We start from the raw sequence: 63,789 nt of genomic DNA on the forward strand, positions 1-63,789 counted from the left end.
TCTCTCTCTCTCTCTCTATCTCTCCCTCCCTCTCTCCCTTTCTCTCTCTCTTTCTCTCTCTCTCTCTCTGTCTGTCTCTCTCTCTCTCTCTCTCTCTCTCTCTCTCTCTCTCTCTCTCTCTCTCCTGCATCTCTGCCCTCACTGACTGTAAAAGCACAAATTAAGCATATGTTATTAAAGGCTGTCTGTACCAAACCCCAGCTAACGTGAAACTCAGTGAGTCATACAGTTAATGAGACAAAATACAGCCAAATGTATCTGCTGATCTCTTAATAATGTTAGCTACATGATGCTATTCCATCACAATGCTGGTTAACAGTGGACTTTCTCGTGCTGGTCTTAATATGTTATGAGTGGGTAACACAGTAAAGTCTAAAAAGGTAAAGTTTATGGACGAATCTCAGCTGTTCTGAGGGTCAGCTGAGAACCAGTCACAGCTCATTGGGTAGTTTTGTCACTTTTTCCACACTGAATCTAATAAAGCCCTTCAGAAACCTCAGGGGCCCTCGCTGTCCTAACGCTATTCATGAACATTATGGCCGCTGATAACATGCTGAAGTAATTGCGGATAGCAGCGATTGCTATGCAGTGATTGGAGGGTTGAGGGAAAAAATGCGGAGCATGGTAGATTTTGATTGGCCACAACACAGTGAGAGCACTTACAGAAAACAGATCAACTTTCATTGTCATGAAAAATGTGAAATAGTACATATTTTGTCCCTATTTGGGTGGGTCTGTGACACCGTGGCTGTGGCCCTGAGTAAACTACCACATAAGCCCTGTTTCTATATTTAATCTGATGAGCAGAGAAAAGTAAAAAAAAAGCTTCTGAAACGACTGAAATCCAGTTTCTGTTTGCAAACCTTGTTTTCAACATCCACCTTGTACAGCCTTAACAAATTTGCCTGCATATTTGGTAAACTGTGTTTTCATCATTTTTGACTTGATATATTTTTGGTTTATTGTTTTGATGGCTTGTTTTGAAAGACCAAGTTCCAGACTTGGAGAATGTACACTATATATTACAGTATTGCTACTCTAACACACCTGACTCAACTAATGCAGAGCTTAATAATCAATTCCCTGATGAGTTGACCCAGATAGCATGAAGACTCGGCCCGAGCTCGGCTGATCTGTGGCAGCATCGGCTGAGACTCGTCATTGGCCAGCTTGAATTGGGCTGAGTGTGGGTGACGCTCAGCAACCGAAGAGCTTGCAAATGGAGCTTGGGCCGATTCCCGTATGTATTGACACGGCCCAGGTGTGCATTCATAGGCTCAGGCCAGTTGCGGGTACACTGGGCAGTTGGCAAAAGGAGCTCGGGCCGATTACCATATGTGCTGAAATGGCCCAATTGAGTATTTATAGGTTCGGGCCGAGTGCACGTTACACTCGGCGTCTGGAGAATCGGCAAAAGGAGTTCGGGCCAATTCCGATACATGCTCATCCGGCCCAAGCATGCACTCCAGGTTCGTGCCGATTATGGATAAATCTCAAATGGCTTCCTGGTGCCTGCATAGTGCACTATGTAGGTCTTGAAATAACGGCTCCTGAAACCAAACAGTGCATAATATATCTTACAAAGAGCCAGTTGGGATTCAGGTAGGTGTGCACAGTTCCCTACTGGACATATAGTGCACTATTTAGTTGAAGAAGTCAAAATTTCTTAAACTGCTATAGTGCACTATATAGGGAGTAACGTTAAGGAGCCATTTGAGATTCAGCCTGTCTGCAATCACAGTAATATTATAAGTCCTCACCAAATTATTAAGAAACAAATACTGCAATGTTGTATTTTATTCTAATAAAATGTGGTAAAATAATCAAGATTCCTGTTTGGAAAAGGTTATTTAATCAATGCTTATACAAAAATATCACTGATGACGCGTCATTGGCGCAAAAATGCAGATAAGACCCCACCTTCATTGCAATTCCCCCTTTCAAGAGAGGCTGCTTCATAATTTTCAGTAAGTTTATTTATGGTTATGTCATCTAAATTTAAATGTTAAAAATAGCAAACAACAGCAACAATAATAGTAACAGGCAAATTAAGCTTGCGAAAAAACCTTGTTTGCCGCCCATTGAAACAGCATGAAGAACTATGTAAACTGACAATCAGCGCCTCTACTGAGGCGGGCTGACTACACCCGTTTTGAGGCTGCCCGAGTGCGCCTGCGCTGCGGCGACGCGCGCAACTCACTAACAGCTGAGCGGGAACAGCGGTTGGAGCTGCTTCTGGAAACTTTTTTTTTCTTACCGTACATTTACTTGGACTTAATCCTATAATCTGATAATGCTGAACTCTTTATACAGTAAATCGAAAATTAGCGTCACTTGCTCAGTTAGCTAACGTTAGTTAGCCGGTGGTCTGCTAACGTTAGCTGGGTTAGTCAGCTTAACTCCGACAGTTTCTCTCACAGTGTAAAAAATTATGAAGCAGTTAAAAGGTAATTTTTCTAATTCCTGTTTTAAAATCGGAGCGACGGTGTTGAATTCATGCTCTAAATCTCGCCAACAAACTGAGAGCTGCTGTCTAAGTTAGCTCAAGGTTAGCTAACTTTAGCAGGCTGGCTAACAGCTCTGCTGGAAGACGGGTTCGGTTCTGGCTAACAGCTCTGCTGGACGACGGGTTCGGTTCCGGCTAACCTGTGTTAAACTGTGACGAATTTCAGGAAGAATGACTCCGATTTGAGCGAGTGAAGTGGAGTGGACGGTGCTGGAGTGCCCGATCAGCAGAGGCTAATCAGGGTTTGTGGTGTGTGGGGCTGTTAGTTTGCTCGCTAGCAGGTAACGTCTCCACAGCCCGGACCGGGTCTGATGCTTCACTCAGATGAAGCGGAAATCTTTAGAGGGAGAGACGTTGTTATAATATGTTAATGTAATATGTTAATTTAGTTTGTGCAAAAGTAAGTACACTTTTTTATAGAAGATTATGGTAAAGTAAGAATTTTGTTATGTGATGAATTAATATGACCGTGGTGATTAATAAAGTAAAATGAACTAAGAGTAAAGTTCCATTTTGATTTCAGGTTGACTTTAAATGTGTTTCATCATATTATCTAGTAAAAGTTTCTCAGTTTCTGTAATAACTTACAGCTCCTTCACTTCTGATACTGAGTGATTTAAAAGCACTAATAGTGATCGACTTTTGGTCAAGTAATATTTTACCCAGAGCATTTCTGCTTTTACTCAGTGCAGGAATTGTGTACTTTGTCTGCCCTGCTGCTGCTTCAAGCAGAGGCTGGGAAACAAACCCTGTATGTATAAACAGGTATTTCTCAGGTTTGGAAACAATGTCTTGGCTGAATTTGGGAGGCTTGTCTGCTCCTACAAATGCAGTTAGTGAACATAAACATGGCTGCGTCTGTTTGTTATTAAATTTAGTATTTTAAACTGTGATTAAATGTGTCCTCTTCCTACAGTCGTCCATCTGCTGCTTCTAGTTCCCGACTGTTAAGGCCTTATAAGCTGTGAGTCCCAGATACTGTTATTTATAGTGATGTCACAGTGCAGCTCTTTGTACTGTTAGTATGTGTTTCTGTACGTGTTGCTGTTGTATGAATGCAGTAGGACTTTGAATGTTAAGTGTCTTTGTGAAAACCAGCACATTGTTTTTATTATTTACAGAATCGCTCTCCTTCTGTGCTGCTGCATCCACAACCCCTTTTTTCTTGTTTCTTTGTAGATTTGTTTCCCATAATGCCTGCTGTCTGCTATCTGGTGAGGGTTTTACTCATCCTGCTTACTTTTTCTTTATTTTAGATGCAGCCATGAAGAATCCACAGTAACAATCGCGCTGCAGGTGACAGAGAAATCCACCAGAGAGCTCCACATCTGTTAAGGGCTGAGTACATTTAACATTATTGGGTAGGGGCCAGATGTTCATTCTCTGTCTGCCTCTCTCTCTTAGACACATGCTCTATATATACATTCACTGAACACTTTATGTCCACCTTACTTAAGGCTCTTTGCAGATTACATCACGTCACTGCGCTGCTATGGCTCATACTGGAGGGCAGGAGGTGATTTTCATAGAAGGCCCTGTCACAGGTTCTCAAAATGCCTATGGTTTACGTTGTTTATGGTTGCTAAATTAGTTCTAACTGAGAAACTGCAAGGAGCTTTTATCAGGTACCAAAGCTTGTTGTTCATTGGGGAAAAATGCAAGAAATTGACCAAAAATGCCAGTAAAAAATATATTTTGCACAGTTCATCTGTGGGTGTGCACAGGTCATAGATTTAAAAGGTACAAGCAGCACCACTTGCACTAAAATCAGGGTTAACAGTTAAACAAAAGACGGGTGAACAAACAAGTTGCTTATATCTGCTGCCTCAATAGCAGGGAAGTCTTTCAATTCAGTTGGAAATAAACGCTCCTCTTGAAAACATAAGGATCAACATATGTTGTAATTTTCTCTCGTAATATAGTCTAAACTAGCATAGTATGGGCTTGCCTCCATCTTGTCTTCCCTCCATTTGGAATTTGCACGTCATTCGAACCATGTGACTTTAGAGATTGTAGTCCATCTGTTTCTCTGCATAATTTGTTTATCCTTTTACCCTGTTCTTCAGTGGTCAAGACCCCATAGGACCCCCCAAAACATGTATGATTTGGGTGGTGGATCATTCTCAGCACTGCAGTAACACTGACATGGTGGTGGTGTGTTAGTGTGTGTTGTGCTGGTCTGAGTGGATCAGACACAGCAGAGCTGCTGGAGTTTTCAAACACTGTTTCCACTCACTGTCCACTCTATTAGACACTCCTACCTTGTCGGTCCACCTTGTAGATGTAAAGTCAGAGACGATAGCTCATCTGCTGCTGCACAGTTTGTGTTGGTCATCCTCTAGTCCTTCATCAGTGGTCACAGGATGCTGCCCACAGGACGCTGTTGGCTGGATATTTTTGGTTGGTGGACTATTCTCAGTCCAGCAGCGACACTGAGGTGTTTAAAAACTCCAGCAGCACTGCTGTGTCTGATCCACTCAGACCAGCACAACACACACTAACACATCAGCACCACATCAGTGTTACTGTAGTGCTGAGAATGATCCACCACCCAAAGAGTACCTGCTCTGTGAGGGTCCATGGGGGTCCTGACCACTGAAGAACAGGGTAAAAGGGGGCTAACAAAGTATCAGAGAAACAGATGGACTACAGTCTGTAACTGTAGAACTACAAAGTGCTCCCATATTGGTGAACCTGATTCAATGGAAAATAAGTGAATATAAGGTAGCTGTAAATGATAAAGTGGCTGTGTGTGTGTGTGTGTGTGTGTGTGTGTGTGTGTGTGTGTGTGTGCAAAACAAAGCACAGTGGTGTACTGCACATTTCAGTTTCGTGTGTATTTTTCTTTAACACCTGTTTATTGGTAGATGTTAACTGTTTACCTTTATGCACTGACTATTCCATTTAGTTAGTGTTGTAGGTCTGTACTGTACATTTATGTAAGACAATTAAAGCTGTTTCCTTATGATTTTTAGTGTTGTCATTGAAATTCATGCATGCATACAGGTGAAAACAGGTGAGCTTTAAGATTGTGTTACAAGGCATGATACACTACACACTAGCTTAATAGATGATGATGCACATTAAAACTGTGGCAGACTAAGTTCCTGTGCTGTACTGTGTTCATTGGGGATTTGGGTCAGTTGGTTTTCTTTTTATTGTTGTCTGGATTCTGTTACGCTATTTCAGAATAGAAGTGAATGTTAGTCTACATCTGAGCAAATGCTATGCTTTTGGTTGAGGTACATGTAGTTACAGAGATTCAGATTTACACAGAAACTATAGAAGTAAATTGAGTATATTTTGCTAGCTGGGAGTGTTAATAGCACAGTCTGGATGTTAGTAGTGTTAATCTGGATGTGAGCCGAGCATTTATGCCAGAATTGGGCCGAGATACAAACCAAACCATATACAAAAGTCTCGGCCAGCGAGGTTTAAGCTCGGTATGCAGTATTCAGCCTAGATGTGACCCAACTGATTTTTGCTATCTGGGAGACTCAATGATGAAAGGTAAGACGTTGAAACAACGTCACGATACCAACGTTGATTGATCTTTCAAAATCGAAACGTAATCCAACGTTGTTTCAACCATGATCTGTGATGTTGATTCAACCGTGAATAAACGTTGAAATGCCAGCTGGGTAATTAAAAGCTTTGTATTAAAAGGTTAACTTAGTAAATCCTCTGAATAGCATATCTTAGCTGCGTTAGCTAACTCTAGTTGGCATTATCCACACACAAAGCAGCATGATTTCTGTAAATGCTTAGTTTTTAAGGTTTCTAATTTATTTATAAGGGTTATGACATCAAGATTCACTAGCTAACATTACCATAATGGCCCAAAAATGCAGAAATCCATTTTGTATTCCCAGGCATTTTTCGGTGAAGTTAATATTAGCTAGCTAGGTACCTAGCTACTTAAGCTAGCTAAAATCAACATTGTTATACCTTACGGTGCATACGGTACAGTTCATTAGCTAGCTACTTCAGTCTTCCTTCTATTTAATATTTGTTAAAGTTCATTAATATTTTCGTATTGACTGATTAATTCATGTAACACAAATTTCATAGCTAATTAGCTGTTAGCTGTTCCTAGCTACGTCGGCTGCAAAAAGAAAAGTTAGAAGACTAATAACTCCACGCATATCAGGGCTGGTCATTTTAATTGTACAACTTAATTGTAAAATTAATTGTAATTTTAAAAGTACTTAATCTATTGGTTTGTAAAATGTTGAAAAGAACTGCTAGACATTTGAATACATTGTGTTCACAGATGATGAACTGGCCTGAAAACGCAGTGGGGTAAGGTGAGCCATGTACTGCGTGTGTGTATTATTTATCTATAGGGCTATAGGACTATGCGTAAAAGATAATCATCGCCATGTTGGAAAAATAACCGACAGAACTAGAGGGGACTAATAGCTCTTCCCTCTTCTGTTTATTTTACTTTACCTTAAGTTTAGCTTGACTGCAAGAACCGAAATAAATGCCGACGTGCTTTAGAACTTCTACTCGCTTCAGTGTGACTCGATGCGGTTAAACAGCAGAAAGTGACGGGGCATTACTCTAAAACAGCACCAGCCCAGGAGAGAAAGAGCCGCTTATCCTCGTTTTCGCCCGGGAAACAGGTTCAGAAATATTAAAAAATAATATATACACAATGTTTTATCCACTGTTACTGCTGAAACATTAAGTTATAGAGCTGAACAGTCTGGTTCTGGAAGCGAAAATCCCTTTCGTAATCACCATAGGAATTAGATTTTTATCCAGCCAGTGTAGACGTTGAGCTACGAGACTGTGAGATGATGGTATATGCTCCAATTAAAGCCACGAATCAGTCCGGTTTCAGCTTCGTTTCCTAAAAATCGCGTTTTAGTCCCTTGTTTCTCGTAAACAAATACATTACCCATACGCCCTAAAGAGAGCTCCACCAATCAGAGACATCGCTGTTACCATGGCGATTTAAACAGTGTGGTTTAGCTCCAGAAAAGCAGGAAGCACAGCGGCGTCTGTCAGCGATCAGCAGCAGCGCGGGTTCACTGTCGGATATGATGAGTTTTTTAGGGATGCAGAGGAGAAGAGAGCTCAGACTGAGTCCGGCCGTGGAGTGGAGTGTGTGAGGGGGGCAGGTGGTCGGTTCTGTCAGGGTTAGAAAGTACAGGGCTGTGGAGGGACAAACATTATGAACTCCACACAGATCAACACAAATCCCCTTTACTCCACACATTAATGCAGCATCAGACTTTCTCCACCCTTCAGGCTCCCTTTCAGTGATTGTATTTGTCCTTTGGTGCCAAATCAGTGAGTAAAATATTATATGTGCACAAGGCTGTACTGTCTACAATAATAAAAGCATAATATCTACAAAAACACTAAATAGAAAATATAAGTATATAAAGAAAATTGCAAAAGTAGGTGAAAAAAGGAGTCAAATTAATGTTTGTAAGGTCATGATTTGTCTAGTAGCCGACTGGTTTTCTTGAGTGCTTTGCTCTTTATTTAAGGATTTAAAAAAAATGTCTGTGGAGGAAATTAATAGGATTTTTACTATCATAAGCAGAGCTGCTAAAAAGTGGGCAGTCACTGTCCAGCTCTATCATGGGGCCTTTAAAAGTAGGTAGGCAACAGTAAATTGCCCGTATTTTCTGTACAGCTCGAGTCGGCTGGTGGTTAATTGAGTAAAGAAAACTCTACTATAACAAAGGAAAACTCTTTGCTTTTTACTCATGTGTAAAGCACGTGGGCGTGGCTTTGGAAATCACTTGCAATCTAAAGATTCTCTAGTAGGGAGCGTGATTAGCATGCAAGTCGCCATAAATCTGCACCAGACGTTTATGAGCAGATGTTTGCAGTAACATCTATAAAAACAACAGGTGAAGTAGTTTTCAAAAGATTATTTAATATGTGGATTTTCATTAAAACAGTTAATGTTTAGAAAAGCATAATAAACTAAAACTACAACAGAAAGTAGATCAAAGCAGATATTGAGTATTTTTAGATATCTCCCAGGCCTACAATATTACATTGTTTAATACTAGATTTTTTTAAAACATTTTAAATAAATCAGTTAATATTAAAAGCATGTCAGCTAAAGATATAGGTCTAAGCAGCAGACTGAGTTTCTCAGTGTTATCTGCTGCTACTCAAACTGAATATGTCTGTGCTGATCAGGACAAAAATGGCAATTCATTTGTATGTTTGCATTTAAATTTGCCACGCATATATGCAATTCACATTCAATTCAGCTATTTTAACTTGTCATTTGGTACACTAGTACTGACATTTCATTTATATAAAAATTTAGATGCTTTATGAGTAGCTTTATTTAAATTAAAATGTATTTCTGGAGTTGCATAGTTATGCTTCAGATGATTGGTGTCAAAATGATAATTAAAATGTAATTTACCTTATATGCATTTTCACTGTCTAATAATGCTCTTGAATTTGCATTATTAAAGAGAAGTCCAAGCTAGAAAGAGGGCAAAATTCAGATGTACAAAAGGAACTAATGCCTCTCCTCTTTGCAATTAGATATTCTTGCCTACTGCGCTCAATCTGTGGCAAAATGATTCTGAAAATGCATTTGACCTGATTGTATTTTCTTTTTTATAGACTTTCAGCTGTCAGGCATCCCATCAGGTCAGGGCCAGCAGCACACCCAGCAAAAAGGGCTTATTCTGAAGAATGGGGCCCAAGAGTAGCTATTCTTACATTAGCAGAAGGGGTAAAGCAGAGCAATATATACCCTGGTGTTGCTTACTATATCTTTATATATGACCTGATGAGAGTGTTTAACTGAAAGTGTGGCTAGGTTTTCTGGTTTATCAGTCTGGTAGTCGTTGATAAACTTAAGGCTGATGTTAGGCATATCAAATGGCGCTGCAGTAACATTTGGGTGCATTTAGCCACCAGAATGTAACTGCTGCACCATTCAATGAACAAAAAATTTGAAAAAGCAGGGGCTAAAAGACTGCCTATTTCCAGTGCTGCAGGGAGGCCTGCTAGTTGATGCCAAGTAGGGATATTTTCTACATTTTCTACAAAGTGAGTATCAGAAATGGATTTTTTTTTCTAAATGTTAATGTTAAGTGTCTAATTATGCTCCTGGCAACCACTTGCAGTTTCACCTGTTTTCTACCCCAAACCTGATCCTGCTCATTAACTGATGATCAAGTCCTGATCGTCATGAGCTGGATCAGGTGGGGTGAGGAGGGAGTAGACAAAATAAGTGCTGTGGGTTGCTAGGAGCATAATTAATAATAAAAAAGGAGCGTAATTAAGAAGCCGATGTCTGTTCACGTGCTTTTCCCAAAGAAATGTAATAAATTGTAATGTTTTGAAAAGCTTATGTTCTTGTCATGGTTGTTGGTTACACAAGGCAAACAGGCATGTAATTTCATGTGGTGTGTGATGATTATTGATTAGACATGTGACTTTTACATGTTTTAAGCTTTAAGTACACAAATTCCTTAAAATGTAATTTTATATAGTGTCATATATAAATTATATAGTGTAGTGTTTTCCCTACTCTCTACACACCGGATCACAGCTAGTCATCTCATTAACAAAACTTTCCTTTGTTGAAGTGGGTGAGTTAGAGCAGGGAAAACACTCAAATGTGCAGAGCAGGGGTTCTCCAGGGGATTGTTGAATACCACAGCACATGGTACTCGGCCTGGATGTGAGCTGAGCGTTTGGGCCAGAATTGGGCCTAGATTCAAACCGAGTCTGGGCCGATGAGATTCAGGCTTTGTATGCAGCAAAAAATTTCTGATTTTTGCTATCTGGGGAAGGAGGTTTGATACACCGTGACCACAACACACCCACAGTTATCAGCAGCACTAAAGTAAGAAGTGAAACCAGCCCCCCACAGCCCACCCAGCTGAACACAAACCAGCAGTTTTAAGCAGTAAACAGTCAGACAGAGAGAGAGAGAGCAGTGGGGTGAGACTCAGATTTGCATGAACAGGCCTGAGTCGTCCTCTTTCTCCCAGAATAGAGCAGCACTTTCACCAGATGTTCAGCTTAATTCAGCCAAACTCCCTCAAGATCAACACACAGCACTGCACTGAATCTACAGCTGAACTCCCTCTCTAACAACACTGACCATCACCATTCATTACAGTAAAGAACTCACAATGTCCAAAATGAAGCTTTATTTCAGCTCAGCAAAAGCACAGCTACAGCAACAGGACACTGAACAGAGTACAGACAGAAATATCAGCACTGTGTAGAGTTTAAACTCTATTGGAGCTGCATGTGAAAGCAGCTCTATGGTCAGCTCTATCTTGGAGCTGCTAGCCTTCACAGTGGCTCTTTAGGAACGAGGCTCGCTGGTCCACGTTGTCGTGGGAGACCGTACAGACAAACTCCTCCCCCTTTTCCCAGAGTGCTTTGCTGAGGGTCAGGGTGCTGCTGCGGCTGTATTGGCTGTTCTTCTCTTCTTCTACGCTGGTCAGAACACCCTCCTTCACCTCTGAGCTGTCCACTCTCCAGCTCACCTGCGCCCCCTGTGGAGAGTAGCCAGACAGCAGGCAGAGCAGCGAGGCGGATCCCTCAGACAGCTGCAGAGAGGAGGGGGGGAGCAGGGACACGGAGGGTCTGTCTGGAGAGCAGAAACATACCAACCATTAGTGATAGTAATTTGTATAATTAAAGAATGTTGTTGTTGTTGTTGTTGTTATTATTATTATTATTATATTATTTATTATTATAGTAGTATAGTAGTAGTAGTATTGTATTAGCAACATCTCAAAGTATTTTACATCTAAATCATCAATACTAAACACCAACACTAAACACTGGTGGTTATTTTGTCCTAGAAATGATATTTAATAAATGGATATTAAAGCCAGTTGAGTGATCATGAGTTTCTACTGAATGTGTAAATTCAATAAGGCTAATATGATCAGATCTTCTGCTCCTGGTAAGAACACAGGCTGCCACATTCTGACCATGATGGAGTTTATTTAGAGATTCAGTTTAATCTGGAATCATTCATTCATTTCTCAGCATCTGGTAGGATTATCATGTCTTACTTTGTTCTGTAAATTATATTTATATCTGACTGAAATGATGAATCATCATCCAGCGTTATGAGATCTTGGACTGTAGCTTTTAACTGCACAGTAAAAGCTTCAACACTGAGGATAAAATCTGCTCCTTATTTCAATCAGCCCAGCAAAAACACTTCAGCCTGAATGATAATATCAAACACTGCAGTCAAACCCAACAGCAGCAAAAGACGTTTTCATGATCTGATCAACCAGTAAGTCACTGAGCCCTTTAGACAGCACTGACTGTGTATTATGATGTTTCTGAAAACTGGATCTAAATCATTCATGCTTGTTATACCAGCTTTAAAAACAAACAGAGCTGCTGATCAACAGCTTTCTCCAAAATCTGAGACAGAAAATGAATATTGAATATAGGACAATAATTAGAGATGAGAGGGACCAAGGTGTGGTTTATTAACCCTTAAAATCCCAGACTTATTACATCTTAAGACTTATTATTGAGAACTTACATGGAGAACACTGCAAACTGAGCGACTCTTCAGTCGTATGAATATATAAATATGTATGTATTCGACCTGCCAGCAGCTCCTGGGTGTTTAAGGGGTTAATTATATTTAGTAAAGGTTGTCCAGTCAGTAGTAATAATCCTAGCAGTGACCTATACGGTACTGAGTCAAGAGCTCATGTGGTCAATCTAGAGAGCATTAAGCCATAAAGCTTGTTCAGAACTATGGAAATGAATTCTTCACTGAAAAAGTCTAACAACTCACTGCTACTGTGGACTGGAGGAGTCTGAGAGTCACTAATGCTGATCATTTGTTCAACTAGATCAGGTTTACACAGCTCTAGTCCTGGACACCGGCCAACTGTGCTGGACACCGGCCCACCAGGAGCAGAGCTGTGCACTCCTGGATCAGGTGCTGATGACTGTTTTCTAGAATGCTCCTCTGGTTGTGTTTGAAACAGACTCGCACAGTAAAACACTGTATTTGCTTAATCACACAAACTCAGCTCAGATTAACCTCCACATTAAAAATGAGTCCAATTCTTAAGAGTTTTCTGTAGAATTATAAAGAGTCTAAACTGATCAGTGATTAATAATATTATTATTCATTATTCACTTTATCTGAGATTATTCAATATAACTGGATGTGGAAATAATCAGTACAGTTTTTGTAGCTTTGGAAGAAGAAAAGTTACTTTTCACAAAGAGTTTAGTTCCTCAGCCTCACATTTTATATAGTGCTATTTTTATTTAAAAGTCTCATCTGAAACTGAATCTTCTCTAATATTTGTCTTTTATTTACAATATCTTTCTTTTTTATCATGTCAGTTCAGAGAGGAGTTTTTCTTCATTTCCATAGAGGCTCCACTTTGCATTATCAGCCCATGCTTCAGTGCTCTGCTAGTGTTTATAGTCCTGTGAGTTTAACACTTCATGACTGAGAGCTGCTGCCCCACAAACTTCACCCACAGCAACCATGACTTTGGTCTCCATCTTCATCTGGACACTCACCCTCTGGACGCAAGGTAACTCACTCATTGACTTTTGTGTAAATTATTTTCTGCAGGTTTATGTTATGCTCTATATATGTATTCCACTTATTGTACATTTTATTTTATTTTTTCAGGATCCAGTGGTCAGATGACTGTAACTCAGACTCCTGCAGTGAAAACTGTTTCTCCAGGAGGCTCAGTTACCATCAGCTGTAGAACAGGCACTGCATCAAGCTCTCTTTCATGGTATCAGCAGAAACCTGGAGAAGCTCCTAAACTCCTGATCTACTACGCTAGCAGGAGACAGTCAGGTGTTCCAGATCGTTTCACTGGCAGTGGATCTGGATCTGACTTCACTCTGACCATCAGTAATGTCCAGACTGAAGATGCAGGAGATTATTACTGTCTAAGTTATTACAGTAGTGGTAGTGTGTTCCCACAGTGTTTAGTAGGTGTACAAAAAGCTCCCTCAGTCAGCTGCACAGAGACTGCACTGCTGCAGCTGGACTCTACTGCAGGTGCTGAGGGGGAGGATGGACACACACAATAACACACTCTGTGGAAATCAGGACTTTAGATGGAATTTGTTCTTCTTTTCATTAGACTGTAAATGCTTTGTGATTTTAGGGATTTATTTCCTGATCTCCACAGGTCTGGAACTAGCTGTAGAGTTCAGCTAGAGTCTCATTTATTATAAAGTTTATTATAAGGATCTGGACAGATTATGAAATGGATGTTTCTCTCAGTCCTGAGAAAGAGGGAGTCCCTGAAGAAATCCTTCAACAAACTCAGACTGATCAGTTTTTATTAGGAGATCATATTCAGAGGTGAGTAGACTGTAAAAAGGCAGTTTGTCTGTTTAACCTAAACACACTTCACATGGTAACAAATGGTTTAACTGTTTATTCATCCAAGATAAATACTTTTAACAAGACATTTACTCATTCAAATATTTATTTAAGTAAAACCAGTTCAGTTGCCACATGAAGACATTCAGGGTAAAGTTTAGATCTTTACTGAAAAAGTCACTGTAAAACAAACAGTAAAAACATAAACTGATTGTTATAAGCTTTGAACATCTTTGTTTAAATCTGCAATAAAATCTTCATGTTCACCACCGTTAGCTTGGGGCTAACATTACATTGCAAACCCCTTAGTGTTAATCTCACAATCTAGACTTTGATTTTTTTTTCAAATAAATCCCATAATCCCAACCTAACTGCTTATTCTAACCGTACATAACATACTGTATATATTGTATTTATAGTATTCTGTATTTACACACACGTGTGTGTGTGTGTGTGTGTGTGTATGTGTAATTTTGTATATACTGTTAATAGTTATAACAGGAAGTCTCTGGGAAGGTCATTCTCCAACAACAGGCTTGGTGACCACATTTTCTTCCATATCTTGATCTTGTTACCATCCAGAAATAGCTGCAAGTGTGTCTCTGGGTGGATTATGAACTACATATACATGCAGAACAAGTCAATACAGTACATTTACAGACTGTAAGGTTCCTGCCCTGCTGTGTTCTTCTCTCCGACTGCGTCCAGAAACCTTTGCTACTCCTCCTGTCCTCACCTTCCCCTCCTCCTGCTCCTCTCCTTCCTTGGAAGAATGCAGAGGAATAGAGGAGAGGAGAGGAGCAGGAGGAGTAGAGAGAAGCAGCAGAACCTGGGGAAACGGGACAGCTGACTCCTTTAAACATCATTAATAGCTAGAAAGTAAAGTTTGAGTTGGCCTGTCAAAGCCCACTGTAACAGCATGAGACCAGAACAATCAGAACAGCTTTCATTATGAAGTGTAGATATGGAATTTATATCAGAATAGAATATTTATTTCAAGTTTGTTAAATAAGCATTGAAAGAGTTTTAATCTAAATTGATTTCAATTGGAGGATGGAGGGATTAGAAAAGGTAGAAGTGAGAGACAAACGAGGATCATCAGGGTATAAAACACAGTTTGCAGCTTGAGGCCAGCTGTTGAGTCTTTTTACCAAATTTGTTGGCTGAGTATTAAAATTATATGAGTTATAAAATCAATGGTTTCTAAGGGAGGATGGAGGGATGAATGAAAGGATAAAAGTAGTAGACAGATGAGTGCTGTCAATAGGAAATGCAGTTTGGTGCTTGGGGTCAGATATTTAGACCATCGAGTTGGTTGGCTACATATTGAAAATTATTTGAGTTATAAAATGAGTGGGTTCCTATGGGAGGATGGAGGGATGAATGAAAGAATAGAAAGGGTAGACAGATGAGTGTCATCAGTATGAAGTGCAGTTTGGTAATGTGTGTAACGTTAGGCTGCTAGTTTATCTGTTTAATCTGCTAGCGAGTTTATCAGGCCACAGATTTAGTTTAACACAGCCCATACATAGACAGCTAATGCAGTTAATATAACGCCTCAGGCTGAACATCTACTGTACATTTAAGGTGGAACGAGAAAATTCAAACCAGAATCTGCAGAGTGTTCTTATAAGAAAATACTGCCAGTGTTAAAAGAATAATTAGGATAATTAGAGAGTCTAAAACAGCTTTTCAGGGGAAAGTAGTAACGTTAACCTGAGTCTGTAGTGAATTTGAAACGTGGGGCAGCTCTCCAGACAGAGGATGTGAACCCAGACCATCTGAGTTACAGCCAAAAGAGCTAAGGTACAGCAGGAAGGATGAGCTCAACTCAAAAAAAGAAAAATGAACAAGTGATGAAGCTGGAGATCATGAACTCCGCAAGTGCTCCACTGCTGCACCAGTGAAGCCACAGTGAAGAGAGCTGAAAGAAACGCACCTTATCGGGATGAGATACAGGTACCTTATATAGGTGGGAAACATGTCTGAATTTTAAACCCACCCATTTTGGTTCAAGGGGAAGAGCAAACAGAGGACGGCAGGGGAAACTGACTTTCTCAGAAGCAGAGAGAGAACTTAGTAACTAAAGTACCAAATAAACTGAACAGAAGGAAGGAGGTTCCTTCATGATCTGTTTTTCTTCTCAGAGACAAAGAACAGAGAAGAGAACCTCAAAACAAGGCTAGAGCGAGTCGAGCAGTGAGGGAAGCTCAAAACTCTCAGCCCTCTTACCCAAATTACCGGCTGCTTCTGTTGACTCAGACTGGGACAGAGACACAGCAATGTGTGTCTCCTTCTCTGCCCTTATGAAGCCTCTGCCCAGGAGTAGGACGTTGCCAGGAGCGCCGCAGCCCTGGAGCCAGTCCTTCCAGAATTAACATTAAAACACAATTAAAAACGTCTGTTTATGATCTTAGATCTGCAGATACTGACCTGCAAACACCTTCAGTAAAACACAGAAAACATGGAGAGACTCTTTCAGTTATTCTGCTTCTGAGCTGTGGAGCTCAGTTCACCTGTTATTAGACAGTCAAGCTCAGTTCACACATTTAAGATACATTTAAAACGTATCTCTTTAAATCAGCGTTCAACTAAAATTCTCTCTCTCTTTGGTCTGAGTTTGTAACTTGATCTGTCATTGTGTTGTTTATTACTGTAAAACATCACCTGTTCTTAAAGCACTTTGAGCTGCCATTAGTATAAAAGTGCTCTATAAATAATGATATTTATTATTATTACTACTACTACTAATAATAATAATAACTAATAATTAGTGATAGCATAGCAACTGCCTAGCAACACCTCAGCGACCACCTGGGATAGCGTATGAACAGTATTAGCATAGTAACCATTTTTTTGTTTGTTTCTGCATAATTAATTACACATTATTGAAATTCAAAATACAACTTCATTTAAAAAAAAGTTGTAAATGTTTATAAAAACAAAATTCAATGATTTGATTTTTTTTTTTAAAAAAAAGGCCCATATTGAATTTGATGCCAACAACATGCTCCAAAAATGTTGGGACGGAGGGCCTGTTTACCACTGTGTTTCATCACCTCTTCTTTATCAGCACTCTGTAAGGGTTTGGGAACTGAGGAGACACTGCTGTAGTTTAGAAAGTGAAATGTTTTCCCATTTTTGCTTAACATACGATTTCAGCTGATCATCAGTTCAGGGTCTCCTTTGTCATATTTTTTCATTTCATAACCCTCCAAATGTTTTCAGTAGTGACAGGTCTGGACTGCAGGCAGGCCAGTTTAGCACCTGGACTCTTTTAATACGGAGCAATGCTGCTGTAATGCATGCAGAATGTGGTTTAACATCGTCTTGCTGAAATAATCAAGGCCTTCTCTGAAAAAGACGTCGTCTGGATGGCAGCATGTTGTGCCAAATCATGTATATATCATTCAGCATTAATGGTGCCTTCACAGATGTGCCAGTCATCCATGTCATGTGCACTAATGCCCCCCTACACCATCATGACCACTGGCTTTTGAACTGTGCACTCATTGCATTTTGTTTTTATTGACATTTTTCACAGCGCCCCAACATTTATGAAAATGGGGTTGTACTAAGCTGTGTGCCATGTTTGTGAATGTGTTGGATGTGATTATGCCTCTTCACTTAAAGCCAGTAAAGAGCACTTATAATGCTATATAAGACATTATATATCACAGTGAATTTTCGTTTATATTTAAAAAGACATTTAAAGACACACTTCACTAAAAGCCTGTAATGACCTGGCATAGTGCTCTATTGTGTGTTATGTACTTTTATAAATACTTAATTTGAGAAATCAAAGCTGTATGGTATAATGCATTATGACTTGTAAGATCAAACCTTTGTTACGGTGCATTACAACATTAGTATGTACAGTGTTTTATAAATGGACATTATACTGCGTTATGAAACCTTTATAAAGTCACACACTTTTACTGTATAAAGTGTCATGTATGTAGATATAACTACTTATGAGTGATTTTACATGTTTATGCCAGTCATTAAAAGGTATTGCATATGCCATATAATGTATTATAAATGCATTCGTAGTTCATTGTGAATACAGGATTCATAGGAAGTGTTAAAAATGTCTAGAAATAAGTTAAATGATCTTAATATTCATACAACCATGTCAATGTTAGAAATATTAGTCATGTTGACCAGATTTAAGATAATTTAAATCGCAAAGACACCATTTTATTCAGTGAACCAGCAGGCGTTGGAGATCATGAGGGGACAGAGTCAGAATGATCCAAGCTGGAGATCCAGAAGTCCAGAACACAGAGATCCATAACCAAAGCAAGATTAGGACATTTAGGACACATTAACTCAAGAGCTGGTGAAGAAAATGTAGCTGTCCATAAAAAGATCAATCAACATGTATTTAATCGTGTAACTTCAGTTCAAACTGCTGCTTCACTTTAGTTGCTAATAACAGCAGCAGAGCTCACTGTTATCTTACGCTCTAATTCTCCTAGATGGACATTCAGAAATGGAGGACGTCTGTCTCAAATGAAACATCTGAGGCAAAGTTCTGCCTCCTCAGCCGAGTAAAGCAGGTCAGCAATGCTGGTCTTACATATTTAATGTGTGAGTTCACTGAAATCTAAATAACACCAGTGTTTATGGAGTAGTACAGGGTCATGAGGTCACAGATCAGCCTGATGTTGTTTTGGTACAGGATTATCACTCAACTGTAGCTCTAACACAGAGAATTTCTCTTTATTTGGTGATGGTGCCCTGTTTATGTACCATGTCTGTTCTCTGTGAAAGCAGAGTGTCAGCCTTTCTAGTGATTGTAGTCACGTAAGTGAAAAGTGACCCGCTTCACCCACAAGGAGGCGCTGTTGTATGAGTTAAACAGAGACTTTGGTGATGGTGGACTTGTAGTTAAAGCCTGTGCTGAGTCTTAAACAGTAGTGTAGACTTCATTACTGCTTGAAGGTGATGTGTTAATTCTCTAAACTACTTAAACTGCTGTGGTGTTTATTTCACTCTAGTTTATTTCAGACCACACAAGCTAATGAATGAGTGCAGCTCTGAGCCGTGAGCTGCTGTGCTGTGTTGGAAAGTTCTCAGCTTGGATAAATAAAGGCTTTGGAGCAGCATCAGTGGATCTCTCCTCTCACAGTCCTTTAACTGCCTGACAGTTCAGTAGTTTATTCTCAAAGGTTCCTCACACTGGTTCTCAGTTCCAGCCCTGAATACTCTACAGTCCTCATACTTTTGTAGTCTTAGTCTAACACACTGGACTAAACCCATGAAGGGCTTTAGAATTACCTGATGAGTTTAATGAGGGATGATACACTACGACTACGAAGCAGCACTAAAGTAAGAAGTGAAACCAGCCCCCCACAGCCCACCCAGCTGAACACAAACAAGCAGTTTTAAGCAGTAAACAGTCAGACAGAGAGAGAGAGAGCAGTGGGGTGAAACTCAGATTTGCATGAACAGGCCTGAGTCGTTCTCTTTCTCCCAGAATAGAGCAGCACTTTCACCAGATGTTCAGCTTAATTCAGCCAAACTCTCTCAAGATCAACACACAGCACTGCACTGAATCTACAGCTGAACTCCCTCTCTAACAACACTGACCATCACCATTCATTACAGTAAAGAACTCAGACTAAACTCAAAAGAACTGGAAACTCTGCAGCAGCACTAATGCATTCTAGCACTGGAGAACATTTACTGGTTCCTCTTTACACAGTGGAACAACTAGAACTTTCCTAACTCATAATCTAACTAACATCAGATGAAGTGTCATAAAAACAGTTCAAACCTCTCATTAAAACCTGTGAATGTCTTCATACAGGAGAATCTCACTGACCTCAGACCAGCTGATCATCATGATCTGTAACTGATAATGAGGTGATTAAATGAATCTCCTGTTTAAATAGAATAAAAGTCTCTTTTCACAGTGAGTTTGGTTCCTCCACTGAAAGTGAACCACAGTGATACATTTCAGTGAAGTCATTGTACATAAACCTCCATCACTCATCACTGTTTACCCTGAACTCTTCTACACTCATCAACTATTTATGACCTTTAGAAATGAACGTCTGACACTGAATTAACAGAACTGAGCTAATACTTTATAATCATATCTAAATAATCATATGTGTTTATTATAGAGGTGTTTGGTGAGTCCATTTCCATAGAGGCTCCACTTTGCATTATCAGCCCATGCTTCAGTGCTCTGCTAGTGTTTATAGTCCTGTGAGTTTAACACTTCATGACTGAGAGCTGCTGCCCCACAAACTTCACCCACAGCAACCATGACTTTGGTCCCCATCTTCATCTGGACACTGACCCTCTGGACTCAAGGTAACTCACTCATTTACCTTTTCATACATTCATTTCTGTCATTTTATACTTTTATATACCTTTTTATTGTATGTTCTTTATACTTTTAAAATTACTTTTGTGTTTTAAATTCATGTATAATGTATTTTATACTTTTTTCAGGATCCAGTGGTCAGATAACTGTGACTCAGAGTCCTGCAGTGACAAGTGTTTCTCCAGGAGACTCAGTTACCATCAGCTGTAGAACCAGCACTGCAGTTTATCGTGATAGCACTGGGAATGATTATATGTACTGGTATCAGCAGAAACCTGGAGAAGCTCCTAAACTCCTGATCTATGCTGCTAACAGGAGACAGTCAGGTGTTCCAGCTCGTTTCAGTGGCAGTGGATCTGGATCTGACTTCACTCTGACCATCATTAATGTCGAGACTGAAGATGCAGGAGATTATTACTGTCAGAGTTTACATGAGATCAGTAGTAGTGATGTGTTCCCACAGTGTTTAGTAGGTGTACAAAAAGCTCCCTCAGTCAGCTGCACAGAGACTGCACTGCTGCAGCTGGACTCTACTGCAGGTGCTGAGGGGGAGGATGGACACACACAATAACACACTCTGTGGAAATCAGGACTTTAGATGGAATTTGTTCTTCTTTTCATTAGACTGTAAATGCTTTGTGATTTTAGGGATTTATTTCCTGATCTTCACAGGTCTGGAACTAGCTGTAGAGTTCAGCTAGAGTCTCATTTATTATAAAGTTTATTATAAGGATCTGGACAGATTATGAAATGGATGTTTCTCTCAGTCCTGAGAAAGAGGGAGTCCCTGAAGAAATCCTTCAACAAACTCAGACCCATCAGTTTTTATTAGGAGATCATATTCGGAGGTGAGTCAGAGGTTTGTATTTTTAACCTGTGTGCATGTACTTCATTATCATTATTATATGCTGGTGCAATATGTCTGCTGCTTTACATTGACTTTTTGTTTGTTTTGTCTTGTGTTGTTTGTTTGTATGTTTTGATGTTTCCCTGCTGGCTGAGGAGTTTGCCATCATTCCACCGAGATAGAGAGTCAAGAGTGATTTTCCAACCTTGGCTCAGAAGCTTCTTGGGCTGGCTGTTTGGGTAGCGCTACATCACAGCTATGATGTAGCCTGGACTGACTTGAGTGACGGATTGCAACAAGACTGCCTGGACTGGGGACCTGATCGACACTACATTGCAGCTATGTGGCTGCTTGGGCTGAATGCTTGAATGATGCTGCACTGCAGCTGTTGGGCTGCCTGGACCAGTGGTGTTCAGCTGTGTGAGCAGCGGTATGCCACAACTATGAGGCCTCTCAGGCCGGCCACCTAAGCAATGCTACATTGCAGGTGTGTGGCTACCTGGGCTAGCCACCTGGGTGGTACTGCATTGCAGCTATGAGGCTGCCTGGACTGGGTGTGTTCGACTGCAGGGAAATGCTGCCTCTTCGTAGCTCAGGGCGTTTCCGGCCTTCAAGGCTTCTTGGGCCGGCTGCATGTGTGACACACCGTAGTTGTGGAGTGAGACTTTCCCTGCGGCTAAGGACTCTTTCCGGGTTAGCTAAGTGACTCTATACCATGGTCACTGAAATCTCCCCCACTAGCTGTGGGAACCGTGGAGTTGTGTATGTTTTATTTATTGTTGATTATGTATTTTGTTCCATTATGATCCCTTTGCAAAGCATCCTTGGGTTCATGAAAGGCACTACATACATTTAACTTCTTATCATTATTTGTCTTATGTGAAGTTACTATGTGAGCATGGATCCATTTTGATGACCAGGAGATTCCAAATATATTCTCTGTGCTGTACAATTTGATGCAAGTACAGCCATCAGAAAACATAAATAAACTGTTTACTGTTTTCCAGTGTAACACGACAGTGTTTAGTTCTTTCAGTGTTTGAGCAGTGACATCACTAACGGGAACATATTTACTTTGTTTTGTAAATACTTCCTTCATCAATGTGTGTTTATCTGAACAGGGAAAACTCAGGGTTCGTGTGTTACGTGTAACGTGAGTTATGTTTCCACTGACTGCAATGTTAACAACTTTACATCTGTAAATGATTGAAACTACCTTTAAATCAAGACCATTTTAACATGTTGCTGTTTATTCAGTATTAGTTTTCAATTCTCTGTTAATTGTCCACCATCATTCCCACTGAGGTGCAACAGGAAACAGTCATTCATATGGACACTGTATGAGATCAGCAACATAACTGAAACAGATGATTAGAGAAACTCAGTAGATTTTAGATCTGATCTTTTTTTTTCATAATCAAGCATTTAATTCTACTTCAGTCATGATTTCACTGAAGTATCAACACTTTTACTTGACTCTGATTTTAAGCTGCTCTTTCACTCTCAACTCCTTTCACACTACACGACTCACACTGTTGTTCTGTGTTCCTACAGTGCAGAACTTCCCAAGAGTCTAACTGGATCTGATGAAAACAGTAGCAGTTGGTGTTCTGTTAAGCCAGACATACACCGTGCACTGTTAGACATCTTGTTCATTGGTGTCGACTCACACTGCTGTTTGAATGGACCATCATGTACAGACAATGCTAGACTGTTGGGATTCAGCCATATTGGCACAATTCCACACTGGACTAATACAGCACTGTGTGGATGTAGATTCTAGAATTTCATACATAACGCTTTATATAAGAGGGGGTCATCTGTGATTCGGCCATTGATAAACCACGATAAAGCAGCTTTGCTAAATTGAATTTTTAACAAGATAATTAAAAGAGTGTTAATGTTTATACTTTGCAGTTCCATCCAGTCAAACAGAGCAACATTGGCATTTATGGATTTATTACCATAAATGTTGACTTTCTTAACATCCGTTTTGTTAGACTACATGTGTTCACCTGTGTAACAGCAGAAGTTGTGATTGTGTGTAGTTTGTGTGCAACTTTGACAAATCTGTTGTGAGGTTTGCTCAAACTGCAGGATAATGATGAACAGTTCTGAGAAATTCTGATGTCAGAAATGCATCCAATCATCCGACTGCTCAATCCAAGCTCACTTGGACAGTAATTGGGGCATCGCTTCCCCCTCACACTACACATAAAATGAGGACAGACGACGCTGAAATCGGCCTGATCCTGAAATTCATTTGGCTACAATCAAATTAGACTAACCTCAGGTCCTCCCAGCAGCCCCCTGGAGCTCCACCCTCCCACACTGATCAATAAAACTCCCACTACTGGTTCTTATTCAAATACAGTCACATTGTGAGCTGGTCATTACATGGCAATATTTAACGCACAAATATATTAATTTACTTCATAAAAGCCTGTATTCATCTGAGTTACTCTACTGCAGTAATGATCATTTTAGTGCCCTCATAGAATCACAGTATTATGATAGCATCAGGCTAGGAGGTGCAGTAGCTGTACATGAACATTTAAAGCTCATAAAACAGACATTTGAACCTTATAACTGCTTATATCAGACATTCAGGTAAGATATATTGTAGCACTGTGGAGAAGAAGATGAATCAGAGGACGCCATGATTCTGCTCAGGAAGCTCTTTTAATGAAAACGAACAAAAAAAGGCACGTAACATCTCACGGAAACAAAGGGGGAGGTCACCATTAGCCACAGGTTTCCACTCTACAGTAGCCACTCATCCGCAGCCACTCAACCGCACTAACTGACCCCTCAGACTAACATAATAACACACAGACAACAGATATGACACAACTTAATCTAAGTAACTTCAACATTAAACAACATTTAGTCCATTTTTCAGAGGCTGCATGCCTCCCATGAGCCTCTTCACATGGCCACGCCTACTGAGCCTCTCGACCACAGTGCAGCCTTTGAAAGGTCAACGGCCCCGGTGACCTACCAGCTCGAGTCAAGTCCCTGGTCCTTCAGTATTGATTTAGAATGTAAATCTTATGATCTGCTCCAGCTGTAGTTGATAAAGTGTAATGCTGCTGTGAAACACACTGTGATTGTTCTGACATCAGCACTAAACGTTTAAGTACGACCTGTGGTTTACTGGACAGCCCAGTTCAGTGTTTGATTTCTGTAGTTGTGAGTGAATGTGTGAGCTATTATATTTTAGCCCTCACATCCAATATTATGAAGGCCATCACTACTCTACAGGCACACTAAGCCCAATAATAAACAAATAGTTCCATTAGAAGATAAGAGATTTAAATATATAGATTGATTAAAGGTTTTTAATTATCATCCAGATTAATTCAAACATTAGCTCACCTCTTTTAAAATATATACTGCATAATAATAATGATATAATAATAATAGAAATAACAATTAAAAATAATAATAACAACAATAATAATAATAAACCGGTAAACTGGGAGTGTTGGTGCTGTCGTCCCGCTGCTCTCACTCACTCAGATTTGCTGACAGTGGAGTGGAGGGGCGCCGACATCTCAGGGAGCCTCATGACTCTGTTACCTTCTGATTTCTCCCTTTTAGTGAGGCTGTAATATCTAGACCTGCCAGAGTCTCTGCTGCTCTGTTAACCCTGTAATCTGTGGTCAGTCTCTCTGTACAGAACTGACTCTCTGTGTGTTTCCTTTACTCTGCCGAGTTGATCAGCTGCCCATCCTGTGCGTCTGATGCTGTTGTTTCTTCTGCCTTGATCGGGTGCCACTGCTCGCCAGCCCTCTGGACCAGCTTGACCACCATTAAGCTTCATGCTGTACAACGCTGTGAAACCTCACCTGCATAAACTGACGCTCCTGATGATGATGCTGCGGCTACTGCTGCATAAACTAAAACTATCTATGTAATCATTGCTCCACCTGTTTTTCCCGTTTTGTGTTCTAATATTTTATTCTAACGCTGTTTCCTATCCGGTGTCGACCAGAGGAGGATGGGTTCTCCATTTGAGTCTTGGTTCCTCTCAAGTGTTCTTCCTCTTGCTCTTAGGGACTTTTTCCTTGCCACTGTCGCCACTGGCAACACTCATGGGGGCTCAGACCCGGATTTGTCTGTAAAGCTGCTTTGTAACAACACCTGTTGTAAAAAGTGCTATATAAATAAACTTTGACTTGACTTCACTAATAATAATAATAATAATAATAATAATTGTAATATAACAAATTCTAGAACAATTCAGTATAAAATATATATACATATAAACTCATCATAAAGCTGCCAACTCACAAAAAATAAAATAAATACGTATACTCAACATTGCGATAATGTAATGTGTCTTTTATTATTACTGCATGTACATTAGTTAAAAATAATAAGTAATATAAAAAAATAAAATATTGAAAAGAATTTCTATGAAACATTGTAATACATTAGACTATTCAGGATAATGAAAGCTGCTGGTGGGTTCAGAAGTTCTTTAGAGTCTCTGAGTCACATTACATTTATACAAACCTGAATTATTAATTAATTACATTTTAAATAATGGTTGTACATTCCTTTATTTATTTATTTATTTATTTATTTATTTATCTATCTATCTGTGATATTTTGTTTGTTATATAATTAGTTTATTTATTAAATTATTCATACTCTAATGATGGAAACTTTTAAGCACTGAAAATATGTCTTACGACTATTTGAAAAATAAATCATTGTGTCTCTTAATGCATTTGTTTTCTAATAAATCCTCCAAAAATCACAACAAAAAAAATGTATCACAGCAGTTATTCCAATCTAAATGCTTTATTTTTACAAAAGAAATGAACAGACTTATTTTCAGTAAGTTGCAGATCAAAGAACTGTTTACATGTTTATTGTTTCTGTTTAGGAAAAAGAAAATAACACAATAAACAGTGAAAGACTGAAGATATTTATACTGAAACTCTTTATTGTGATGATGAAGTGATGAGATGAAGATCAGAGCATTAAGCAGAGCCATGTTTGAGCTCACTGAAGATCAAGAGGAGCTCTAGCAGCTCCAACACACGCGTGGACGCTCACTGCCCAGTGCATTGCTCTCTGCTCAGTGTTGTGCTGACAGGAGTCTGGGAGTCCTTGGTGGCCTCACAGGTCACTGTCTTCTGTTAGCCACTGGTCCCCCTGGAGGGTCAGGGTGCTGCTCCAGCTGTAGAGGCCGTCGTCCTTCTGCAGAAGCCCGGGGCTCTGGCTAACCCCCGCGCTCCAGCTGCTCCCGTCCACCTTCCAGCTCAGCCTCCAGTCTGAGGGGAAGCCCTTATTGGCCAAACACACCAGTGTGGCCTTCCCCTGCTGCAGCTCCACGCTGGAGGGGGGCAGGACCGTGAGGGTGGGCGGGGCCAAACCTAGGACACACACAGTTTCATTTCCCTTATTTCTAACAGAGCACAACTGAGTTCAGTGATGCATTAAAAACCAAACTCTAATTACAACCTTAAACTCAACCGTTTCACACACAAACTCATATTTACAGTCACATTCATAGCTGCACTTCATTTACATTTTTATTAGAAAATATTACTGAATTTCACTCAGTAAAACTCTGACATTCTGCACATCCTGTGATGTGAAATTTGAAATGGAACATGTAAACAATAAATAATCAATAAATAAATGGAGCTGCAGTCTCCATGTACTATGGCTTCAAAGCTTTAGAACAGAAAACGCTGCTCAGAATAACCTCCACATTGTGGCTTCCAGATGGAGACAGAATTGCTCTAATGGAGCCCAACACTGACACTACAATCCAGCTCTACATCTGATCTTTTTAAAGAAACGTCATTACTGAACACTTCACAGGAAACCTTTAGGAAATATTAGTATTTTAAAGAAAAGAAATCCAGTTCAGAAACAGGAGCTCGTGGTAAAGCCTAAAGCTCCACGCTCGCCACACTTCAGCCAAGTTCTAATGAAATACATTCAAATTTGGATCAGAACTGATTTAGAAGAACATCAAGTACGTCTGGACTGTTGATCCATAATCATTTTAATAAAAGATTCCTTTTGAATAAGGAGTAAAAGTGTACTTACGTCCAACTGACAGTTTGGTTCCTCCACCAAAAGTGTACCACAGTGATACAAACTCGTTTACTGGCTGTACAAAAACCTCCTGCTCTAAACACGCCGCTCTCTTCAGCCTCTACACGCACTATTTCTGACCTATAATACAATATTAATGGATTCTACAACCATCTAATAATGGAATAAACTACACACTGTAGATCTACACACGTTCTGCCTTTTATTCCCAACAAGGATTATTTTATAAGCAGTAAGATATCTAAACTGAGGACACGCTTGGATCTTCTGAATTTACACAACAGACAAACAAACTGAAGCTTCTAAGCACTAAATATACAATTTTAAATCTCTAAAATTGTTTAAAAAATAAAAGTTCTTCCAAAAGTATTAGTTTAAAGGTTCTCACTGTTTTCATTGTGTTTCCTCCACCAAAAAGTCCTCCAGTCCTGATACAGACAGACTGGGTGGCAGTCGTAGCTGCAGAAAACCTCAAATGAAAGGCAGAGACAGTTAGAACTGCACAATAAGAGATCGCCCTCTGCTGGACATTAAAGGGAACATTTCACTTCTAATCTCTCTAGAATTAGACAAGCCTGGCTGAGCTGAAGTAGCTCCCAGCAATAGTCTCCACTACTGACCTCCACAAACCTCTGTGACCCCCTTATTTTTCCTCTCCACTTAATGCCTTAAGGATCATCTGGGGGAGTGAAATGTAATATAACGCTCAAATCATTCTGTCTTCTTTCAGAAAACTCTGGTGGGAATCAGAAGAGATTTCATTTTCCCACATCTCTATAAAAAGCTGCACTTTAAACATCAGATTCCACACTGAGCAGAAATGTCTGATCAAACAATATCAGATAAATATGATCATCTTTACTCAGTGTTGATAGAAAGATGATTTCCATAGAGGCTCCACTTTGCATTATCAGCCCATGCTTCAGTGCTCTGCTAGTGTTTATAGTCCTGTGAGTTTAACACTTCATGACTGAGAGCTGCTGCCCCACAAACTTCACCCACAGCAACCATGACTTTGGTCTCCATCTTCATCTGGACACTGACCCTCTGGACTCACGGTAACTCACTGATTTATTTTGGTGAACTATATTTAATGCTTTTGAAATTATATTTTATGTTTATATACTTCATTTATACTTCACCTACAATTTAATTTTTTATTATTTGTTTACTTACATTTTATTTTTTACTTTATCAGGATCCAGTGGTCAGGTGACTGTGACTCAGACTCCTGCAGTGAAAACTGTTTCTCCAGGAGACTCAGTTACCATCAGCTGTAAATTCAGCAGCGCTGTTTTTCCCTACTGTGGTGGGTCACATGATTGTTTAGCCTGGTATCAGCAGAAACCTGGAGAAGCTCCTAAACTCCTGATCTACAATGCTAACAGTAGACAGTCAGGTGTTCCAGATCGTTTCAGTGGCAGTGGATCTGGATCTGACTTCACTCTGACCATCAGTAATGTCCAGACTGAAGATGCAGGAGATTATTACTGTCAGAGTGTACATAGTATCAGTAGTAGTGGTGTGTTCCCACAGTGTTTAGTAGGTGTACAAAAAGCTCCCTCAGTCAGCTGCACAGAGACTGCACTGCTGCAGCTGGACTCTACTGCAGGTGCTGAGGGGGAGGATGGACACACACAATAACACACTCTGTGGAAATCAGGACTTTAGATGGAATTTGTTCTTCTTTTCATTAGACTGTAAATGCTTTGTGATTTTAGGGATTTATTTCCTGATCTCCACAGGTCTGGAACTAGCTGTAGAGTTCAGCTAGAGTCTCATTTATTATAAAGTTTATTATAAGGATCTGGACAGATTATGAAATGGATGTTTCTCTCAGTCCTGAGAAAGAGGGAGTCCCTGAAGAAATCCTTCAACAAACTCAGACTCATCAGTTTTTATTAGGAGATGATGTTTAGAGGTGAGTACTACGTAGTTACAAGTAAATAAGATACATTTATAGTGGAATTATTGTCTGTCTAGCCAGTCAGCCAAGATCTAGTTAAAAAAAAAAACATATTCAGGTTTCACATACTTTCATGATTATACACATAATTTGTGACTGTAAACATAAATGCCTTACATTCATGTATTTTCTGCTGTTGTAGGTCAGATGCTGTCAAAAACTTTCATAAAATAGCAAGATAATGAACAACTTAATATTTAATTTATTTAAAAGTACAAATGACTTTTTTTCAAATATTCAAAGTTCCTTATAGGAATGATAAAAAATATGATCATTGTAGGTCTGGAAGGTAAAAATACGTCACTAAAAGTGAACAGAAGTGATAACAGGCTCCTCCAATAATATTAAAGAGAGACACATTCAGTTCAGATCTTTACTGAAGAAGTCACTGTAAAACTGAAACACAGTTAAAATATGTAGACAGAATATCTATTATAAGCTTGGAATGTCTGTTTAAGTAAGATGTTTCATAAAATATTTACATGCACCACCGTTAGCTTGGTGCTAACATAACTTTATAAACTCCTTATGAGCACTAACACTGCCAGAGCTGTTGATAGGATAAACTAAAGCTTCTCACCAATTAATGTAAAAGGTTTCTGCATTAACGGACTGTTCTGCTGCTGCTCACACCTCTTGCTTTGGAGCTTTAGCATTTTATTAAAGGTAATAGATAGGAATTCACATTTGTAATATGCTAATATCTTTTAGATCTTTTTTTTCTGGGCTTTGATATTAGTGTCTAAAATTTTGCTTTTACTTCTACTTCAGTCATTTTTTCACTGAAGTATCAAAACTTTTACTTGAGTCTGATTTTAAGCTGCTCTTTTACTCTCAACTCCTTTCACACTACACGACTCACACTGTTGTTCTGTGTTCCTACAGTGCAGAACTTCCCAAGAGTCTAACTGGATCAGATGAAAGAGTCTAACTGGATCTGAAGCAGTACAAATGTCACCAAGAAAACATAATGGAATTTAACAAATAAAACCTGAAATAAATATGAATAACTCAGTAAAAAGTAGATTACTATACTTGACTGGAAATGATTATTATTTGAAAATAGTCAGGAGAACACAAACACGCTTTTACTTTAGTACATTGAACTGTTGAGTAAATATAACTAGTCAATAGACATCTCTGCTCATCACTATACAACAACACAAATCCCCCACTGCTCCTGTTGCTCAAGGTGTTCCTCAGGGTTCTGTTCTGGGTCCCACTCATCTGCCATCTCCATTTCTAATTACCTGTATCTCTTATATTAAGATTTGGATGAGCTCTAATTTAATGACATTCAAAACAGATGAGACTGATGTTCTGATATCTGCCCCTAATACATTTCAGTCAGTCAGCACCCTCTCTGAAATAAGTTTAGACATTGATGAGTTCAGATAAATCCCTCACAAACTGTTCATAATCATGGTGTCACATTTGATTCCTCACTCACTTTTAAATCCCATATTCTCACTTATCAAGACTGTCTTCTACCAGCTTTGTAATATTTCCAGACTCCGCCCCCTGATTATCAGCAGTGATGCAGAAATGTAGATTAGTGTCTTTATCAGTTCCCATCTCCCAAAGTTCTGCCTCCTCAGCCGAGTAAAGCAGGTCAGCAATGCTGGTCTTACATATTTAATGTGTGAGTTCACTGAAATCTAAATAACACCAGTGTTTATGGAGTAGTACAGTGTCATGAGGTCACAGATCAGCCTGATGTTGATTTGGTACAGGATCATCACTCAACTGTAGCTCTAACACAGAGAATTTCTCTTTATTTGGTGATGGTGCCCTGTTTATGTACCATGTCTGTTGACTGTGAAAGCAGAGTGTCAGCCTTTCTAGTGATTGTAGTCACATAAGTGAAAAGAGACACGCTTCACCCACAAGGAGGCGCTGTTGTATAAATTAAACAGAGACTTTGGTGCTGGTGGACTTGTAGTTAAAGCCTGTGATGAGTCTTAAACAGTAGTGTAGACTTCATTACTGCTTGAAGGTGATGTGTTAATTCTCTAGACTACTTAAACTGCTGTGGTGTTTATTTCACTCTAGTTTATTTCAGACCACACAAGCTAATGAATGAGTGCAGCTCTGAGCCGTGAGCTGCTGTGCTGTGTTGGAAAGTTCTCAGCTTGGATAAATAAAGGCTTTGGAGCAGCATCAGTGGATCTCTCCTCTCACAGTCCTTTAACTGCCTGACAGTTCAGTAGTTTATTCTCAAAGGTTCCTCACACTAGTTCTCAGTTCCAGCCCTGAATACTCTACAGTCCTCACACTTTTGTAGTCTTAGTCTAACACACTGGACTAAACCCATGAAGGGCTTTAGAGTTACCTGATGAGTTTAATGAGGGATGATACACTACGACTACGAAGCAGCACTGAAGTAAGAAGTGAAACCAGCCCCCCACAGCCCACCCAGCTGAACACAAACAAGCAGTTCTAAGCAGTAAACAGTCAGACAGAGAGAGAGAGAGCAGTGGGGTGAGACTCAGATTTGCATGAACAGGCCTGAGTCGTCCTCTTTCTCCCAGAATAGAGCAGCACTTTCACCAGATGTTCAGCTTAATTCAGCCAAACTCCCTCAAGATCAACACACAGCACTGCACTGAATCTACAGCTGAACTCCCTCTCTAACAACACTGACCATCACCATTCATTACAGTAAAGAACTCAGACTAAACTCAAAAGAACTGGAAACTCTGCAGCAGCACTAATGCATTCTAGCACTGGAGAACATTTACTAGTTCCTCTTTACACAGTGGAACAACTAGAACTTTCCTAACTCATAATCTAACTAACATCAGATGAAGTGTCATAAAAACAGTTCAAACCTCTCATTAAAACCTGTGAATGTCTTCATACAGGAGAATCTCACTGACCTCAGACAAGCTGATCATCATGATCTGTAACTGATGATGAGATGATTAAATGAATCTCCTGTTTAAATAGAATAAAAGTCTCTTTTCACAGTGAGTTTGGTTCCTCCACTGAAAGTGAACCACAGTGATACATTTCAGTGAAGTCATTGTACATAAACCTCCATCACTCATCACTGTTTACCCTGAACTCTTCTACACTCATCAACTATTTATGACCTTTAGAAATGAACGTCTGACACTGAATTAACAGAACTGAGCTAATACTTTATAATCATATCTAAATAATCATATGTGTTTATTATAGAGGTGTTTGGTGAGTCCATTTCCATAGAGGCTCCACTTTGCATTATCAGCCCATGCTTCAGTGCTCTGCTAGTGTTTATAGTCCTGTGAGTTTAACACTTCATGACTGAGAGCTGCTGCCCCACAAACTTCACCCACAGCAACCATGACTTTGGTCTCCATCTTCATCTGGACACTCACCCTCTGGACTCAAGGTAACTCACTTATCAAGTTTTGCGCAGTGATATCTGGAATGTCTTTTGTATGTACTTATTTTCATTTTCTCTGCAATTTATCTATTTATTTTGTATTTCAAGATTACTTTAATTTTATTTCTCAGGATCCAGTGGTCAGGTGACTGTGACTCAGACTCCTAAAGTGAAAACTGTTTCTCCAGGAGACTCAGTTACCATCAGCTGTAGAACCAGCACTGCAGTGTACCGCTGGAGTAATGGGGATGGTTTAGCCTGGTATCAGCAGAAACCTGGAGAAGCTCCTAAACTCCTGATCTATGCTGCTAACAGTAGACAGTCAGGTGTTCCAGCTCGTTTCAGTGGCAGTGGATCTGGATCTGACTTCACTCTGACCATCAGTAATGTCCAGACTGAAGATGCAGGAGATTATTACTGTCAGAGTTATCACAGTGGCTACGTGTTCCCACAGTGTTTAGTAGGTGTACAAAAAGCTCCCTCAGTCAGCTGCACAGAGACTGCACTGCTGCAGCTGGACTCTACTGCAGGTGCTGAGGGGGAGGATGGACACACACAATAACACACTCTGTGGAAATCAGGACTTTAGATGGAATTTGTTCTTCTTTTCATTAGACTGTAAATGCTTTGTGATTTTAGGGATTTATTTCCTGATCTCCACAGGTCTGGAACTAGCTGTAGAGTTCAGCTAGAGTCTCATTTATTATAAAGTTTATTATAAGGATCTGGACAGATTATGAAATGGATGTTTCTCTCAGTCCTGAGAAAGAGGGAGTCCCTGAAGAAATCCTTCAACAAACTCATCAGTTTTTATTAGGAGGTGATATTCAGAGGTGAGTAGAGTGTAATCAATAGTTTGTCCCTTCAACCTAACAATAATTTTCATGATAACAAACAATTTTAATGTTTTCATTCAACTAAATTAAATACTTCAAATGAAATGTTAGTTCAATTGTTTGTTTCCAAATATAGACATTCAGGCTCCTCCAATAATATTCAGAGACAGACATTAAGTTAATCTTTACTGAAGAAGTCACTGTAAAATTAAAACATAGACAGTACAAATATGTAAACAGAATGTCTGATATAAGCTTTGAATAACTGTGTTTAAGTTAGAGCTGCTATAAAATCTATATTTGCACCACCATTAGTTTGGCGCTAACATTACATTACAAACCCCTTAGAGGTGCTAATCTCACAATCTAGACTTTTGCATACATCCTGTACACTCAACATTTGTCATCTACAGCAAATTACTTGTCCTGTTATTTATTTATTTAGCTTCCTGACTGAGTTCTATAGAGAAACTCAGAGCTCCAGTAGATTTTAGATCTGATGCTTTTTACTAAAGTTGTCCTTTTACTTCTACTTCAGTCATGATTTCACTGAAGTATCAACACTTTTACTTGAGTCTGATTTTAAGCTGCTCTTTCACTCTCAACTCCTTTCACACTACACGACTTACACTGTTGTTCTGTGTTCCTACAGTGCAGAACTTCCCAAGAGTCTAACTGGATCTGATCAAAACAGTGGTCAGTATCAGTTGGTGTGCTGTTAGACAGAGTGATCCACCATGGAGTCTGACAGACAGACTGACCAGCAGGGGGAGCCACAGCCCACCTCAGCCCCTCCCAGCAGCCTCCTGGAGCTCCACCCTCCCACACTGATCAATAAAACTCCCCCTACTGATCCTGGAGTGTGGAACTGGGAGGCGTGCAGGAACGCTGCTGTGGGTTTTCTCACTGGCCATGTTCCTGCTGCACCATTACTCTCTGTACACTGTGATAAAGAGCACAGGAGAATCAGCTGGAGCTTCATTCACCACTGCACTGATTACACTGTTTATACTCCCATTATTTCCCTCAGAACAAACACTCTACATGTTCTTCTACAGCACCATCACATACCATGTCGACATAATTCATAATGCAAGGTGAAGTATGTAAATATATAAGTATATTCTGCCAAGATGGCTATAAAAGAGACCAAAGGAACCCACAAATATGAGAATTTTCTCTGTTTAAAAATTACGATAACCACTGTATTATCTTAGTTTAATGTCGTTTCAGTGTATTATGGTCCTTTTTTTCATAACAAGCATAAAAAAACCCAATAGCATGCTAATGTCTCGCTAGCTAGCTAAATTACTCCTTCAAACTTAAATAGTCCAAACAGTTCTGATGCCTGAAGCACCAGGATGTAACTGCTGCTCCATTTAAGGTGGAACGGGAAATTCGAACAAGAAGCTGGCAAATATCTGACTTCAGCTTCGTATCACTGAAGAATTAGGGGTGGGTGATAATAAATAATTGCCCCCCTCTTTGAAGGCATATGATGCCCTAAATGTAACTAAAGCCCAGCAGTGAGGAGCTGAACTTTACCCTCCTCTGCTGTCACTGCAGACTGGCAGGGTCGCCTACAGAGCAGCGCTGGTAGCTGTTAATGAAGTGATGCTCTTTTTGATTCGGGGGTCCCATTTCAGAGGAACATTTAAACCACTACCTGTTGTAACTCAATTCCAAAGGGCAACGTGACACTCGCCTCCAAGGGATAGGGTTAAACATAAGAAATGGGACTGGGCCTAAGACTGCTAGTCTCAGATACGATCATATAAACAGCACAGATCAACTGTGATGGACTGACTAAGGTCTTAACTGACCTAAAATTAGAAAGAATAAAACATGAATCCAGACTGATATTAGCTGGACTATTCAAGACAGATGGATAGAAACACTTACTTGGATAGAAACACAACCTTCTGCAGGGGTGATGACAGTGTTATGACACCAAAACAAGCAAGTGACCAAATGAGAGAAAGGAGTGTCTCTTATGTTATAGATTTAGTCAGGAAAACACATCATAGAATATTTCAGTTTAAATAAATAAAGAACTGTATTATTGCTAAAACCTTATAGTGTCAGGAAGGGGGCATTTCACACTGTAGTGAAGTAAAACTATGTTACTATGGAAATCTTTTACACGACTCATGCAAATCACTTTGTTCAGTCCAGTTTGTGTTGTGTTCATATTGTCAAGGCCCTGCCTGGTTCCATTCCATGTTTTCCTTTTTCCTGGTTCAGTTTCATGTTTTTTATTTTTGTTTTCCAGGTGCTGCTGATGTCCACAATGCCAGCTTGGACTGAGGCCTGAGACTAAAAGCTCTGTTTGCAGTGTGCCCTGGAGCTCCCTGTCTTCTAGCACCTTGCAATTTAATAATTTAAAAAAAATGATCTAATATTTTTGCATAAATGTAATTAACATGTAGTCTGTCTTTTATGTTGCCACCACATTGAGCTGGGTGAGTGTAACAGTTAGAGGTAGTAACTAATCCTGGTCATTTTGTGTTCAAGGACAACTGAAGTGGACCTAAAGCTGCCCCTTGGGGAACTCCAATAGTGAGGCTATCAGGAGCCCAGACATACCCTTTCCAGGCCACCTTGTAGGATTGATCCTGAAGATGAGAAGAAGTTCTGGGGGTTCACAGTCAAAGATAGATGACATGTCAAGGAGGATGAAAACTGAGGGTAAAGAATTAGAAGTGTCTGTTTGTTCTACATTTGGGTTGTTGTTACCAATAAATGCTTGGTTGACCTGGGTACACTGACAGTTAGTGGAAGCACTAAAGTAAGAAGTGAAACCAGCCCCCCACAGCCCACCCAGCTGAACACAAACAAGCAGTTTTAAGCAGTAAACAGTCAGACAGAGAGAGAGAGAGCAGTGGGGTGAAACTCAGATTTGCATGAACAGGCCTGAGTCGTCCTCTTTCTCCCAGAATAGAGCAGCACTTTCACCAGATGTTCAGCTTAATTCAGCCAAACTCCCTCAAGATCAACACACAGCACTGCACTGAATCTACAGCTGAACTCCCTCTCTAACAACACTGACCATCACCATTCATTACAGTAAAGAACTCAGACTAAACTCAAAAGAACTGGAAACTCTGCAGCAGCACTAATGCATTCTAGCACTGGAGAACATTTACTAGTTCCTCTTTACACAGTGGAACAACTAGAACTTTCCTAACTCATAATCTAACTAACATCAGATGAAGTGTCATAAAAACAGTTCAAACCTCTCATTAAAACCTGTGAATGTCTTCATACAGGAGAATCTCACTGACCTCAGACCAGCTGATCATCATGATCTGAATCAGTGTTGGTACTTTCACAAGAACGAGGCACTAATCTTATGTAATCACTCGTGATTCATTATGACTCTAAAACTGGTTTATCTTCTATGTTTAACATTAAGACTCTTAACAACTAAACATTAATGAGTGTGTCATCCACCAACTGTTCGTAAGAAGATATTTCTCCTTAAACCCCACTTACGCAGTTTGTACGAAGATTCTGACTCTCACTGATGTTCTCTGGGATTTGTTCTTAGGTAAGAACAGAATCTACACACTTAAGAGCACAAAGGTGAGGACAGTTCTGCTCTTTAAGAACACATCATGAATCTGATGTAGACTTTTTCTTAGAACCTTTCTCTTAGGAAGATATTGGAGAATGAGGCCCAATGACTTTTTGTTCTTCCACTTAAAGTGAACCACAGTGATGCATTTCAATGAAGATCTCGTACCAACTCTGACTTTCTTTCCCCGTTACATAATACAGGACTCTTAAACTGGTTTAGACACAGAGTTACACAGATCTCATATTTATTATACAGAGCTTTGATGTTATTGTTGAAAATCCTACAGAAATCTAGATTATTTACTTATATTTACATATATCCAAGTTTGGTTTCACAGATTTATGTTATACTATCTAATGAATCTTTGTTCTCCTTAACAAGTGTAGCAGTGGGACACAAGTCTAAAGGGCTTTCTGTGAAAGAGATCTGGAAGAGGTGTTTGATTTAGACATGTGGTTTTCAGTTAGTTCAAATCTGTATTCAAAGTGTGCATGGATTCATTTTAAGTTCAGTAATGGGATCTAAAACAAGGTAAGATTTTAAATCATTTTTAGGCCTGTAATAAAATCAGAACTTTTCTAGAAGAGACTGTTTTCTGTAATAGAAGGAATTCTAAACATACAGTTTTCTTCTGAACAGCTGTTTTACATCTGTGTGTCTGTAAATGTGACTGTAACTCTTACGTGGCAATTTCAACCATAAAAACTAAAATCTTCTTTATATTTTAAAAATGTCTATCTTTAAAATAATAGAATGTAGCTAAAATTTTAATCTTCTATTTATTATCATATGTGTTTATTATAGAGGTGTTTGGTGAGTCCATTTCCATAGAGGCTCCACTTTGCATTATCAGCCCATGCTTCAGTGCTCTGCTAGTGTTTATAGTCCTGTGAGTTTAACACTTCATGACTGAGAGCTGCTGCCCCACAAACTTCACCCACAGCAACCATGACTTTGGTCTCCATCTTCATCTGGACACTCACCCTCTGGACTCAAGGTAAATGTCAGGGGTTAAATTTCAGTTCTGAGGAGCCACTTTAACCCCCTTTATTACTGATATTAGATTTCTGGTTACAGATGAAACAGTGATCTGACTCAGACATTTTTCTTTTTCTTTAGAGTCACTTGGGGAGATAATCCTGACTCAGACTCCAGGATCTCAGACTGTTTCACCAGGAGACTCTGTTACTATCAGCTGCAGAGCCAGTGAGAGCATCGGCAACAATCTCCACTGGTATCTGCAGAAACCTGGAGAAGCTCCTAAACTCCTGATCTATGGTGCATCTACCCGTCAGTCTGGTGTTCCAGGTCGTTTCAGTGGGAGTAGATCTGGAACAGATTTTACTCTAAAAATCAGTGGAGTTCAGCCTGAAGATGCAGGAGATTATTACTGTCAGCAGGGTAGCAGCCTTCCATTCACACAGTGTTAGAGCGCGATACAAAAACCTCCCTCAGCTGTAGAGGAACTGCTCTGACTCAGAAACTCTCACTGATCTGAGAACAGCTGCTAAAGCTGCACTCAACTGAACTCATCAACTCCAAAACACTACAGTAGTGAGCACTGTTCTCTCTTTGGGGGGTTCTCCTCACTGTGGAACAGGGTTCTTCAGCACTAGATGGAACATCTCACTAGTAGCAGCAGATAAACACATAAAGAAAAGGAAAAGTACTTACTGTACTCACAGAACTTGATCAACATCATTTTAGTTCTGTTTGTTTTATTTACTGTTTGTAGTCCTGAGGTCAGAACTCAGGACTCCTGTTTGTGCACTTTCTCAGAACCAACCAGTAACCAGCGTCAGCTGATGACTGAAAACAAAATAATCTGCCAAAACTAATTTAAAGCACATCATTTCAGCAGGATATTTTATTATGAACTGATTTAAACAGTAGTGCCATTTGAACACAGTTGCTACTTTAAAAGCTAGGCTACTTTAAAGGCTGAACAACAGCTCATATGAAAGTGTTAAACACAACAATAAGTGTCTAAATTATGATTATCAGAAGTAAAAAATCAGTTTAGAAAACTAAGTAAAAGATTTTAAAGTTGTTGCTTTGTGCCAACCCGCTGTTACACCCAGAATTTTCACCTGGGTTTACATTAGAAAAGCAGGACAGAAAAAATAGCTTCCTTTGAACTTTGGTGTTGGTGAAGACTTTTGATAGAAACTTGGACGGCAAAGAAAATAGATCAACCTCAACCAAATGAAGCCTCACCTCCCCTCTCACAGCCCAGATAACCAAACTGAGGATCATAGTTTAAACACTTTCTGAGAAGAACAGTTCAGTGGAAAAAGAACATTTCACTGAAGGACAGTTGAGGGTAAAAGACGAAGAGAACGACCAGCTACAAGATGGATGAAGACAATCAGAGGAATCATAAACCAGCCATTCAGAAGCTGAAAGACCCAAACAGAAGACAGAACGCTCTGAATAAACATCCACATGGTAGGCAGGGGTCAGATAATAGATCATGATTGACCGGTAGCAACTGATCGCATAACAGATTCATTTGTACTGTGCTAACAGGAGTGAACTTGAAGAACTTCTGGGGATTTCAAGCTATTTTTGTCTAATACTGTTACACATTTAGCTGGCTAGTTTGATCAGTGTTATTCCATAAAATCTATTCTGTCTCATTTAGGTGGAGACAAGTGATTCAGTAACGTGTCCGAGGACTTCATAGACTTAACTGGGAATATTCTATTGCATTGAGGTGAAAGTTAACCCCTTAAATGCCCAGGGCTGACCGGCAGGCCCAGAGTTTTATTACACACTTCTATAACCTCAAAATAGCTCAACCAGTTTGCACTGAAATCCCTGCAGTTACTGAATCACAAGCCGTACTAGCTAAGAGTCCTGGACATTTAAGGAATCAGTGCTGGAAATCATTTATGTATCATTTATAACAGATAATTCAGATATAAACATGAATTAGTCACATCACATCTTTAAATCTCGCTTCACTCACCAGGTACATGATATTTCATTAAAATTGAAATAAGTTACTGCTTATAACCTCTCATTTCAAAATGATTTAGAATTAAAATCAGTGATTTCCTGGTTGTGTTATAACAGTTTAATTCATATAAATTACTGTTACTAATTATTCCTTGGTCAGATTGGTCTTTTTGGTTTTCTAGTGCAGCTTCATTTCTCTCAGGCTCAAACCTAAAGGGCTGATTGTGTTATGAGGGTCTGCCGTCCCCCTAACAACCACTGATGATTCATCATCTTCATCAGATTAAATATGACTGAGCCACTCATAGTAATCTGCTATCACAGCGATCTACACTGCTCTGCCCACCAGTGACTTCACACAATACATTTTCAAGTTTACAGAAAGACATCAGACTTTTCCATTAAACTGAATTAATTTTTCAGTTTTAAAGACCAAAATGTGTTTTCAGCTTAAATCCCTGTCACTTCATGTCAACAGCAAAGACATGATATGTGATCTACAGGAGATCCATATGCTGTAGATTTGGCTTTAAACTCAGACAAATGCTGTTAAAACACTGTGAGAAACACTTTGAATCATGAGAATTTAAACAGGCCGAAGTGACAGAATGTGGAGCTATTTATTTATTTATTTATTTATTTATTTACTCATTTGTTCATTTGTTTGATCATTGTTCCATTTCATAGAAATGGAAAATTTTAGAAACCGTTAACATTTATTATGATTGGTTAAAAAAATAATGTTGTATATTCATGCATTTGTTACCCAATATAAAAAAATATTGTCTTAATTAATTCTTCATTTGTTTGACCTTTTTTTTGAATCTCTGACACTGGAAAAAATTAACAACAACAAATACATTTCTTATGAACTTAATCATTGTGTCTCATGTTGTTTATTCTGATAGATCCTCCAATATCATGACAGAAAAGATGAAACACTGCAGTTATTCCAATCGAAATGCTTTAATTTTTAAAGAAATGAACAGACTTGTTTCCAGTAAATTATACATCAAAAAATGTTTATATGTTTATTGTTGCTGTTTCAGGAAAAAGAAAATAACACAATAATCAATGAAAGACTGAAGATATTTATACTGAAACTCTTTATTGTGATGATGAAATGATGAGATGAAGATCAGAGCATTAAGCAGAGCCATGTTTGAGCTCACTGAAGATCAAGAGGAGCTCTAGCAGCTCCAACACACGCGTGGACGCTCACTGCCCAGTGCATTGCTCTCTGCTCAGTGATTTGCTGACAGGAGTCTGGGAGTCCTTGGTGGCCTCACAGGTCACTGTCTTCTTCGTTAGCCACTGGTCCTCCTGGAGGGTCAGGGTGCTGCTCCAGCTGTAGAGGCCGTCGTCCTTCTGCAGAAGCCCGGGGCTCTGGCTAACCCCCGCGCTCCAGCTGCTCCCGTCCACCTTCCAGCTCAGCGTCCAGTCTGAGGGGAAGCCCTTATTGGCCAAACACACCAGTGTGGCCTTCCCCTGCTGCAGCTCCACGCTGGAGGGGGGCAGGACCGTGAGGGTGGGCTGGGCCAAACCTAGGACACACACAGTTTCATTTCCCTTATTTCTAACAGAGCAAAACTGAGTTCAGTGATGCATTAAAAACCAAACTCTAATTACAACCTTAAACTCAACCGTTTCACACACAAACTCATATTTACAGTCACATTCATAGCTGCACTTCATTTACATTTTTATTAGAAAATATTACTGAATTTCACTCAGTAAAACTCTGACATTCTGCACATCCTGTGATGTGAAATTTGAAATGGAACATGATTTGATTTCCTCCAAAACAATAAATAATCAATAAATAAATGGAGCTGCAGTCTCCATGTACTATGGCTTCAAAGCTTTAGAACAGAAAACGCTGCTCAGAATAACCTCCACATTGTGGCTTCCAGATGGAGACAGAATTGCTCTAATGGAGCCCAACACTGACACTACAATCCAGCTCTACATTTGATCTTTTTAAAGAAACGTCATTACTGAACACTTCACAGGAAACCTTTAGGAAATATTAGTATTTTAAAGAAAAGAAATCCAGTTCAGAAACAGGAGCTCGTGGTAAAGCCTAAAGCTCCACGCTCGCCACACTTCAGCCAAGTTCTAATGAAATACATTCAAATTTGGATCAGAACTGATTTAGAAGAACATCAAGTACGTCTGGACTGTTGATCCATAATCATTTTAATAAAAGATTCCTTTTGAATAAGGAGTAAAAGTGTACTTACGTCCAACTGACAGTTTGGTTCCTCCACCAAAAGTCCTCCACAGTGATACAAACTCGTTTACTGGCTGTACAAAAACCTCCTGCTCTAAACACGCCGCTCTCTTCAGCCTCTACACGCACTATTTCTGACCTATAATACAATATTAATGGATTCTACAATCATCTAATAATGGAATAAACTACACACTGTAGATCTACACACGTTCTGCCTTTTATTCCCAACAAGGATTATTTTATAAGCAGGAAAACATCTAAACTGAGGACACGCTTGGTTCTTCTGAATTTACACAGCAGACAAACAAAGTTAACCTTCTAAAGGCTAAATACACTTTAAAACTATAACAATGTTAAAAATAAAAGTTCTTCTAACAGTATTAGATTAAAAGGTTCTCACTGTTTTCATTGTGTTTCCTCCACCAAAAAGTCCTCCAGTCCTGATACAGACAAACTGGGTGGCAGTCGTAGCTGCAGAAACCCTCAAATGAAAGGCAGAGACAGTCAGAACTGCACAATAAGAGATCGCCCTCTGCTGCACATTAAAGGGAATATTTCACTTCTAATCTCTCTAGAATTAGACAAGCCTGGCTGAGCTGAAGTAGCTCCCAGCAATAGTCTACTGACTCACTACTGACCTCCACAAACCTCTGTGACCCCCTTATTTTTCCTCTCCACTTAATGCCTTAAGGATCATCTGGGGGAGTGAAATGTAATATAACGCTCAAATCATTCTGTCTTCTTTCAGAAAACTCTGGTGGGAATCAGAAGAGATTTCATTTTCCCACATCTCTATAAAAAGCTGCACTTTAAACATCAGATTCCACACTGAGCAGAAATGTCTGATCAAACAATATCAGATAAATATGATCATCTTTACTCAGTGTTGATAGAAAGATGATTTCCATAGAGGCTCCACTTTGCATTATCAGCCCATGCTTCAGTGCTCTGCTAGTGTTTATAGTCCTGTGAGTTTAACACTTCATGACTGAGAGCTGCTGCCCCACAAACTTCACCCACAGCAACCATGACTTTGGTCTCCATCTTCATCTGGACACTGACCCTCTGGACTCAAGGTAACTCACTCATTCACCTTTGACTTTAACTTGTATTTAAAGTGTACTTTTCTCACTCAAGGAACAATTATATTTGTGTCAGTGTATTTGAAGTGTATATATTGTCATTCATTCATATACATTATTTTATTTCAGGATCCAGTGGTCAGGTGACTGTGACTCAGACCCCTACAGTAACAGCTGTTTCTCCAGGAAACTCAGTTACCATCAACTGTAGAACCAGCACTGCAGTGTATGTTGCGAGTTCATATCACCTTCTACACTGGTATCAGCAGAAACCTGGAGAAGCTCCTAAACTCCTGATCTACTACGCTAACAGTAGAAAGTCAGGTGTTCCAGATCGTTTCAGTGGCAGTGGATCTGGATCTGACTTCACTCTGACCATCAGTAATGTCCAGACTGAAGATGCAGGAGATTATTACTGTCAGAGTGTACATGAGATCAGTAGTAGCTGGGTGTTCCCACAGTGTTTAGTAGGTGTACAAAAAGCTCCCTCAGTCAGCTGCACAGAGACTGCACTGCTGCAGCTGGACTCTACTGCAGGTGCTGAGGGGGAGGATGGACACACACAATAACACACTCTGTGGAAATCAGGACTTTAGATGGAATTTGTTCTTCTTTTCATTAGACTGTAAATGCTTTGTGATTTTAGGGATTTATTTCCTGATCTCCACAGGTCTGGAACTAGCTGTAGAGTTCAGCTAGAGTCTCATTTATTATAAAGTTTATTATAAGGATCTGGACAGATTATGAAATGGATGTTTCTCTCAGTCCTGAGAAAGAGGGAGTCCCTGAAGAAATCCTTCAACAAACTCAGACTCGTCAGTTTTTATTAGGAGATCATATTCAGAGGTGAGCATAATAGTTTGTCTGTTTAGCCTAAAAATATATATTTTGTTAAAAGCAGTTTCTCTAATTTTATTCAACATGTGCACCACCATTAGCTTAGTGCTAACGTTACATTACAAACACCGTAGAGGTACTAATCACACAATCTAGAATTTTATCGTGATTTGATTAAAATTAATCTCATACACTCAACATTTGTTATCTACAGCAGATTACTTGTCCTGTTATTTATTTATTAATGACTGTGTTTTAACATTAATGTCCTGAACTGGAGGTCTTGCTCTAAAAGTCATGGATCACGACTGAGCTCTTTAGAAAAACTCAGAGCTCGATTAGATTTTAGATCTGATACTTTTTTACTCAAGTTGTTCTTTTACTTCTACTTCAGTCATGATTTCACTGAAGTATCAACACTTTTACTTGAGTCTGATTTTAAGCTGCTCTTTCACTCTCAACTCCTTTCACACTACACGACTCACACTGTTGTTCTGTGTTCCTACAGTGCAGAACTTCCCAAGAGTCTAACTGGATCTGATGGAAACAGTGGTCAGTAGCAGTTGGTGTGCTGTTAGACAGAGTGAGCCACCATGGAGTCTGACAGGCAGACTGACCAGCAGGGGGAGCCACAGCCCACCTCAGCCCCTCCCAGCAGCCTCCTGGAGCTCCACCCTCCCACACTGATCAATAAAACTCCCACTACTGATCCTGGAGTGTGGAACTGGGAGGCGTGCAGGAACGCTGCTGTGGGTTTTCTCACTGGCCATGTTCCTGCTGCACCATTACTCTCTGTACACTGTGATAAAGAGCACAGGAGAATCAGCTGGAGCTTCATTCACCACTGCACTGATTACACTGTTTATACTCCCATTATTTCCCTCAGAACAAACACACTACATGCTCTTCTACAGCACCATCACATCATGATCCATTTCAGACTCCATAGGTCTATTAATCAACATCAGACTCTGAACTGAGTCTCTTTTACATCAGCTTAGGATACTAAACCACACAGCACTGTGACTCTGATACACTGACAGGTAGATCAGGATATCAGACTCACATCCTGGAGGCAGCAGCACTAAAGTAAGAAGTGAAACCAGCCCCCCACAGCCCACCCAGCTGAACACAAACAAGCAGTTTTAAGCAGTAAACAGTCAGACAGAGAGAGAGAGAGCAGTGGGGTGAAACTCAGATTTGCATGAACAGGCCTGAGTCGTCCTCTTTCTCCCAGAATAGAGCAGACACATCACACACTCCATCTCTTATACAGTTGATTAAGACATTTGGTAAATTCTCTGCATATAAAATTAATATGGCTAAATCCTCCATCTTATTTCTCCATGATAAAGATAGACTACAACCACCAGTACAACATCCATTCACTAACATGCTGGAAGGATTCAGATGTCTTGTTACAAATATTACTGTTAACCTTAAAAACCTCATAGCCGCTAACTATGAACCTATCATAACTAACGTGAATGATGATATAAAAAGACGGTCACAACTTCCCGTTTCTTTAATTGGTAGGATAAACATTATTAAAATGAATATTCTACCAAAATTTCTTTATCTGTTTCAATCAATCCCACTTGCCCCTTCTTGCTCATTTCTTTTCCTCAATGAACAAATTGTTTACCAACTTCATTTGGATTAATAGAAGGTCTAGCCTTCGTCTAACTTTACTTTATCTGCCTTATGAAAGAGGGGGGTTACAAATGCCAAATCTGCTATGGTTCTACCAGGCAGCACAACTGAGATCATCCTTTTTTTGGATTTCACCTGCATCTTACAAGCCTTGGGTCCAGATAGAAGCAAGTGCAGTAGGTGACTTAGCTCTAACTTCATATCTATATTCTGATTCCCCTAAAAACTAAAATAAATAAATAAATAAATAAAAGACCCATTTATTAAGAATACTATAGCTGTTTGGTATGAAGTGCATGCAGCTCTGGGTATTACACCAGAATTATCTCAGTATTCTCCTATAATTGGTAATTCATCTTTTACTCCTGGTAAATTAGACGCTGGTTTCAAATTATGGATGAAAAACGGTATACATAAATTAGCCAATATTTATAATGATAACATACTCGTCATTTGAAGAAATCAGGAGAAGATTTAGTATCCCACAAACCCATTTCTTTAAATATTTTCAGCTTCAGAGTTTCATAAATTCCAAAATGCACTCTTTTCAGTTACCACCAAAGACTACTATAGGACAACTAGCAGATAATAACACAGTCTCTAAAGATCAAATCTCAACTCTGTACAGACGTCTTGCAAATAAATCAAATGAAGCAACAAATTCTAAGAAATTGGCATGGAGTCATGATTTACAAAGTTCTATTAGCGAAGAAGATTGGAATTATTGTTGCCTGTATACTCATAATCTTTTAATAAATACACGTCTCAAATTAATTCAGTATAACTGGTTGCTGAGAACTTATATTACTCCAGAGAAAATGTGCAAAATGAACCCAGATATCCCAGACACATGTATAAAATGTACAGGACAAAAGGGAACATTATTTCCCTGTTTATGGGAATGTATAGCAATACAGAACTTTTGGAGGCAAGTAATAGGAATTATTTCCAGGATTATCTCCAAAGAAATACCCATCTGTCCAAAACTGTGTATTCTAGGTTTGTACCCAGAGACCCTATGGTTTAAAAAACATGAAAGCAAATGGTAGACCTCTGTCTAATATATGCTAAATGCCTGATTAGTACACATTGGAAAAGTATATATGCACCTTCGGTGAACGCATGGCTGAAAGAGTTGTCTTCCTGTCTAATCCTGGAAAGGATACTTTACACAGTAAAAGGAAAACTTGAAGTTTTTTATAAAATATGGAAATTGTTTCTGAAATTTATGGAGGAGGTAGATATTGAATCAGCACCCAGATATTCCAAAGCAAAAATGTGTTCTTTAATTGATATATACATATTCATTCATAGGGCAGCACGGTGGCACAGTGGGTAGCGCTGTCGCCTCACAGCAAGAAGTTGGCTGATTGGACATGCTAAATTGCCCCTAGGTGTGACTGTGTATGTCTGTCTGTCTGCCCTGCGATGGACTGGCGACCTGTCCAGGGTGTATCCTGCCTTCTGCCCAATGACAGCTGGGATAGGCTCCAGCACCCCACCGCGACCCAGAAGGATAAGTGGTTTAGACGATGGATGTATATAGTCATTCATTTATTTATTTAATGTTAGTATTGTTGTTATTGTTTTTTATTTATTTGTTTATGTATTTTATTATTATTATTATTTTATTATATTGTTTTTTTTTTGTTTTTTTTCACAATATGCTTTATGATTCTGCATCTGTAAAGCCCGGGACTAATGTACATTGTGTAGTAACGTCAGTTTGAACTAATGATATAAGCTATGCGATGGCAGGAAGGTGGGGGAAGGGGGAAAGGGTAAGGTGTTTAATGTAATTTGTCATGTTTTAAATGGCTAAATACTTCAATAAACACAACTTTTAAAAAAAAAGAACATCACACACTGATGTGCACTTATACGAAGTCCTCATAAGAAAGTCTGTCCACTCAACGTTTCTGGTCATAAAAGACCAGCGTTTTGTCTCTTTGAGTGAGCAGAGATCTAAAGACTCAAAAGGCCCAATCACTGTTTTAATTACATATATTTTACCAGACAGTTCATTTGAGATAAACCTTCTAAAATCATCTGCCCAAATAATGCAGAAGGATTTTCCTGCTCGCACTGGATCAGATCTTTTTACTGAAGGGCAGGACTTTCTCCACACAGACTCCATGCTGAGCATTATGAACTTTCCCATTCATTTTCCAGCCAGTGACCGTCTCTTACTTTATCATGTCTGACTCGTATGAGAGGAGCAGTTCTGTAGATCTAGATCTGTTCTTGTGTTAGTTCTGTGAACCTGACTGTGCTATAATCTAGAACCACACACATCATTTAGATTCAGCACAGTCACCATCAAAACACCCTGCAGTAATCTGCTGTCTTTACTGACTGAGCTACCTAAACTTAATCTACCCAACATTAGCAAACAGGTAACAATGATTTCATTATTTATACATAGTGCCCCATGTTCATGTACCCATTCTGTATTCACCAGCTCTGCTCCTGGAGATCCACCTTCCTGTAGAACTCAGCTCCAGCACAAATCCAGCTCACCTGATCTGACTAATTAAATGGACACGTTGAATTAAATGGATTTGTTCAATAAGGTTTGGAGGTGAACTCTCTGGGAAGGTCGTTCTCCAAGAACAGGCTTGGTGACCACATTTTCTTCCATATCTTGATCTTGTTACCATCCAGAAATAGCTGCAAGTGTGGATCTGGGTGGATTATGAACTACATATACATGCAGAACAAGTCAATACAGTACATTTACAGACTGTAAGGTTCCTGCCCTGCTGTGTTCTTCTCTCCGACTGCATCCAGAAACCTTTGCTCCTGCTCCTGTCCTCACCTTCCCCTCCTCCTGCTCCTCTCCTTCCTTGGAAGAATGCAGAGGAATAGAGGAGGGGAGAGGAGCAGGAGGAGTAGAGAGAACCAGCAGAACCTGGGGAAACGGGACAGCTGACTCCTTTAAACGTCATTAATAGCTAGAAAGTAAAGTTTGAGTTGGCCTGTCAAAGCCCACTGTAACAGCATGAGACCAGAACAATCAGAACAGCTTTCATTATGAAGTGTAGATATGGAATTTATATCAGAATAGAATATTTATTTCAAGTTTGTTAAATAAGTATTGAAAGAGTTTTAATCTAAATTAATTTCAATTGGAGGATGGAGGGATTAGAAAAGGTAGAAGTGAGAGACAAACGAGGGTCATCAGGGTATAAAACACAGTTTGCAGCTTGAGGCCAGCTGTTGAGTCTTTTTACCAAATTTGTTGGCTGAGTATTAAAATTATATGAGTTATAAAATTAATGGGTTCCTATGGGAGGATGGAGGGATGAATGAAAGGATAGAAAGGGTAGACAGATGGGTGTCATTGGTATGAAGTGCAGTTTGGTAATTGGGCCTATGAGCTCAATCAGTAAAGAACATTCAGTGCTCCTCATTATGTGACAGTAATAAGCCCATATTTACTGCTCTGTTCCATCCAGACCTCAGAGTGCAGCTCTGAATGCGTCTGTGGCTCTGAGTAGAACCTTCACTCCATTTTATAGATGCTGCTTGGAGAAAGACGGTGAGAGAGCAGCATTTCTTCTTAATGCTACAACATTAAAAAGCACGACTCCAGTGCCTGATAAGTGAAATGCTAACACCACAGTTTGCTAATGTTATCTATTAGATAACTTATCTAGCCATTAATAACTGGTGGCTGGGAAACAATCAGAAACAACAATGTGTGTTTAGACATTTCTAAATGCAGCTACTGAGATTTTCAGTGAACCAAAGTGGGTCAGAAGTGTAACGTTAGGCTGCTAGTTTATCTGTTAATCTGCTAGCGAGTTTATCAGGCCTCAGATTTAGTTTAACACAGCCCATACATAGACAGCTAATGCAGTTAATATAACGCCTCAGGCTGAACATCTACTGTACCATTTAAGGTGGAACGAGAAAATTCAAACCAGAAGCTGCAGAGTGTTCTTATAAGAAAATACTGCCAGTGTTAAAAGAATAATTAGGATAATTAGAGAGTCTAAAACAGCTTTTCAGGGGAAAGTAGTAACGTTAACCTGAGTCTGTAGTGAATTTGAAACGTGGGGCGGCTCTCCAGACAGAGGATGTGAACCCAGACCATCTGAGTTACAGCCAAAAGGCTGACCAGGTGAGCCACCTCAGGATTTAGGAAGACAGCTCAACTTAAAAAGACTTGAGTGATGAAGCTGGAGATCAAACCCAGGGTGCTCTATAAATAATGATATTTATTATTATTATTATTATTACTACTACTATTTATTATTATTATTACTATTAATAATAATAATAATAACCAGTGATAGCATAGCAGCTGCCTAGCAACACGTCAGCAACCACCTGGGATAGCATAACCACCACCTAGCAACACCTTAGCAACCACCTGAGAAACCATATGAACAGTTTTCACACAGTAGCCATTTTTTTTGTTAGTTTCTGCACAATTAATTACACATTATTGAAAGTACTAAGCTGTGTGTCCTCTTTGTGAATGTGTTAGATGTGATTATCTCACTTCACTTAATGCCAGTAAAGAACACTTATAATGCTCTATAAGGCATTATGTATTAATAATATTTCCTTTACATTTAAAATACATTTAAAAACACACTTCACTAAAAGCCTGAAATGACCTGCCATAATGCTCTATTATGTGTTATATACTTTTAGAAAGACTTAATTTGAGAAAACACAGCTGTATATTATACTGCATTATAACTTGTAAGACAGAGTATACCAAACCTGTGTTATAATGCATACAATAGTATGTACAATGTACTTATGGATGCATTATGAAACCTGCCTTTATAAAGTCACACACTTTTACTTTATCAAGCGTTATGTAGGTAGCTATAACTACTTATGAGTAATTATACAGGCTCATTATAAGGTAAAATGTTTGCCATATAATGCATTAAAAATACATTCATAATGCATTACAACTACAGGATTCATAGAAAGTGTTACTAAAATGTCTAGAAATAAGATAAATAATCGTATAATATTCCTACAATCTGTAACGCTACTCTAGCACAGAAAGACACTCGCAGGTCTTAAAAACAGAAGTTGGTTTAATGAGAGAACAGTCAAATGAAAAGAGACTCAGGGCAAATCCAAAATCAGAATCCAAAAAGCCAGCCAAAAAGTCAAAAACCAGAGAATACAAAAGCAAGGCGACCAGAGCAAAAGAGCGATATCCACAAACAGGCACGGAGTTCAAAAACACAAGTCATGAAACGCGGTAAAGAAACGCTCAGCAAACCAGTGAGGGGAACAAACCAGAGTCCTTTTAAAGTCTGAGGCAAACAAACACAGGTGAGCTGCATTAATAATCGGGTGACTGAGACCGAGGCAGATGCGTGTGATTGGTGGAAGGGGTGACTTCATCGGGATTGGAATCATGGGAAATGGAGTCCTGGAGAGTGTTAGGCAAGGGAGGAGAACCCAGAAGCGTGACACAATCATCTCAAAATTAGAAATATTAGACACGTTGACCAGATTTTAGATCATTTCTTGTGGAAAGACACCATTTTTTCAGTGAACCAGCAGGTGTTGGAGATCATGAAGGTACAGAGTCAGAATGATCCAAGCTGGAGATCCAGAAGTCCAGAACACAGAGATCCATAACCAGCAAAATTAGGACATTTAGGACACATTAACCCAAGAGCTGGTGAAGAAAATGTAGCTGTCCATAAAAAGATCAATCACAAGATCAATCAACATGTATTTAATCGTGTAACTTCAGTTCAAACTGCTGCTTTACTTTAGTTGCTAATAACAGCAGCAGAGCTCACTGTTATCTTACGCTGTAATTCTCCTAGACGGACATTCAGAAATGGAGGAAGTCTGTCTCAAATGAAACATCTGAGGCAAAGTTCTGCCTCCTCAGCCGAGTAAAGCAGGTCAGCAATGCTGGTCTTACATATTTAATGTGTGAGTTCACTGAAATCTAAATAACACCAGTGTTTATGGAGTAGTACAGTGTCATGAGGTCACAGATCAGCCTGATGTTGATTTGGTACAGGATTATCACTCAACTGTAGCTCTAACACAGAGAATTTCTCTTTATTTGGTGATGGTGCCCTGTTTATGTACCATGTCTGTCCACTGTGAAAGCAGAGTGTCAGCCTTTCTAGTGATTGTAGTCACGTCAGTCAAAAGTGACACACTACACCCACAAGGAGGCGCTGTTGTATAAGTTAAACAGAGACTCTGGTGATGGTGGACTTGTAGTTAAAGCCTGTGATGAGTCTTAAACAGTAGTGTAGACTTCATTACTGCTTGAAGGTGATGTGTTAATTCTCTAGACTACTTAAACTGCTGTGGTGTTTATTTCACTCTAGTTTATTTCAGACCACACAAGCTAATGAATGAGTGCAGCTCTGAGCCGTGAGCTGCTGTGCTGTGTTGGAAAGTTCTCAGCTTGGATCAATAAAGGCTTTGGAGCAGCATCAGTGGATCTCTCCTCTCACAGTCCTTTAACTGCCTGACAGTTCAGTAGTTTATTCTCAAAGGTTCCTCACACTGGTTCTCAGTTCCAGCCCTGAATACTCTACAGTCCTCATACTTTTGTAGTCTTAGTCCAACACACTGGACTAAACCCATGAAGGGCTTTAGAGTTACCTGAAGAGTTTAATGAGGGATGATAGACTATGACTACGAAGCAGCACTGAAGTAAGAAGTGAAACCAGCCCCCCACAGCCCACCCAGCTGAACACAAACAAGCAGTTTTAAGCAGTAAACAGTCAGACAGAGAGAGAGAGAGCAGTGGGGTGAGACTCAGATTTGCATGAACAGGCCTGAGTCATCTTCTTTCTCCCAGAATAGAGCAGCACTTTCACCAGATGTTCAGCTTAATTCAGCCAAACTCCCTCAAGATCAACACACAGCACTGCACTGAATCTACAGCTGAACTCCCTCTCTAACAACACTGACCATCACCATTCATTACAGTAAAGAACTCAGACTAAACTCAAAAGAACTGGAAACTCTGCAGCAGCACTAATGCATTCTAGCACTGGAGAACATTTACTAGTTCCTCTTTACACAGTGGAACAACTAGAACTTTCCTAACTCATAATCTAACTAACATCAGATGAAGTGTCATAAAAACAGTTCAAACCTCTCATTAAAACCTGTGAATGTCTTCATACAGGAGAATCTCACTGACCTCAGACAAGCTGATCATCATGATCTGTAACTGATAATGAGGTGATTAAATGAATCTCCTGTTTAAATAGAATAAAAGTCTCTTTTCACAGTGAGTTTGGTTCCTCCACTGAAAGTGAACCACAGTGATACATTTCAGTGAAGTCATTGTACATAAACCTCCATCACTCATCACTGTTTACCCTGAACTCTTCTACACTCATCAACTATTTATGACCTTTAGAAATGAACGTCTGACACTGAATTAACAGAACTGAGCTAATACTTTATAATCATATCTAAATATTCATATGTGTTTATTATAGAGGTGTTTGGTGAGTCCATTTCCATAGAGGCTCCACTTTGCATTATCAGCCCATGCTTCAGTGCTCTGCTAGTGTTTATAGTCCTGTGAGTTTAACACTTCATGACTGAGAGCTGCTGCCCCACAAACTTCACCCACAGCAACCATGACTTTGGTCTCCATCTTCATATGGACACTGACCCTCTGGACTCAAGGTAATTCAAATATTTAACTTTGTGAGGAACTACCAGCATTAAATATGAATATTACTCAACTTTAGAGCATATCTATCAGTCTATCTGTTATATTTTCTATCTAAACTATGTTTTAATTTATTTGTTTTTTCAGGATCCAGTGGTCAGGTGACTGTGACTCAGACTCCTGAAGTGAAAACTGTTTCTCCAGGAGACTCAGTTACCATCAGCTGTAGAACCAGCACCTCACCATCTGCCTGTTCACCTCCCTGTATTTTCTGGTATCATCAGAAACTTGGAGAAGCTCCTAAACTCCTGATTAAAAATGTAAATCAATTAGTGTCAGGTGTTCCAGCTCGTTTCAGTGGCAGTGGATCTGGATCTGACTTCACTCTGACCATCAGTAATGTCCAGACTGAAGATGCAGGAGATTATTACTGTCAGAGTTACCATTGGATCAGTAGCACAAACGTGTTCCCACAGTGTTTAGTAGGTGTACAAAAAGCTCCCTCAGTCAGCTGCACAGAGACTGCACTGCTGCAGCTGGACTCTACTGCAGGTGCTGAGGGGGAGGATGGACACACACAATAACACACACTGTGGAAATCAGGACTTTAGATGGAATTTGTTCTTCTTTTCATTAGACTGTAAATGCTTTGTGATTTTAGGGATTTATTTCCTGATCTCCACAGGTCTGGAACCAGCTGTAGAGTTCAGCTAGAGTCTCATTTATTATAAAGTTTATTATAAGGATCTGGACAGATTATGAAATGGATGTTTCTCTCAGTCCTGAGAAAGAGGGAGTCCCTGAAGAAATCCTTCAACAAACTCAGACTCATCAGTTTTATTAGGAGATGATATTCAGAGGTGAGTAGACTGTAAACAATAGTTTGTATTTTCAACCTAACAAAATACTGTTATATGAATTATACATATTTATTTGAGTAAAACCAGTTCTTTTTTTCTTGTTACCTCATGAAAACATGCTGGCTCCTCCAGTAATATTCAGAGAAAAAGTAAGTTCAGATCTTTAAGTCACTGTAAAACTGACATGTGGATAGTAAAAATATGTAAACAGAATGTCTGTCATAAGCTTTGAATATCTGTGTTTAAGTTAGAGCTGCTTAAAAATCTTTATGTGCACCGCCCCTTACAAGCCCCTTAGATGTGCTAATCTCACAATCTAGGATTTTCATATAATTTGATTCATATCAATCTCATACACCCATTATTTCACATCTACTTAGATTATTGGTCCTGTTATTTATTTACTTATAACTAAGATTTGACATTAATGACCTAAACTGGAGGTCTCGCTCTTAAAGCCATAGTTCACGACTGAGTTCTATAGAGAAACTCAGAGCTCCAGTAGATTTTAGATCTGATACTTTTTTACTCAAGTTGTTCTTTTACTTCTCCTTCAGTCATGATTTCACTGAAGTATCAACACTTTTTTACTTGAGTCTGATTTTAAGCTGCTCTTTCACTCTCAACTCCTTTCACACTACACGACTCACACTGTTGTTCTGTGTTCCTACAGTGCAGAACTTCCCAAGAGTCTAACTGCATCTGATGAAAACAGTGATCACTAGCAATTCCATTCCATGTTTTCCTTTTTTCTGGTTCAGTTTCATGTTTTTTATTTTTGTTTTCCAAGCAAGGTGGAGTTGGAACCAGGTGCTGCCGATGTCCACAATGCCAGCTTGGACTGAGGCCTGAGAATAACAGCTCTGTTTGCAGTGTGCCCTGGAGCTCCCTGTCTTCTAGCACCTTGCAATTTAATAATTTTAAAAAAGTGATGTCTAATCCACATGTAGTCTCTATTTTATGTTCCCCCTGCCATGAGATGGGTGAGTTTAACAATTAGAGGTAGTAACTGATCCCAGTGATTTTGTGTACAAGGAGAACTTAAGTGGACCTAAAGATGCCCCTTGGGGAACTCCAGTAGTGAGGCTGTCAGGAGCCCAGACATACCCTTTCCAGGCCAGGTCAGGATGAAAACTGAGGGCAAAGAATTAGAAGTGTCTGTTTGTTCTACATTTGGGTTGTTGTTACCAATAAATGCTTGGTTGATTTGGGTACACTGACAGTTAGTGGAAGCACTAAAGCAAGAAGTGAAACCAGCCCCCCACAGCCCACCCAGCTGAACACAAACAAGCAGTTTTAAGCAGTAAACAGTCAGACAGAGAGAGAGAGAGCAGTGGGGTGAAACTCAGATTTGCATGAACAGGCCTGAGTCGTCCTCTTTCTCCCAGAATAGAGCAGCACTTTCACCAGATGTTCAGCTTAATTCAGCCAAACTCCCTCAAGATCAACACACAGCACTGCACTGAATCTACAGCTGAACTCCCTCTCTAACAACACTGACCATCACCATTCATTACAGTAAAGAACTCACAATGTCCAGAATGAAGCTTTATTTCAGCTCAGCAAAAGCACAGCTACAGCAACAGGACACTGAACAGAGTACAGACAGAAATATCAGCACTGTGTAGAGTTTAAACTCTATTGGAGCTGCATGTGAAAGCAGCTCTATGGTCAGCTCTATCTTGGAGCTGCTAGCCTTCACAGCGGCTCTTTAGGAACACAACTGGCAGAATTACGTTGTCGTGGGAGACCGTACAGACAAACACCTCCCCCTTTTCCCAGAGTGCTTTGCTGAGGGTCAGGGTGCTGCTGCGGCTGTATTGGCCGTTCTTCTCTTTTTCTATGCTGGTCAGAACCCCCTCCTTCACCTCTGAGCCGTCCACTGTCCAGCTCACCTGCGCCCCCTGTGGAGAGTAGCCAGACAGCAGGCAGAGCAGCGAGGCGGATCCCTCAGACAGCTGCAGAGAGGAGGGGGGGAGCAGAGACAAGGAGGGCTTCACCGTGGGACCGGCTGGAGAGGAGAGACACACACACACACATACACACACCCACACACAGCATTAAACACACACACACACACACAGCATTAAACACACACACACACACACACACACACACACACACACACAGCATTAAACACACACTCTGCACATTCAGCTCCATTTCATTCAGTTTTATCTGTATTGAGCTTTTTCCAATAGACATTGTCACAAAGCAGCTTTACAAACACAGCACCACACTATGTAGACAGGGAGGGTGGGGGGCATATAAGGCTTCACTGTGGGACCCCCAAGCTCCAGTACACTGAGATTAAACTCCACTAACTATCAAAGACACATTTGTACAGTAATAATTGTGAGTCACAGCGTAATCAGACTGCACTGTGATTTAGTGACTCCCAGTTCTATTCAGTAACTGCATCCAATAGTCAAACTGTATTAACACTGAAACGCTCAGTGAGTGAATTCTGTAAATGCTCTGAACTCCAACACACACACAACTGGACACTCTGCAGCAGCACTAATGCATTCTAGCACTGGAGAACATTTACTAGTTCCTCTTTACACAGTGGAACAACTAGAACTTTCCTAACTCATAATCTAACTAACATCAGATGAAGTGTCATAAAAACAGTTCAAACCTCTCATTAAAACCTGTGAATGTCTTCAAACAGGAGAATCTCACTGTGTATAAAGTAATATAGATTTTAATCAAATGATGAATTATTTTCCGAGAAAAAACACTTCTTTTGATAATTTTTTTCTAGAAAATTTCACAATTTGTTTTTTTTTAATATTCTTTGACAGTATCTGACAATAATAGTGTATTTGCTCAGTAACACAAATTCAATTCAGATTAATTGCAACACTATGAATAAATAAAATTATCATCGTTCATTTGTGATCTTGAACATCTTCCTAATATGTTCTTAATCTTTAGTCTAATGTTACCTACTTTCCTTTTTATCATAAACTTATTCAATAATTATTTGAATCTTTTGTTCTCAAGAAGAAGAAACATTACTTACTTCTCAGAATGAGTTTAGTTCCTCCACCGAATGTGAACCACAGTGATACATTTCAATGAAGGCGTCGTACAAAAACCTCTGATACACTACAGTGACCACACACACACACACACACACACACACACACACACAGACACACAAACTTAGACTTCAGTCTCATATATCAGGTGTACATTATATAATATTCTCTAATGTTTGTCTAATATTTCTTATATTTTTTACATGTTTTTGTATCAAGAGGAGGTGTATTTGTGGCCGTTTCCATAAAGAAGCTCCACTTTGCATTATCAGCCCATGCTTCAGTGCTCTGCTAGTGTTTATAGTCCTGTGAGTTTAACACTTCATGACTGAGAGCTGCTGCCCCACAAACTTCACCCACAGCAACCATGACTTTGGTCTCCATCTTCATCTGGACACTCACCCTCTGGACTCAAGGTAAATGTCAGGGGTTAAATTTCAGTTCTGAAGAGATTATTATGATTATTAGATATTAGATGCTACAAAGACGTTTTCATCTCTCTTTTTTTTTCTTTAGAGTCCTTTGGGAACATAATTATGACTCAGACTCCAGGATCTCAGACTGTTTCACCAGGAGACACTGTTACTATCAACTGTGGATCCAGCGAGTACAGTAGTGATTATGTAACCTGGTATCTGCACAAACCTGGAGAAGCTCCTAAAATCCTGATCTACGATGCAGATAATCTTTGGTCTGGTGTTCCAGATCGTTTCAGCGCAAGTTATTCTGGAAATGATTTTACTCTAAAAATCAGTGGAGTTCAGCCTGAAGATGCAGGAGATTATTACTGTCAGCAGAGTTACAGCCTTCCGTACACACAGTGTTAGAGCGCGATACAAAAACCTCCCTCAGCTGTAGAGGAACTGCTCTGACTCAGAAACTCTCACTGATCTGAGAACAGCTGCTAAAGCTGCACTCAACTGAACTCATCAACTCCAAAACACTACAGTAGTGAGCACTGTTCTCTCTTTGGGGGGTTCTCCTCACTGTGGAACAGGGTTCTTCAGCACTAGACGCAATTAATTATTATTGTTATTATTATTTTTTTTATTATTATTATTATTATTATTATATTTTATTTTTTTTAACCTAACAAACATCATTGTATTTGTGTTTCTATTTGATTGCTACATGTACAATCACTACACTGCAGTTCATCCGCCAGTTACTGCCAGTGGTAGGTTAGAACTGTGTGCACTTTCCCAGAAGTTGAGCTCATAGAACCAACCTACTGACCAGAGTCAGCACCTGATTAAATGTTGATATGAATGCCTTCTTTGTGATGTTTGCAGGTGAAGATGATGTAGTTTTAGCTTATTTTCACATAAACTCACTAAAATGTATTCATTACTCGAGGGGGTTTTTGGGCTACAGAGACTTCCCAAAACAGTTACCATACATGGAATCTCTAGTATACGTCACCCAGAGTATATGAGTTTGTGGAACTGAGCTTTACACAGCAGCTGATGGTGAACTGATCACATGTCTTGACTGGACAGTGTGTATGGCTTACACCAGGTATAGAGCTGTTTTAATGATGACCACAAATATCTACAAACTAAAGACAACCTTAACCCCTTAAATGACCAGGGCTCACTGGTGGACCTGAAGTGTTATTACACACATCTATAACCAGAGAATAGCTCAGCCAGTTTGCACTTAAGTCCCTGTAGCTACGGAATAATAAACAGTATGTAACACAGTATGTAACATACTGGGATTTTAAATGGGTAACTTTAATTAAGTGACCATTATTAGTCCCACAACAGGGAAATTTCACCTCTGCATTCTAAGCATTCTAAGCATTCTCAGCACCCAGTGATATAAACCAATCAGAACAGTGTTAAAATAAAGGAGTGAGTGTGTAGGACAGTGTAGTGAATCAGTGTGTTGAGGTTAATGAGAGAAGCTGGTAGATCCTGCAGATCTTTAGAGCTTTTCACTGCTCTGCACACTTTCAGGTTTTCTCTGCTCCAGCTCACCTGATCAGCTCATAAAGACAGAGAGAATGAGCTGATGAGCTGATCAGGTGTGTTGGGGATAATTTGACTTTAGGACCCTATATTTTATATTTTATTTCAAATAAAGTCTAACTGATCTTTCCATGATGGCTTAACTTCATCATCATCATCATCATCATCATCGTTAACCGCTTAGTCCAGATAGGGTCGCGGTAGCAGTTGGGAGAGCAGAGAATCCCAGGTGACCCTGTCCCCCGCAACTTCCTCCAGCTCATTCCCGGGGACCCCAAGCCGCTCCCAGGCCAACTTGGAGATATAATCCCTCCAGCGGGTCCTAGGATGACCCCGGGGTCTTATTCCGGTAGGCCGTGCCTGGTACACCCCCACCGGGAGGCGTCCCGGGGGCATCCAGATCAGATGCCCGAACCACCTCAGCTGGCTCCTCTCAATGCGGAGGAGTAGCGGCTCTACTCCGAGCTCCTCCCGGATGGCCGAGCTCCTCACCCTATCAAATAGAGTGTAGCCCGCCACCCTGCGAAGAAAGCTCATTTCTGCCGCTTGTATTCGCGATCTCATTCTTTCGGTCATTACCCACAGCTCATGACCATAGGTGAGGGTCGGGATGTAGACCGATCGGTAAACAGAGAACTTCGCCTTACGGCTCAGCTCCCTCTTCACCACTACAGTCCGGTACAGCGACCGCATTACTGCTGCCGCTTGTCCCAGCCTGCGGTCGATCTCACGATCCTTCTTCCCATCACTCGTGAACAAGACCCCGAGATACTTAAACTCCTCCACCTGGGGCAAGTCCTTTCTCCCTACCTGGAGTGGGCATACCATCCTTTTCCGGGCTAAGACCATGGACTCAGACTTGGAGATGCTGATCCGCATACCAACCGCTTCACACTCAGCTGCAAACCGCTCCAGTGTGCGCTGGAGGCATCCATGTGATCCAGCCAAAAGAACAACATCATCTGCAAATAGCAGAGACGCCACCCTCCGGCCTCCACACATAATGCCCTCCTGACCCCGGCTACGCCCTGACACCCTGTCCATGAATATCACAAACAGGAGTGGAGACAGGGCACAACCCTGGCGGAGTCCAACGCTAACACTGAAAGAGTCCGACTTAATGCCGAGTATACGAACACAGCTCTCACTCCGGGCGTACAGAGATTGAATGGCCCGGAGTAGTAACCCTGGCACCCCATACTCCCGGAGGACCTCCCACAAGATATCTCGGGGAACACAGTCGTAAGCCTTCTCCAAATCCACAAAACACATGTAGACTGGGTTGGCAAACTCCCATGCCCCCTCAACAATCCGTGAGAGGGTGAAAAGCTGGTCCATTGTTCCACGGCCAGGACGGAATACGCATTGTTCCTCCTCAATCTGAGGTTCAACTATCGGTCTAAGTCTCCTTTCCAGCACCTTGGCATAGACTTTCCCAGGGAGGCTGAGCAGTGTGATACCCCGATAGTTGGCACACACCCTCCGGTCCCCTTTCTTGAAAATAGGGACCACCACCCCGGTCTGCCAGTCCAAGGGTACTATTCCCGAGGTCCATGCACTATTGCACAGGCGTGTCAGCCACGACAGCCCCACAATATCCAGAGCCTTAAGCATCTCCGGACGAATCTCATCCACCCCCGGTGCCTTGGCACTGAAGAGCTTGCCAACTACCTCAGTGACCTCCACCAGGGAAATGGAGCTTGACACGCCAGAGGCCTCTGGCCCTGACTCCCGTGAGGGAGGCATGTCACCCGGATTAAGGAGTTCCTCAAAGTGCTCTTTCCACCGACCGACAATATCCTCATTTGAAGTCAGAGTTTCTCCACCCCTGCTGAATACAGCCTGGGCGCAGTCACCCCGACCACTCCTCAGTCGCCGGACAGTTGTCCAGAACCTCCTCGAGGCCAACCGAAAGTCTTTTTCTATGGCCTCACCAAACTCCTCCCACGCCCTGGATTTTGCTTCTGCCACCGTTGCAGCTGCCACCTTTTTTGCATGTCGGTGTCTATCTGCTGAATCGGGAGTCCTTCGGGCCATCCAGTCCCTAAAGGCCTCTTTCTTCAGCTTGACGGCCTCCCTCACCACCGGTGTCCACCAGGGGGTTCTTGGGTTACCGCCATGACAGGCACCGACAAGCTTTTGGCCACAGCTGCGCCTGGCAGCTTCCACAATGGAGGTTTTGAACAGGGTCCATTCAGACTCTATGTCCCCTACCTCCTCCGGGACATGAGAAAAGCTCTCCCGGAGGTGGGAGTTAAAATCATTCCGAACAGGGGCCTCCGACAGTCGTTCCCAGCACACCCTCACTATTCGCTTGGGCCTACCGGGTCTAACCCTCAGTCTTCCCTGCCATCTGATCCAACTCACCACCAGATGGTGATCAGTTGACAGCTCAGCACCTCTCTTCACCCGAGTGTCCAGAACATATGGTCCCAAGTCAGATGAAACGACAACAAAGTCGATCATTGACCTTTGACCCAAGGAGCTCTGGTACCATGTACACTTATGAACATCCTTGTGTTCGAACTTGGTGTTCGTTATGGACAATCCATGCCTGGCACAGAAGTCCAATAACAATTCACCATTCGGGTTTAGATCAGGCAGGCCATTCTTCCCAATCACGCCTCTCCAGGTCTCCCATTCATTGCCAACATGAGCATTGAAGTCTCCCAGTAAGACTATGGAGACTGTAGTTGGGACCCTTTCCAGAACCCCGCCCACTTGCTCCAATAAGGCCGAATACTCCGACCTGTTGTTTGGTGCATAAGCACACACAACAGTCATAGTTTTCCTCTCTGCGATTTTAATATGCATTGAGGCGACCCTCTCGTCCACCGGGACAAACTCCAACTGTACTGCCGCCAGCCGGGGACTCGTGAGTATCCCCACACCCGCCCGGTGCCTCTCACCTTGTGCAACCCCGGAGTAGGAGAGGGACCAACCCCTATCCTGGAGTTTGGTTCCAGAGCCGATACTGTGGGTGGAGGTGAGCCCAACTATATCTAGTTGGTACCTCTCAACCTCCCGCACAAGCTCCGGCTCCTTCCCCCCCAGTGAGGTTACGTTCCACGTACCAAGAGCCAGTTTCTGCCACAGGGGCCTAGGCCACCAAGGGCCCCCCTGCAATCTCCCACTGCCTGTACGGCACTGCACCACTCCCCCATGCTGGACCTTGCAGGTGGTGGGCCCACATGGTCCCCCCACGTTGCCTCTTCGGGCTGAGCCCGGCCGGGTTACGTGGGCTGCCCGGCCACCAGGCGCTCGCTGGGGGACGCTACCCCCAGGCCTGGCTCCAGGGGTAGGTCCCGGTGACCCTCTCCCGGGCAGGGTACACGATGTTTTGCGTCCGTTTTTCATGGAGGTTTTTGGATCGAGTTAGTCTGGGTCTTCACTCCAGACCTGTTCGCCCTGGGAGACCCTACCAGGAGCATGTTGCTCCCGACGACTTAGCTCTGAAGATCCCTAGACCACACAAGCCCTTCTGCCACGACAAGGCCCCGATCCAGGAAAGGGGCTTAACTTTTCATTTAATAATAAAAATGGATGTATGTTGTTTGGTTTATATTTAATTGACTTTAAGTAGTGATTGTGAATAGATTTTAGAGAAGAAGGGACAAGGAATCTACCATCAAAGTAATAATGCAGAATTGGGCTAATATTATAATATAATAATATTTCACAATATTTTCAGTCTATAAATTATTTCATGTTTAGCTTTACAAAATACACTGTAAATATAATAGTCATCTATATATAGTGTATAATGAATGATAAGGAACGTTTTTAGTGGTTTCAGTGGTTTTTATCTGCTTTCTGTTTGTTTTTAAATTCTGAAAAATCTTGTCTCAGTCTCAATCTTGTCTTGGTCTCACCACTCCTGTTGTTGTTGTTGTTGTTTTTTTTCTAGTAGTATAAATATATAGACAGTCTGACATTTAAAATAATACCCATTTTAGAATCATATTGAATTAAATAAAATTACATTTAACAGTAGAGTTGCACAGCACTCTTATGATGATAGCTTTGGTGTTTCTGTTGAGTGCCGGTGCGGTTTTTGTGAGTGCTGGTAAAGGAGAGCAGTTAATCCTGTGTTCACAGTGGATTATCTTGATAATTCTGTTCAGATTTTAATTCTGACTCGCTGTATCTCCGGATGTATGGTGAGTGAATCAGACTTATGGCAAACCCCTCGGCCGCTAATGTGAGACTTTTGATTCAAATTCAAGGTTTTATTCAGACTACACTAAAACATTAGCTGACTCGCTAGCTAACTGATATAATAATATGCTAAGGTGGTACGATCCTCTTGCACTATGTCCATTTTACCATGTTGTTTCAGAATTATAAGCGCATGTTAGTGCTTTATTAAACCTAAAGCTGCTGCTTATGTTATGTTATGAGTGCATGCTAGCTAGCTAGTTAATTTAGCTAAAGTGAGCCAAACTAATAGGTAGTAAAACGTTTTGCCTCAGATATGAAACAGAAAGATGTGTAATTAATATACTAGCAGAACATACTGTGATCAGTCTCAGACTTTCTCCTTCAGTAGTAATGACAGATTTAAATTCATTTTGTTCGAGTGTATTATTTTCAGTGATACA

General features: G+C 40.3%; 1 pseudogene and 3 gene segments (V, D, J or C); 1 reads left to right on the forward strand and 3 right to left on the reverse strand.

Annotated features, from left to right (window-relative positions):
- Window positions 1–10,340: 10,340 nt before the first annotated feature.
- Window positions 10,341–12,339, reverse strand: LOC118812685. The segment is given in 2 exon segments: window positions 10,341–11,111; window positions 12,294–12,339. Coding segments are annotated over 2 exon segments (354 nt in total).
- A 517-nt stretch (window positions 12,340–12,856) lies between these two features.
- On the forward strand, window positions 12,857–13,972 carry LOC118812815. The segment is given in 2 exon segments: window positions 12,857–13,053; window positions 13,155–13,972. Coding segments are annotated over 2 exon segments (465 nt in total).
- Window positions 13,973–25,377: 11,405 nt separating this feature from the next.
- Window positions 25,378–30,345, reverse strand: LOC118812686 (annotated as a pseudogene).
- Window positions 30,346–40,465: 10,120 nt separating this feature from the next.
- Window positions 40,466–42,497, reverse strand: LOC118812687. The segment is given in 3 exon segments: window positions 40,466–41,396; window positions 42,096–42,204; window positions 42,489–42,497. Coding segments are annotated over 3 exon segments (444 nt in total).
- Between the last annotated feature and the right edge of the window lie 21,292 nt (window positions 42,498–63,789).

The sequence above is a fragment of the Colossoma macropomum genome, unplaced genomic scaffold (genome assembly GCF_904425465.1).
Source record: "Colossoma macropomum unplaced genomic scaffold, Colossoma_macropomum, whole genome shotgun sequence".
Lineage (NCBI taxonomy): Eukaryota > Metazoa > Chordata > Actinopteri > Characiformes > Serrasalmidae > Colossoma > Colossoma macropomum.